The sequence below is a fragment of the Nelumbo nucifera genome, chromosome 2, assembly GCF_055504915.1.
Source record: "Nelumbo nucifera cultivar China Antique chromosome 2, China Antique-T2T, whole genome shotgun sequence".
Classification (NCBI taxonomy): domain Eukaryota; kingdom Viridiplantae; phylum Streptophyta; class Magnoliopsida; order Proteales; family Nelumbonaceae; genus Nelumbo; species Nelumbo nucifera.
The window spans coordinates 45,494,963-45,566,586 of NC_142650.1; the positions used below are offsets into that span (position 1 = coordinate 45,494,963).

The 71,624-nt window shown below is 37.4% G+C and overlaps 4 protein-coding genes and 1 pseudogene across 15 annotated transcripts in view; 1 reads left to right on the plus strand and 4 right to left on the minus strand.

Annotated features, from left to right (window-relative positions):
• Positions 1–5,569: 5,569 nt before the first annotated feature.
• On the minus strand, positions 5,570–20,808 carry LOC104602610 (protein ENHANCED DISEASE RESISTANCE 2-like). Of its 2 annotated transcripts, none has more exons than XR_016082648.1 (21): positions 20,309–20,804; positions 16,594–16,668; positions 16,366–16,419; positions 16,213–16,278; positions 16,042–16,103; positions 14,029–14,159; positions 13,907–13,953; positions 13,733–13,833; positions 12,626–12,721; positions 12,475–12,539; positions 12,312–12,383; positions 10,635–10,781; positions 10,195–10,514; positions 9,264–9,327; positions 8,931–9,106; positions 8,662–8,763; positions 8,475–8,525; positions 8,219–8,378; positions 6,966–7,061; positions 6,492–6,593; positions 5,570–5,849 (listed from the first exon to the last, which is right to left on the minus strand). XR_016082648.1 is itself a non-coding variant. In XM_010266362.3 (21 exons), exons 1-21 carry the CDS (start codon positions 20,459–20,461, stop codon positions 5,757–5,759), a joined length of 2,217 nt encoding a protein of 738 aa, XP_010264664.1. In that variant the 5' UTR covers positions 20,462–20,808; the 3' UTR covers positions 5,570–5,756. The 2 variants fall into 2 exon arrangements, 1 of the variants encoding a protein (XP_010264664.1); XM_010266362.3 differs by having other exon boundaries at positions 8,219–8,362; positions 20,309–20,808.
• A 6,651-nt stretch (positions 20,809–27,459) lies between these two features.
• On the minus strand, positions 27,460–39,094 carry LOC104602609 (UDP-xylose transporter 1-like). 4 transcript variants are annotated; one of them, XM_088897929.1, is made up of 9 exons: positions 38,839–39,094; positions 37,731–37,863; positions 36,976–37,160; positions 36,689–36,756; positions 36,465–36,597; positions 36,192–36,353; positions 35,769–36,047; positions 35,601–35,672; positions 27,460–28,113 (listed from the first exon to the last, which is right to left on the minus strand). In XM_088897929.1, the coding sequence occupies exons 2-9, from the start codon at positions 37,849–37,851 to the stop codon at positions 27,940–27,942; spliced, it is 1,194 nt and encodes a 397-aa protein (XP_088754055.1). In that variant the 5' UTR covers positions 37,852–37,863; positions 38,839–39,094; the 3' UTR covers positions 27,460–27,939. The 4 variants fall into 4 exon arrangements, with proteins under 4 accessions (XP_088754055.1, XP_088754056.1, XP_010264663.1 ...); XM_010266361.3 differs by lacking the exon at positions 27,460–28,113 and adding an exon at positions 35,170–35,424; XM_088897930.1 differs by lacking the exon at positions 35,769–36,047.
• Positions 32,428–35,019, plus strand: LOC148802161 (serine/threonine-protein phosphatase 2A activator 2-like; annotated as a pseudogene).
• Positions 39,095–42,657: 3,563 nt separating the features above from the next.
• Positions 42,658–60,673, minus strand: LOC104602608 (uncharacterized). 8 transcript variants are annotated; one of them, XM_019198648.2, is made up of 16 exons: positions 60,308–60,673; positions 56,480–56,634; positions 54,607–54,675; positions 54,318–54,429; positions 54,116–54,238; positions 51,828–51,932; positions 50,375–50,458; positions 50,171–50,286; positions 47,975–48,076; positions 47,774–47,887; positions 47,594–47,650; positions 45,902–45,968; positions 45,759–45,812; positions 45,160–45,234; positions 44,186–44,221; positions 42,658–42,974 (listed from the first exon to the last, which is right to left on the minus strand). In XM_019198648.2, exons 3-16 carry the CDS (start codon positions 54,624–54,626, stop codon positions 42,888–42,890), a joined length of 1,152 nt encoding a protein of 383 aa, XP_019054193.1. In that variant the 5' UTR covers positions 54,627–54,675; positions 56,480–56,634; positions 60,308–60,673; the 3' UTR covers positions 42,658–42,887. The 8 variants fall into 8 exon arrangements, with proteins under 8 accessions (XP_019054193.1, XP_088754057.1, XP_088754060.1 ...); XM_088897931.1 differs by having other exon boundaries at positions 54,607–54,794; XM_088897934.1 differs by lacking the exon at positions 60,308–60,673 and adding an exon at positions 43,167–43,195 and having other exon boundaries at positions 56,480–56,683.
• Positions 60,674–65,707: 5,034 nt separating this feature from the next.
• The window catches only part of LOC104602607 (uncharacterized), a 6,292-nt gene continuing 375 nt past the window's right edge, over positions 65,708–71,624 (minus strand). Inside the window, exons 1-3 of the mRNA XM_010266355.3 lie at positions 68,952–71,624; positions 67,890–68,560; positions 65,708–67,001 (exon numbers count right to left, since the gene is read on the minus strand). The exon at positions 68,952–71,624 is cut by the window's right edge and continues 375 nt beyond it. Of these exons, the coding sequence (XP_010264657.1) occupies positions 65,980–67,001; positions 67,890–68,560; positions 68,952–70,054 (2,796 nt within the window). The 5' untranslated portion in view covers positions 70,055–71,624 and the 3' untranslated portion in view covers positions 65,708–65,979. The remainder of the gene's footprint in view (positions 67,002–67,889; positions 68,561–68,951) is intronic.

Sequence of the window (71,624 nt, forward strand, 5' to 3'; positions counted from 1 at the left end):
GAATTCAATTCAATTAAACTATGGACTTTTTCCTTTTTGTGGGTAACAGAAGGAAAAAACTACACAGATTCAATTAAACTGTGGATTTTACAAGCTTAGGTCGTGCAGTAGCCAATCAAGACTTTTCTTAAATGGAAATAACTTCAGCACAGCAGTATTCCACTGTTCAAACTTGGATTAGAGGGTGCGAGTGGGGAAAGAAAACGAAAGCACGTACGTCGAAAGTGACCCCACCTACGTCCTACCTCCTACGCCCTACGATGGTATTACTTTCAATTACAAAAGTACCCCAACGTAACAGTCTAACAGCTTATTTGCCCATTTATTTCTTTTACCGGGAAATATATCTGGCGTGTCGGTGCCGACACGGGTTCCAACCGACAAAATTACCGGGTCCTTCCCGTGACAAAACCCTGACATTACAGCTCTATTTCCATACACCCTCAACGGGCACATGCCGGTGACAAAGAATCCCATGTAGACCTCGTCGCCTCGTCGGTGCGTGGTTTGTTTTATTATTAGGCCCATTTTAGGTATTTTCCATATTAACAATTTATGTGTGTATTTATTTTTCTTGGTATTACGACATTTGCTGCCACGTGAGTTTCTAATGACCAAGAACTTAACTCCCCACATAGATCATGTGCTGATGGTGGTGTCCACATGTTAGTAGTCGGTCATGAGTATTTATAAGAAATAAATAATTTAGTTTTTTCTATTTTATAAGAAAATTAAGGAATAATTAATGAGGCGATCGAAAGAATATTATAAGCCTGTGATCACCGCTTTCCCCGCCGTGAACAGCGGATAAATAGCGAAGCTTGCAGGTGAAAAATAAATAAATTAATTTTGAAACAAAAGAGGGATTAATTGTTGGTGACTTGGTGGGGTACAAGCAACGTGAGGGCCTCTATCCATGCCATGGTTTATTTTTGTGGAATTCTTGTTTTAGAAAATGACGCTTCTAACCATGTAAATATATGATGAAAGCAGCCACTCATGGTGTTGTTTCTGAAGGTCGTTTTCGTAATTGTGCCATTTCGTGCCTATTGATTGGTTTCCATCGACAACATAGTTTTTTGGTGGCATCCATGATCCATCCCTAGGTCTGGGGGACACAGGCGCACAGCTCAGTGCCTCACTCACAAGTCACTACTCACTAGTACGTACAATTTATACGGGGTCTCACATGATATTAAATTAAATTAATTAATTAAATCTTTAAATCTTGTTGCTGTTATTGGTGTATCCAATTGCTTCAGAAATTGGAAATTTCTCTCAACTGCCCCTATTACATAAAAAAAAAAAATCCACGTCTGCGCCCATAGAATACACCTCACAGCACATCCCAACCGTGCATGTGGGACGCCTGTGGGGCGCCATTGTAAACCCTAGGGGTGAGCAATCGCTGGTTTGTAGGGGTGAGCAAGAAAAACCGATAAATCGAATAAAAAGCGGACGGTTAATTAAACTAACCGATATATATGTATATTATGTATATTTATGTATAATATATATTTATAGTATATAATATATTATTTATTATTTAAAATATAATATTTGATATATATATATATATTTCTAATATTTTATTATATATTTATTCTTTATAATATATATTACAAATAATAAAAAACTAACAAAACTGATGATTAACCAAACCAGTCAATCGATTAACCGATCAACTTCAGTTCGATTTTGATTACCCGTTTTTCGAAAACCAATAACCTCAATTCAGTTTCAAAAATAAGCCCATAGTTCGATTAACCGAACCATGAGCACCCCTAGTGATCTGAAAAACCTACTAAACCTTATTTGTGCGATTCAAGAAAAAATGGAATCGACTTTTTCCTTTCTCAAGTGAGCATTTATTATATTATTAAAAACAATATGGGTTAGGGGATGCATGTGATGTGCTTCCATTTTAGATTGTAAACTGATAGGACCCATTTACATGTGTTGGATTAAGTGGTTCTTCTGGAGCATATGTCGGTGTATATTGCAATTAATAAGAATGGTGATCTAGTAAGTTTGAAATGGGGAAATAACTTGTAGTATTTAACACAAAATCTTTGCGTTTGGAGGTCATCTTGGGAACGCAAAATTGGTTTAGTGTTAGTGATGATACATTGATGCACCAAATAAAAGTGTGTTAGGGGGAGAAACACAACATCTACTGATGCATGCCTGTCTTAAACCAGAATATGATGAAAATGAACTCCCTTTCGTTTTAGACTTTAGTGGAGAAATATCAGAACATAATAATTCTAGTCATTATCATGACTTAACGTTTCTGACTGACCTACAATTAGTCCAATTACAGACAAGTTTGCATTGAACTAGTCGCACAGGACAGCACTAAAACTTTATGCTGCATTTGGAAACCATACAAATAAGTGTGAATGCAAATATGTAGAGTGTAAAGCGGTTTATATAAATTGTAAAAATTGGTTAGTTTAGTTTTGCACTGACAAATTTATCTTCTTACCAAACAGATTTTTAGCTATAATGGATATAAACATGAATTCCAATAAATCATCTGCTTTTTTTTTTTTTTATCAAAAACTCACTTGAATGCATATTTACTTCTTTTTTATTGATGTACTTTTTACATCTTGTTATCAATGTAAATATGCATTGATTTGTTATTTGTCAATGCATAAATGTAATACAGGCAAAAATGAAGCAGAGTGCAAATTTACTCTGAACCGTGATTTATATTGTTTCCAAAAGCAGCATTAAGATCAAATCAATAGAAGAAGGAAAATGCAGAGAAATTAAGATCAGTATATATGCATAGATCCATCACCCATTCCCACAGTTTTTAGTGGGTGGGTACGTAGACAATATCAATTCAAAAGCTGCGTACTTGTATAGATAACTCAGCATAACTTGTAGTTAGGAAAGTAAGCATATACAGTGAGGCAAGATGAGGTACGTGTACCAGACCACCCCAAGTCCATAACAAATAGCACTACAACAGGATTAATGAAGTAGTATTCAAGGAGAGGATGGTCAAAAAGGAAGGATGAATATAAAAAGTTGATGTGTTGAGTTTTTGCGTAAACCATGGGTTTCTCTTTTGTTTATCACTTTTCATAGATGCTTATTTTTTAAACTATCTACCTATCTTCTTTCAGCCCACCATTCATAAAAATTTCCACATATACCTTGGGGTTGACATGCTACCTCCCTCTCTCTCTCTCTCTCTCTTTCACACACACACACAACCCACGAGGATATAATAGCATATTTTCTTACGGAGATGGGAATTGAACTAATAAAAAGTACCAATTTCTATTGCTCTATGAAGTCTTTCCCTATTTTAGAGTCTGGTAGGGAAGATGATAGATAGATGTGTATAATTAGATAGGCAATAATTTTCAAGCATTCGGCATTTCAGCTAACACTTTTATTTTTTTTGCTCGTCCATTTCAGCTTAACACTTATGGTCCTATTGCTATACGTACCAACTACCAACTCTTCCCCCTCCCCCTCCAAAAAACAGAGAAGGGTTACTTGCTTTTCATTTTACCAAAACAAGGACTTGATCAAATGACTATATATTTACATAGTCAATGCTTTTTTTCTCTATATATGCTGATAATCCAGTATGGTGTAGACAACCGTTCACTTCTGAGTTCTGCCCCCTAAGAGTCATTTGACCAAATTAACAATTGAGCCTTACCATTAACCCGAGTGCCTTCATTACTTGCACTTGCACTACTTCTTCTATCAATCAATTCTCTGTAAATTGAATAAAAAGTATACAATATCAACAAAATTGACCAAGGATGTACCTATATTTAATTCGATTTTGCATTAAACATTGGAATTTATACTGCACCATTAATTTGTTTTTTAATTTTCAAGTTAACAGTTGGAAGCCACCTATAATTAAATAATTTTACTTTACTATTTTATCTTATTTCACTATTCCAGGCTGTATAAATTTATCATCTACAGTAAATACATCTTAGGGATTAACAAAATACATAAATTTTGATTCAATCTCTATTTGCATTGTCATTCTTTTGACTCCGTTTTCGAACCTTAGATGGGTTGGCATGAACCGAGTTACCGAGGAATATCTTGCTTCTCACTACTAAAATCTCTCAAGCTTCTTTCACACCACTCCAAAGTGTAGCGGCCCTAGTACAGTGCCACATAATTCTTCCTCTTCTTGGATTAAGAGAGATGGGTAGGGCTGGGTGAGAAATGGATCTATGACAACATCCATTGGAGGGTTATGAACTAAGCCAAAAAGGGGGAAATGTGGTTTCATACCTTCGAGATAAAGGGGCAATAAAGGAAAAAGTGGTTGACATTTCTCATTGCTCTAGAGAGCCAAAATAAGGGCAAGAGCACCAGATTTTACATTTTCTTTGTCACATCTCACCCATGTTGATGAAGATAATCTTCATTGCTATCTAAGCAAAAGTGCTTTGATAGGGAACAAGTTTGAGATATGGGGTTTATACATCAAGGGTCAGAAAAGAACATGCACAAGTAAAAAAACCCTTTTTAAACCAAGATTTTTATGAAAAATAAAACGGGAATCATTTGAGTAACTTGGTAGATCTATATTGATTGGAATTAGACCTGTTCATGGGTTGGGCTCGGGTCAAGCTTTTACTCTGTATTAACAAATTTCTCTAAGGCCCAAGCCCGAGCCCGGCCTGACCATTGGGCCTACAACTTGGGCCCGAGCCTGGGCCCGAGCCCAAAATTTAGCCCATGTTACTACAGCTGAAACAACTGAATAGAGAGAGAGAGTGAGAGAGAAATTATAAAGAAAAAATAAAAAAATGTATATATTAAATTATAAATATATATATTTCAATAAATATTATATTATTTATATATTTTATATAATATATAAATTACATATTTTATAAAATACATAATGCTGAGTCAGATCGGGCTGGGCTTTTTTGACAAATCCTGAGCCCGGTCCGTAACACAATCGGACTTACTGTGTTGGGCCCAAGGTCAGGCCCGCGGGCCTAATTACATGACCAAGCCCGACCGGGGTGCGGGCCGGGCCAGGCTGGGCCATCGGGCTACCCAGACCATAAACAGGTCTAATTGGAATGTAGTTTCGTGGATAGAATGGTAAACCCAAAGCATGGTTTTCAAAACTGGACTGGAAAAACCGGAAACCGGTCATCTGACCAGTTCCGTTTTCCCCCAAAACCATTGATTTTGGTCAGAAAACCGCTGAATCGGCCGATTAACTGTTTGAACCGTTCAAACGGTTTTAACCATTTTCCAATTTTTTTTTGTCAGAACGGGCCAGCCGTTCGAGTCGAATGGTCGGACCGTTCAAACCGATAACCGGACCCCTGACTGGTTCGGTCACCGGTTCGTTCTTAAAAACCATGACCCAAAGTGTAATTTAGGTATTTGACCAAAACCCCAGAGGAGATGTAAGTATTTAACTCAAAATACACATGTTTGCTTTTATAGATTGGATGCCCTGCATCGTTTACTCTCAAGTCGTTGGGAGTAACAGGATTCCTTCCTAAACAATAATCAATAATGCCATAAAAACATATACATTCAACAATTACAAATAATAAAAATGAATGATGAACTCTTTAGGAATGATTGTCTTTACAAATATTGGACTCACTCCCCAAGAATACAAATGATGCCATAATCACTGCCAATTTAATTTGATCAAATGAAAGAATACATTCATGTTTGTGCATGATAATTGATTTTCAGAGTAAAATGGAACAATATGGTGATAATCATGGATTCACCAGAACTGATTTGGATGCATCCAGATGATTAAGACGACATGTTCCTAGAAGGAACTCTGGTAACTCCTCTTGCGTGTTAGCCTGCGTTAGCGGCAATAGACGGTTAAAAAATGAGAATGGACAAATTCATTGAAAAAGGTACGTTGTAGATCTTCCTAAATATTATACACAAAATAAAATGCCCCTCCCCACTCCTTGCATGGGAAAATGTATCAATGGAGCAAAGAAGAAACAAGACACCTATAAAATAAGTGTGGTAGAAATCAGGACCTAAGATGAATGCATGAGAACTCTGTGATCAATAAGTGGAGAAACATGGAGGCAAGCCATATCAAACAAAGGCCAATAAATGCAATAATGATAAGTAAATAGTGATACACTACAAGATGAACCTTCTAAGAGGACAATGGGGAGCCAAAGAAGATGAGTCCAAAAGGTGAGAATAGAGTTAAAAAGTGCAATCTTTAACAGGAGATGTTAGCTGAGATTGAGCAGAATGGGAGATCCATTGCAACTGATCCACATAATTGGGAGATGGGAGGTGATGATGATGACGACAGCAATGAAGACAACAACAATCACTTGAGCATTATGAAAGATTTGTGCAGCTGATCCATAGAAATGGGATATGGAAGCTTTGGTCATAAATAGTGCTTATACTGAAAGTATTTACCAAGATGATAATTACCAAAAGCGAAGGATCATGAAAATATAATATTTTACCTGTATCAAAAATGCCATTTCTATAACCAGATTGTTCAGGTACCCAAGAACAAGACTGACCACACCTCTTGCAACACTTGATGACCCAATATCAATTCCAAGCTGAAAATTTAGTTACAAAGACGGTTAGAACAAGTGAAATGACAAATCTTGAATTTTTTTTCACTCTGGCTGTCTGCTTTGCAAGCATATCTACCCATATGTGCACACAGTAACTGCATTGCTGCTAGATGCTATGTTGTGTCAGACACATTTAGTTACATTTAGTGCACAATAACCTGTCCTTTCATGCTCCTACGATACCCGGGTATTGTAGGAAAGAACCCAATGCCAGAAACTATAAACCACAACACAACACCATTGAATGGACCAAATTCATATTATAAAATGTCCAAAAGTCATAAAAACAGGTATATCCCACTGGCCACTTCCATGTTCTACTGTTACAATGGATTGTGTACATTAGTCATTTACCTCCAAGTAGTTTTTCCCATGAAAATAGTTGATCTTAAGTGCTTGACCCACCAGGCATGCTTTCTTCCCAACACTTTGCTTTACTATCCATGACCCCTAAGAGAACAAACACCAAAAATAGAAAAAGGAGTCAACTGTGGATACTGTAGTTTTAATGGGTTCCAGGATATGATACCCAGATACCTGCACAAGGGTAGTGTGTCATGTTAGATACTTCAATTTTTAGTGTAATTTTTGTATCCAACACTGTCCCATTGTGTCCTTGTATCAAAGTAAAATAGGTTGCAGATCATAAAATTTAAAAGAATGCCGGGCTGCATATGCATATGCAGGTCTTTGATCTGTGTGGGAGTGTGCACAGAACGTGTAAGGAACTTAGCCCCACATGGGAAAGTATGATTTTCAGTGCATAAGGGGAGATCTCCCCACAAACAAGGTTGGACTTGGTTCATATTTATGAATGCACCATTCTACACTGAAAAATCTACCACCTCTCTCTCTCTCTCTCTGATGTCTTTTTTTTTTCTTCTGTTATTCCTAGATCTCAACAAGAAGGCTGATCTGTAATCCAATTCAGGAGTTTTGAGGAAAAAAAATCTTCTCAGTGAGGAGTTTTCAGGTGCTGAAAGTTTCCTCAATTTCCCTCATCTCATTCTTTTACTTTTATCTTTGCAATCAGACTCTTTTCTTTTTTTCTAAGAAAGTTCTTATTTTGTAGTCGATCAGCAGAGAACACCATCTATAGTGCCAGTAAAAAGAAGTGATCTTTTACAAGTTAAAGAAGCTAGAAGAGCTAGGGGCAGACCAAAAAGGGCATGGGTTGAAGTGGTAAGAAATGATTTAAGGATTCATAATTTAACAATGGATATTGCAATGATCAGAGCAGAATGGAAAAACAGGGTTCGTGTAACCAATCCATGGTTGGGACAAGGCTAAGGGGCTGTTTGATAACGGCTGAAGATGCTGAACTGAAAAGCTTATTGCTTTTTCTTTTAGTGAATAAGTTATTAAGGAGGTTGTGGGCTCCTTAATCAGCCATTATCAAATAACCCCTTAGATGATGATAACCAGAAAAGATAACGGAAAGACTGACAGCAAGCCCTTCTACTGTGAATTTATTTTGAGCAATGATGAACACTAAATTTTTGGCAATAAAATGTGAAACTTGACTTTTCTAGAAACTTCAGTTTCATTCTGCTATGTTTTGAGGGTTGAGAAAAAATTGAATAGCTTCAGTTGTTCTTTATACTAACCTTAGAAATGTAAGGTATGATCTTAAACCTTGAATTTCTGTAAGTGTCATCTCCATTGACAAAGCTCTCTAGCAAGGGAGTGTCCTCCAAAGGAGTACTCATCATGTAATACAGCACAAGACTATATTTAGTAGAACCAGGCACCTAGTTCATGACATCTCTGCTAAATATTATGACAGTTGAGGATCCCATGAAACACTAGAAAGGAAGAAAAAACAAAAAGATCACATGAGAGTAAACACAAAAATACTTTTACCTGTATGTTGACAATGAAGAAGAATTCTGGACCACCCTTTGTTGCAGATTGCTGCATGATTCCAACGTTTAGGTTATAAGTCAATCATTTGTTAATATAATATTAAACCATTATGTGTTCATACATGTTTATGCCGCATGAGAAGCAGTCTTGGTCCATAAAAAGAATCATGTAATTATAGATCAACCTGAACAATGCCCCCAGGACGGCCACCAAGATCATCTTCCCTCTTATCAGATTTAAGCCAATCTGCACCAACCATTTGCATCAAGGTTCCCTTTGCCTTCATCTGGTAATAAGATAACAAACAGATTAAAAATATGAAAATACAAATCAAAGCATAATATGTACCATCAATACCAAAGTGGATCTACATCAAATAGAAGCAATTTGTTTATTCTTTTCTTTAAATGTTCTTTACAAATTTCAGCTTCCAAACTAGCATAACAACTGCACCTTCTGATGATCTATTAAATAATTATCTCCACGTATTAGAAATGTTGAAGGATCAGCTGTCGTCCAACTACAAGCCAAGTTACAACATGAATCTTTTGGAAGAGTGGCTCCATAACAGCATGATATGCTGTCTTCCCTTGCCATCTCTTGTAAGTCCATATAACCCCTCTTCTGAACTGCAGCATATAGAAGGCTCAAGTTATTTCGTAGACCATAGACATCCAAATGATAAGGAAAAACATGCCATTCATTTATCATTATGGTGATATTTCCTCAGATGCCAAATCATGCAATTTTTTCACAAAACCTCTTAGTTGATCTAATAGAACTCACCTGCTAGATCATGCAATTTTTTCACAAAACCTGTGGCTGTTGATAATTTAGGATGGCGTAAGTCCTGGAATTGTCATTGTTAATAGAGCCATATGAGAACAGAAGAAGTTAAAGAAGTTACAAGATTTCCTAAAAGCAGAGTAGATCTGGAATAGTACATGTGGCACACAATGGGGATTGTAATTCAGGGATCTTACCATGGTCCTCCCAGTAAAACAAAATTGATAAATTGGATAACTGAACCATCTTAATTCTAGATTACTTAATGTTGGTCCCAGTTATGTAGAGTCTTGGGAAGGGTGTACTGGATATGGACCTAACATTGGCTTTTTTTTTGGACAAAGCAGCCACTCTCTCACACTTGAACCTGCATTCTCAAACTTGTCAGCTTGAGATTTTACCATTACACCAAGCAATGACTCCTTGCAATTGATTAAAGTATATGACTAGAAAATCTTTGAGGCAGAAACAAATAAACACATTGCCCACATGAATGCAGCATATAGAAACAAGGAGGATGGCTACCACTGCTCCTTTACAAAAGTATAAATCTTATGTTTAATAAAAAAATTTTCATGTAGTTCTGAAATTCCTTTTGTACTTACATATTAAATATTTTTGAGGTGCATTTTAGAAGGAAATGCAGCAGTAGGAATTTTGGACCTATAAATCATTGTAAGGAAATTCATGACCAACATCAACAATCCCCTCAACCAAAATATTAAAAAAAAAAAAGAACAAGAAGTCAAATTATGGTGACTTAAATTTCATTTCCATTTAATAGAACTAGAGGATATTATTGGCTTGGACTGATTTAAAGGTAAAGACAGATTGAAAGGTCAAGCACAAGTTCAGGATCTATGCTTCTGAAAAAGCAAACGATTTGCCTCTTTAAAAAACAAGTAAAACATCAAAGTTCTCTAAAATGTACCTGAGGATGTATTTCTGGACTCATATTAGAAGACCATCCATTCTCTGATGGATCAAAGTCTGATGGTTCAGGAACATCAAAGAACTCATCAGCCACATCATTAAGTACCAGAAGACTAGCAGATTTTGAAGATTGTTTTTCCACCTCTTCTTTCATCAAATCAACTTCCTTGGTCATAATATTCTCTGATGGTGTCTGGACTTCAACCTTGAGATCCTCTATTTCATTCTGAGGCAATCCTATACATTGTGTCAACTCTCCTGATGAGAACTCAAAGGAGGGGTAATTTCCTACTTTGGCTTTGAAGAATTCCCTCAGTGCTGCAGGCACAAAAATCATGATGCAACTCAAGTAATGCCCTGAAACTTCATGAGCCAAAAACCTAGGAAGAATGAAAAGTGGAACTGAGCTTCATTAATAAAGAAGAACAAGAACAGTACCTGCAATTCTCCCAAGCATTCGGATGGTTATTGACCTCGCAGATGATGTACGTATATAACACTTCCAGAACCTCCAGTCAATGGCAAGCATGTGCTTTACAACAGATTGTTTCCCTTGGTTCACTGGAGAAATTACGTATCCTCCACCTGCAAAATAATTAAATATTCATGTTGCAGTTTTCAGTCTCAAAAATTAAGAAAATATTTAAGTATAAAATATAAGTATGAAATAAGTATAAAATGACATAACATGAGCAGACGAACTTCAATTTCAAAAATGGTAATAAAGAAAAACATTTGATTCATGAGGCAAAGGAAGAATAACCGACCGCAGTAGGACTGGATCCACCATTTGTTGGATGGTCAGCAAATAAACCTAATCTCTTGGATGGTCAGAAAATAAAGAATGGCATAGAGAGTTCAATGGACAGTTACATTGATCAATCAGACCACTTCTAATCTCAGAAGAAAGCCCTAACAGTATGGAAAAACCACTTCTAGGGATGGCAACAGATCAGGTTTGGTGCAAACAGCAAATGAAATGGCAGACACTTCAGCCAAACAAGGGGCTTATAAGACAGCAATTGTTTTGGGAAAAACTGTAAACTCTTGTTGTTTGGGGTGGAATTTACACCCCCCCCTCCTGTAATCTTTAAGTTTTCATTAATAAAATTATCTACTGATAAAAAAAAAAAAAAAAAAAAAACAGATCAGGTTTGGTGCAGGCTGGTTCACTCTAATACCAAACTATATCAAACCCAATCTCAGGAGTTGCCCAGTCTACCTTACCATGGGTTGGGGTAGGATATGGTGAGAAGAAAAGATGGGGAAAGGGAAAAAGGAATACAAGAAATGCTATAAAACGACACCAGAAAGCACAACCATGAAGTCAGTGCCATTACAGACAATGGAACCCATTAAAATATAGGGCAACCTTTTTCTTTTGGTGTTTTTCATGGTGCTCACCAGATGTATGGCTGTGCTAATGTTGGGTGATGCACCCCAGTTTTGCAGCTTGTGCTTGGTAAAATTTGTTATACTCACGTAAGTAAAACATGTGCCCATCCACACTCACACAGATAAAGACAGAAGGACGTCCTCCAGGCATCCATGCCTGCCTGATGCAAATGACCCCAAGGGTAAGTGGGCACTAGTGTGTATTCTTTTTTTCTTCTTTATTAAAGCCCAATGTACCAGGATTTTTGAAAACCCAACCTTGGAATGAATAATGTGAAAACCAGCTTAAAAAACCAAAGCAGCTCCAATCCTGACCAACAACCAAAACTGAACTGGGTAACCAACTTAACCAGCCTCATTGTCATTGCTAACCATTCTTTGTGCATTTCATGAGGAACAGAAGCAGGGAGGCGGCTTACCAGCTGCTTCTTTTGTTCCAATCCAGGTGTAAATATTAAATGTCAGATAATTGAAATAAGGTTGCAAAAGAAAGATGGTTTAACATGAAATGGAAATAAGTATCATAGTTTATGCATTGGAGTGCATAAGAATGACATAGATTATACACAGTTCTAAGCTTCCCAAAATTCTAGTACATTCTATTCCATAATTGTCATACTTGGAGGCCTCCTAATCCTAGGCATTTTAAGCACCAAAAAAGCACAAAAAGACTAGAAAGAAGATAAATATTATCCATTTCTAAATTCAAGCATACATTACTTTTAAGGCAGGCCCGTACATAGCCTTTCTGAGGTTGACATTTTTTCTGAAACACTGAATGGTAGAGAATTACTGCAACAAAAGAGAACCCAAAGATTTAGTATCCGATGGAATGATTTTGGTCATAAATGACCTTCAAGAAAACTTAATTATGAATTACTACCATATGTTCCATCATCCTCCCTTCTCCAATAACGCTTCAACAGTAAATCTCTCTTTCTCATTCCCCTGCAAGCCAACTGTGATATAAAAACTATGAACTACAAAGGAATCCTCTTTATGAACTAAAACGATAAAGAGGTTTTGGATCTGACCAAGGTAACCAATTGTCATTCAACTGTTTGTGAATAATATCAGTATGACCATCAAGGTGCTCAACCACACTACCCCGGTAAATACAGAAGTCCCATCTGTCAAAAGGAGATAGTACATTAAAGGAGATAGTACCTTTGAAACAAAGTACTCCATTCTTGAGGAATAAAGGCAACACATTGATGCAAGTGTCTGATCATTAAAAGATTATGTGTTCCTTTGCTTTTTCTTATGACCAATCTATTAATTTGAATCTGGATGCAACTTTTCCATATGCCAAGTTTCTATGAGTTAAAACTAATAATAGTGATGCATTTCTTACCAATCAAAAAAATAATGATGCATTTCTTGACATCATATTTGTTTATGGACACTTGTAACAAACAGTTTAATAGGACATAATTACAATAATTGCCATCCCCTACATACTAGTGGTACATGTTTTTCAATTTGCTATGTTTGTATATTTTTTATATTACCATATGGCCCAGTGTATGAGATAAAATGTAGTGATCACGATATAAACTGTGTATAACACACCTTTGTGTACATTTTAGAATAGAAATAAATAAAGGTATGTGCCTATGTTTCCATGTTTCCGACATGTCTTGACAAAAGTTCCATGTCAACAAGCATCCAACATACAAAAAATTATAGGGAGAAATATCCCATAAATCATAGCCAATTGAATCTTCCATCAATTAGACTTGTTACATGCGGCCTTCAAAAATGTCATTCAATTCATAAGGGTCTGATGGCTGGAAATCTGCTGCTTCTATTTTACTTATTTATTCTTCTTTTGTGAAATAGAGAGATTTTCATGAAAACAAAAAGGAATTACACAAAGGTATTCAAAAATACACAAATGAACAGTAGCTTATTGGTTCTTTTTCTTTTCCTCTCCAGTTAAGGATTACATGATATTTTATTAGTTATTTTCATCATTTTCTTTTCATTATAATAGATAGTCCATTGACTGCATTTATATGCACCAATGTATGGTAGAGAACCATGCTTCACCATGATATTAATGATGTAATGGATCTTATATAGTTTTCATAAGAAATCCAAAGTCAGACCAGAGATAATAGAAATTGCATCCATCTTACTCCGATCTTGAGGGACCAAGAGACATAAGTGTCCTGAAAATGGCCTCCGATGTTCCATCAACCACACCCACTGCCATTATTGCTGGATGATCATCCCGATACTGATGATAGAAGCATATTTCAGAAACAAAACTATATTCTAAAATCAATACTTATATTAATAAAGATACCCACCTTCCGATGAAAATCGCAATCTTTTGCCTCTTTAAATAGCCTTAATCCTGCATAAGTTCTCATAATGTAAATATACGTTTGTTTACCTATACTAAAAAGCATATAAATAATTTAATGCTTGCCATTTTGACAGCCGAAAATTGTCCAAGGAGAAGGTGCGTCAACATCAGAAGTCATTCGATCCATTTGCATGGATGAACAAAGAGTCCAGTCTATGGAACTCATGTGTCCCGTCCTCTTGGAACGAGTTAACCTGTGACAAGAAAACAATACAAATAAAATAGTGTTTAAGAAAATTATGTATTTCTAAATGGTAACTGGTAAGATTATCAAGAAAAAGAAATGTAGGTTCAACAGCTCAACTGTCAGATCAACATTTGATGAAAAAGATTGCATGGACATATAACCATTGCTTCTCTTGCAGGATATTATGAAATCATGTCAATATGAAATTATGATTTTCAGAAAAAAAACAACAAAGACATCAGAAATTTCTAATCTAATAAAATATGCCTACATATCATGGTTGTACAAAAGAAGAGATTATGTGAATATTGGAAGCTCAACAAGTAGAACTTTGCATAACGCTTCTTGAGAACATTAAATTAAATGTACTCATCATGTATCCATAATTAAGAGAAAATTTGAACTTATTATATAAACCCACAGTCAAATAATGGAAGCAAACTGAGGCATAGGAATTGGAGTGAATTTTAGATTCTAAAATAAGAGCAACACCACCGATAGGAGAACCCCAGAATTAAGAAGCAACCTTCTTATCAGCAGTACTTAATTACCCTATTTTCATAGTGAATACTGATGCTTTCCTAATATCTATTAATTATGATAATAACAATGATAGTGGTGATGACAAGGACGTTAATAATAACAATAATAACAAAAGGGTCCACATGATGTATGGAGTGGAGTCTAGGTCAATGAAGAAGCAAGACCTGAGAAAAGGAATTTAATGGAGAAAAGGATGTTAATATGGGTAAGTGACAAGACCATAAATAATGAAGTAAGAGATAAATGTGTTTAGAGGAGTGCAATAATAGCCCCAATTGGTGATAAAATGGAGTAGAATCAGATGGTTTCTGCATGTAAATAGAAGACTTCCTATTGCCTAGTAAGGATTGATCTGATACAAGTTGATGGTTCTAGAAGAGCTAGAGGGGCTGGAAAAACTTGGCTGTAGGTACTGGAAAAGATCAGGACTCACAATATGACAGAGATCATGACTGTTGATAGAGTAGAATGGCCCAAAAGAAAGATTCATGTGATCAGGCACATATAGTAGTAAGGCTTTCTTCAATTGAGTTTAATAAAGGGTCCTCACAATTTCACTATAAAGACACCAAATCTCTTAAGATATAAATTTTGAAGGATGTCTAAAACAATAATTAGATGATCTAAAATGTCCATGTCTGTAATGTGTAAACATTAAAGATTTCCTAGCAGAACGGGGTCTTGTGCATCCTTTGTAAAGACTTTGTAAAAACTCTGTAAAGTGTAAACAATAATAAGGCTTTCTTCAACTGTTTCTTGTAACAGTCCTCAACTATGGGGTCTTGTGCATCCTTTGTAAAAACTTTGTAAAAACTCTGTAAAGTGTAAACAATAATAAGGCTTTCTTCAACTGTTTCTTGTAACAGTCCTCAACTGTGGGGTCTTGTGCATCCTTTGTAAAGACTAGGTATTATTACTCTTCAGCAATGAACCAGCTAAAGTTTTCATGCTTCTTGCTGCCTTCCAAGCTCTACTCATAAAGATTACCTTCTGTCCAGCAAACCAAAAAAACTATATGATGTTTGGAGCCTAACCTACATTAGATTATTTAATTAGGGGGAGAAAAGTAGTTACTTGATGCATGTATGCATGTGGATGAGCATGTCTGTATTCATGCATATCTTTGAATGAGAATTACAAACTAAAGCACCAATTATGCATAAAACTATTTCAACATGACAAATCTTAGAGAGAAAATCCTGCTATCTCATACAGAAGGAATATTTCTTGATAGATAAGTTTCCTGTTAGAATGAGATTGCAAAATATAAGTACAAAAGAACAAAATAATACATAACCAAGGAGTACAGTTCTTTCTTAATATGAACATGCCGATCCATAATTCACCTAAATGACTGCCATTTGCTCTTTGGAAAAGCTACGACATTTTCTCCTTGGTCTGGGCGCTCCTACAAATAAAAATAAAAAGGAAACAAAGAAAGAGAAAGAAAAGTCAGTATTTCAATTATATCAAGAGAAATATCTGTCTCAAGTTAGCAAAAGTTGGAATTTTGAAACCTTTAAAGCTGCTTCCTGAAAGGAACTAATCCATCTTGCTGCTTCTTCTGGACTACTTGCTCCCAACTATAAAGTTGACATTTCCAACCACTGTCGCCAATAAGTTGTCAATTTTAAACATAAACAAGGCAGAATGTTCATGCTTTACCATACCTTAAGCTGATCATTGTGATTAGAAGTATTGTAAAGTGTGAAAATAAAGAATACCTGCAAGTTGAAGGAAATTATCATTAGAAAACTGTAACAACAAAAGTATCACTAGATTCACTACTCATATGTTAACAGAAAATAAATGATAATGTATATATCACTGACTAAAAAAGGAAAAAATGAAGGAAAAAGGCAAAAGAAAAAAAAAAAGAAAAAGGTCTAGATTCATACTTTTCTGTGAATGCTCTCCCTTCCATTGTCAGTGACTCGGATGCAGGAATCTATTATTGCACTTCTTACAGGATCCTGACAAATAACAGAAACGGTTATAAGTCCTACAACTTGATAATGTTCAAATGATTAAACAGTTGAATCTGAACAGAACAATTTTTTCACACTTGTTTTTTGATTGGTAACCAGTAACTTGTATTAATTAAGAAAGTTAAATAGTAGTACATGGCTCTCATCCCGAGCTAAGCCCACATAAATCTTACGAGTACAATTTGGCTAAAATAATTGCTCCCTAAACAGCCCTTGCTTGCCTAAGGTAACTGCCAATGCATTTGCTTATCTGTTAACCCACTTAAAATTAGCCTCAACTTCTCTTGCTAGTCCCTTGATTTCCCTCATTACCTGTCTGAATACCCAAGGACCCTTGCTATAGTCCACCATCCAGCCCACTACCAATATGGAGTCACTTTCAATCTCCATTTGTGTCAGATTCAACTGCTTTTCTAGTTTTAAACCTTGTAGGAGGGCTGGAACTACTGCTGTTAACGAGTCTGCTACTCCTATTGGACCAGAGTAGACAGCCATTATCACCCTGCCATCTTTATAGGTTCTCGATATACCTGAGGGGCCAGGATTCCCATAGGAGAAATTTTCACACAAATCGACCATAGTGTAATTTAAATTGGATAGTGTTGCCAAATAAGTTCATTCTATCTATTCCTTCTTGCATCGGAACTTCAGATGGTCCTTCAAACTTGTAGAATCTTTAGAAAGAGGTGATGAGGATCATTCTAGACCTTTGAAGAACTGCTCTAGATGGAAGAAAGCCAATTAGTCAGGAAGTTCTGATTGGCATGATGACAATTCTTGGGAGATTTTTTGTCATTTTTAATTTACTGGTAATGAGGGTTTAGTCAATAGGAATCATTTGTCTAGTCGTTATGCAGTTAATTTTCAATTATCATAGTCACAGGTTTAGTAGACAAGAAGTTCTAGATGATATTTCTTATTTTTATGGTCCAGTGGGTTTTTTTTTTTTTTTGTAGTTATGATGAACAGTGGTTCATCATAATTTTTTTACCTATAGATTATTCTTGGGTAAATCTATGATGCTAGAAATATATGATACCAGAAGAGCTTTGACCAATCAAAACCCCCTGTGGATTTTGATGAATACCACCTGATTGATTACCACCTTTATGACATCTGTTGATTGGTTATAAGTTTTTTCTGATATCATGGCCGAACCCATTATTCTATTATCTTACTATTGAAGGATATGAATGAATGAAAGATTGAATATTTCTCTTGCATGCATGCTTATAGAGTGATTCCATTGAAATCTTAGAGTGGTCCTAGGTCTCCTTGGAGTGATTCCTAGGGTTATTTCTTTGTCTTATATTTTTGGATTGGTAACAGTGATAACTTTTAGTTATTAAAGACCATTACTCGACATTGGTCCCAGCTATCTGGGGTCTTGGGAGGGTGGACTGGATATGGTCCTAATCTTTTGCATTTTTTCTTTTTTTGCACAAAGTGGTTGCTCTCAGATTTGAACCCACATTCTCATGCTTGATAGCCTCAGATTTTATCATTACACCAAGTAATGATAAAATATTTACAAGTGATTAAAGCTGCATTATTAGGCTAGCAACTGCTACCTAATCCCATATCATAACATGGTAAGTTGCATTATAATTTTACACATTAAAATAACAAGGCCTTACCTTTCCAATATAACTCTATGAACAATTTAGTTTTTACTAGGGACCATTTGATAAGAGCCAAGTGGATGAACTGAATGACTCGTTGATTTGTCTTTTAGTGGATAAAATAATTAAATAATAAAATACTTGAGCATATGATAATCAATCCAACTTCAGTTTCAGCAGCTCACAACCTCCTTAATAACTTATTATTCACTAAAAGACAAAGCAACAAGCCATTCGGCACAGCCACTTCAGTTGATATCAAATGGCCCCTAAGTGGGCTTTCTGAATATCAGTTTTATTCCTCCCACCCCCATTTGTCAATTGGCTTACTAAACTTCTTTATTGTGGCATCCATTTAGAAGATTTCCTTTGTGGTGTTGTTGTGAAAGTTTGGTATGAACTCATGCACAAACAATTAGTTACTTCATGAATGTATCGTGTGTGTGTATAAATTAATCTATTGCATGCCATCTTCTTATGTGGTGTTGTTAGTTACTTTGTTGGTGGAATCTGCTAAACTTTCTTTCCATTTATGAGATCCTGTGTGCTGAACTAATAGTGCATTAGAAAAACTGCTCTATGTGAATGCTCTTCCTTTGAGGCTTCAATTTCATTGTGTAATTACTGATCCAAAAGAAGACACAGTGTAAGTCCCCACTGTGCAACTCAACATAGGGAATTTCATCATATAACTCCTAATTATCATCGCTATGCACATGAACAGCTTTGTAACATAATATTTCAATTATCATAAATTTCAAACTTCTGCTATTGTTTTCTTTCTCTTTTTGATGATTTTAAAATTCTTTTATGTCCCTAAGGCTGTATTCATTTGCAGTGCAATTCTGAACTGGATACAAATTTTGCATCAATCTGTTTGTAACCATCATTTGCATATCTACCACATATAAAATTTGGAGTATTTGTTTCATTTGCACTCGTAGATTTTGTATCTCAAAAATCGATGCTAAATTTGCACCACCTCCCTCCTAGATCAATTCTCTTTTATACATAGTGGGGATTACATCATCTTTCTTCTTACCTCACTTCCAAATAAATAACCTTCCTCCTACCCCCATTCTCTTTCATATAAGGGGACACACATGATTTTACTTCCTATTTTACTTATCACAAACAAATTAGACAAAGTCAAATTTGAAACAAAACTGTAAAAGTAAGTCAGAATTTGCACAGATAACAAACTGAGCCTAAACGACCGAACCTCAGAAACCATAAACCATCGAATTACAAAAGAAGGACCACATATCCTAAAAGATGATTGACGGACCAACAAATGAAGCTAAGCAGTCACCCTACAAATAAATAAAGAAACATCTAAGTAAAGTAAGCCTGAAATCAACGAAGCCTTATACCCCAACTAGTTCGCTTGGCTATTTCTGTTCCACCATCAATCATGCACGTGAAGAAGAAAAAACCAGAATATCATAGAAACAGCCAAGAACTTCAGGGCTCATTTGTCCCGATGGACAAGAATAAAAATAAGGATAATAGTGAGGAACCGAAAAAACGAAGCTCAAATACATCCAAAAAAATCTCGAGAAAAACTTGGGAAAAACAAATAATTTGTTAGCGATGCTTCAATATCTTTCTGGGGAGAGAAAATGGAAATGTATAAAAAAAAAGGAAGAAGCATGTTTCTGTAAAATGGATTGTTGGTAATATTGATCAAAGGATTAAGTTTGAAGAGAAATAACCTTCAAGTATAAGTGAAATCATGTTTAGATGGATATCCAAGTTAAAATAAGAAAAGCTATTTTGGACACATTGGTTTCTCCTCATGGAGAACATTCATATACAATAGAACACAATAAACCATTGATTTTCATCATTATTACATGTAACAAGAAAAAGAAGGAAAAAATCCGTCGTTTTGCATTCAAAAGCCGAAATTCGAAACAAACAAAGAACTCTGAGTTATAATTACCATCACTGAGTCATTACCCATTAAACTTTAAAGGGAATAGAAATAAAAACAAAATTACCTCTTTTCTCGATATTGGCGTTGATTTGAAGCTTGTGAGGCAGTGATCCTGGAGAATGAAATAGCGCTTTCGCGAGTACTGCAATCCAATCCGATTGGAACGAATGAGGTATAACCACCCTTCCATTGTGCCATCTTTTTGAGAGATCCCCATTTTTTAAATCCCCAGAATCCCCACCCCTTGGAATTCAACTCATTTCCTTTCTTATCAGAAGCCCAAATCCATTAAAATTTGAATTTTTTCTGCTTATTTTCCTTGTCAGAGTTGCAGAACAGGAGATCAGGCAGTTATGCAGTATGTACAAAGCAAGTCTTACAAGATCAATGGGGGATGAGATAATCCTCTAATCCCACCGAGAGAATCATTCGGGGGAAATATAGGCTGGATGTTCAGGTAAGCCTCCCGGACCCTGTTTCTTTCTTTCTCTCGTCAATGCATGTGTCAAAAACTTTCAACTTTCAAGTAACTGAATGGTGATGTTCCACCCATCATCACCCATGAGACAAAGATTGGCAAGAAAAATGATGTTCACAATGACGAAAATGCCCTTGATTTTGCGAGGAGATTGATTAAGTTCAAGCGGTTCAGTAACTTCAGATTTTTTAGCATTTGTCTACTTGAGTGCAAATACAAAATTACAAATTACAGCTACCTACTTCATTATATCTTTTATTTCTTGTCAAAAAAACAAAGAGTTCTATCTGTTATATATTATTTTAATTATTAAATGGAGTTATCCACGTCACAACTCCTTGCCGCTTTCTGTCCCTCCGAATTTTGTAACTTTTTAATATTTGAAAAAAATTAAACGTGGGTCCATCCATAGTTACCCACTATCAATTTAGTTTCCCTTTTATTAGGAAACTGAATCTAACCACTCTCCACTCTCCAAAATCTAAATGGTCGCTGGTCCATTGTCGATTTGCCGGTAGGAGATGGGCTTCCACCACGGCAAACATGTGCCCACACCGTCCTTCTGCGAGGTAGTAAAGGCTGCTCGAACAGGTTTTTTCCTTATCAAAATCGAATTCAGTGCAAAACCTATTCGAACAGTCGTTATAGCCTTGCATTGAGAATATCTCCCCATAAAATAAAACATAGAGATATAAAAATATTCCCAATACAAGACTGTTGGAACAATATTTGAATGGACCTTGCACTGACGGGAGCCAATTTCGCTGAATTTGAAGAGGTAAATATCATTCGCATCCAAGTGTCCAACCTTCAACCTTTGGCTTTGGGAAACAAGGTGGCTCATTTTTTATTTCAAGAGGCTTTAAACTCAACTCTCTCAGTTCCTAAACAACGGCAACATAATACTTTGGTGGAGTCTTTTTTGAGCGGTGTTAGTTTGGATAGTTTGTAATTTTACCTATCCATTCAAGATTTTATGCTTGATTGTATCAAATATCAAACGATGGAAATTAACTATTTTAAAACAGAGATCTCTCTCAAAGCGTTGATGAAAATCGATCACAGTGTTTTCCAAAACCAGATGAGACCGAACAGTGAAAATTAACTATTTTAAAACACAGATCTCCCTCAAAGCGTTGATGAATTAATCACAGTGTTTTCAAAGCCAGACCGGATTGAACGGTCAGACTAGAAAAATGATGAACCAGTCGCCTCACCAGTTTTCAAAGCCAGACCCTAAAATCGTTTTTTTGGTCAAAAACCATTGAACCGCTGATTCAAGCAGTCGAACCATCGATCCAAACAATAATTTTTGACCATTTTTTGTTTTTTATTTTTATTATTAGAACGACTATCCATTCAAACCGTTCAAGCTGGGAACCAGTCCCTGGGATGATTCCCTGTCCAGTTCAGTTTTAAAAACCTTGATTGATCATTATCAAAGTGTTCTAATGGATAAAGAGTTGAAATAACCATGTTAAAGTTAGGACTTTAGAAAGCTAAGAAGGACGAAATGGTCTTAAAAAATAATATTGGGTAACTTGGAGTTCTAAAAATATTTAAATGAAGGGTTAGACTATGATATTGGAAAAACTTACAGCCAATAAACTGGTATGATAAAGAGATAACCAATCAGGTGGTATCCATTAAAGATTATAGGGTGCTTTGATTGGTGAAAGCTCTTCCCATATCATATCTTTCCCCTATCATAGATTTTCCCTTAAGGCCCCGTTTGCTTTTTGATAAATTATTTACCCAGGCAAATGTATTTATTCGAGTAAGTGTTTCTTAAGAAAGACTTGCCTTATTCATGTTCTTTTATTTCCCATGTAAATAAGACAATGACCATCTTAATCATAAAAATCCATTATTAAAAGGGGCATCTTTGTCCCATTCAAGTATCGACAATTTTACTCTCATGTGAGAAGGTTATTTATCCAACTAGGAGATGGGTATCATTTACCTGGTGATACCCAGGAAAATACACTTTCCCTGATCCCCACATAAATCTGAAAAAAAAAAACATGGGATTTTTAGTCAATAAGAATCAAAATCCCATTGACCAACTTCCCCTTTTCAAAATCCAAAAAAAAAAAAAAAATGCCCCCTAAGTGAATATTCGGTGAAATTAACTTATGGAATGACTCTGTGTGTCTTTTGTAAAATAATAGTGATTGGAGGAATCCATCCAAGCTGTTTTTTTTTTCTGATTTAATTATTTTCCATTCTCTAGTATTATCTCCTAGTACTTGTAGCTTTTACATTTTCAGTTGAAAAAGTAATTCTAACAATTGCGTTGGATAAACTAGATAGCACCATCACCATGAGATCAAACAACAATTCAAAGTGTCACAGGCAATGTGGTATCTATAGTTACAAGTTGCAAGTCCCTGATCAGGCCAATTCAATCAGAAACCATTGAGCAGTGTTAATCCAATCATAACAGAAAACCTCTACAACAATCCTATTCCTATTCCATTGCCTCACTCTATATATATCTAGGATTATATCTTCTCTTTTCTTCTTATTTTAGATACTGATATTTTCCGCTTAAGGAAATAGATGAAAATGATGAATTAACTTCTCATATATGGTAGGCTCCTTGATATTCCCCAGATTATAACTAATTATGTCTGATACCTATAAAGTAATACTTTCTCAAAGAATTTTATATATTCATGTATATCAAAGGAATAAGAAAACCAGATTAGGTACATTAATATTGCTTGTCAAGGGCCACACTGGTTGTTTAATTCCTTTTCCTTCTAAGTTGTACCATCTCTATGACCAATCTGAGATCCCATCCTTTTTCCATCTTTAATTTCTGAATGTGGTTTCTATCAACAAGGTTCGAAATATTGTTATGTATCAGTTGATACATATCGTATCGGGGCCTTCTCGATATGCTCCTATAGGGAATGTACCGGGACAGGCCATGGTTCAGAGGGTAGCTGGCACTTAAACTGATCCCTCTGAACCAATTTAAAAATATATATATATATATATATATATATATATATATATATATATAAAAGCACCGATACAGGCCGGTACACCCTACCGATGTATCGGCATGTATCAACATTTAGAACCTTGCTATCAACAATGATCATGGCTTGTGGTTTCAGTAATATAATCTACTGTTCTCATCATCATTAGACAAGGAAACTTATGGGTTAATTTTTTTATCTACTGTATTTTGATCTTTGAGGATAACTTAGGATTTGAAGATTCTTTAGGTAATTAAACCATTGTTATTTTCATAATTCATCTAATTTAGTTTAGATTTACACATTAGATTAAGTCAAAATGTTTAGGTCTTCTAATGTAGTCAAAGTCCGATACCTGATTCAACATTTTTTGGATAGAAATTCAACATCCAATTTGATTATTTGGGATTTGGATGTTAAAACCTTCATCTGTCAATCCTATTCCTCTTCCATTGCTCATGCATAAGTTGAAAAGAATTAGTTCTTTTAAACTTCGAAAATTCTCTTTATTTTAATGACAATAAAATAGGTTCAGATTTAGTTAAATCCGATCAAAATCCAACTTGATGATCACAACCTTAGATGTGTTCATTCATAGCGGGGGTAGCTTTTATGAAAGGTTAGGTTAGGTTAGCTCAATATACTTAAAATTGGTAATGCAACTTTCTACCACCATCAGTAGTGTGGTTTCAAATCCTTTTATTATCATCTCTCTAAAAGAAAAGAGAATTGTGTAATTGTTTAAAATTATTGATGTGATGTTATACTATTAAATATTACGTGTCGTATAGTTTTGTGATTCACTCCAATTTGCGCGTTAATTAAATTCCAAAATCCAAATGGGAAATGGGGCTCCTCGCTCTCACTCGCCTACTAACCGGCTAGAAAGTACTAATGACATACATTAATTAGGTTTGCGAATGGGTTTTTGCTTACGTGCTCTTTTCTTTTCGTTTCGTATTCTAATTTCCAACTCGCGATTGCATTAGACGATATCAACCATCCACCAACAACCAAACGATGCATCATTCCTTTATGCCAAGTGGCAGGTAAGAGCTTTGGGCTCTGAACAATACAACAGAAGAAGTAATGTTTCGGATATTTGATAAGAACTGATTTAAATATGAAGTTAGGAAGCCATATCTAATATATATGAGGAATGGCAGATTGGCAATGGAGTGGGGATCATACTCTCCGTATCATCCCCGGTTTCAGATGAAGGCAGATTTTTCATCAGGGATCCGAATTTCTAAATTTTTAAAAAATAGATTTATTTAAAATATAAAAATATTTTAAATATTGTATTATAATATATTTTAAATATATAATATAATATAATCGGGTCAAAGCGGAGGTGGAAAATTTACGCTTTCGTCCCCAATTGAGTATCATTATCAATCCCATTTTGGACCTATCCCATCTCCGACCTAATGAGTTCGGAGAAGAAGGTAGCTGATGGGGACAGGGAAGAGCACAAAGCATAAAATTGGTCTTGATAATAAGCACAAATCCTGAAATTTAAACACAATCATATCTTGGTTAGCAGCTAATGTAACTCTTACATCTTAGGTTATAACTTAGAGCATCAAAGGGCAGGCAGGCAGGCCAACAACCAAAAGAAAATAAAAATAAAACTATATATTTTCAGATGTCTCTTCTGAAACATTACAAACTCTAATTTGCTGGCTTCATGATTCTATGTTTTAAGAAATGATCGATGGTAGCTAATTCAAGTTGCCTGTAAACGAATGCCAGCTCTTCTTACCTACCTGTCTCCATTTCTAATATAATATTTTGTTACTTGCTTCTCTGGTCCACCATATAGTCAAGTGATTACTCAAGTAAGGATTAAATTTCCAAAATCGTCTCGATAACACCTGAAGAAATTAATTGATTATTATGTTAATAATATAATTAACATGTTATAATTGCCTTTCTGCATTATACATATGACTTCCATTTCCAAGGAAGTTGAATGAGCTAACATGGTGTGTGGATCAAGGTTAAAAGTATCGTTATAGATAGGGCGTATCGGCTTGTATCAAAATATATATATATATATATATATATATATATAATATTTTTTTTATGTTTTATTTATTTATTTTTTAAATCGATTTAAAAAATTTGATTTAAAGTTTAAACCCTAACCATCCTTTAAACCGTGATCTGACTCAATACAACTCCTGTAAGGACGTATCAAAAAACTATCAGCACCATACAACCTTAGTGTGGGTGGTGGCGTGAGTGGTGAGCTACCACACTGTTTTATCCAACAGAAATAAAAAAGAGGTCGCTCACCAAACAGATTCAGTATTCTGGAATCGTGCCAAAGCTGAATTGTTCACGTAGTAGATCAAGGGCATTGGCCTGAAGACGAGGCCGTCACCTAATGTTGGCTATGGCAACATGAATCTAATAAAAGTGATTCTGACCTGTCACATGGCATGAACCTCCATCGTGGTCGTGGGTGACATATACAATAATCAATAATTGCCACCCGCCTTTAAAGAAAAACTTTTTAGTAGTCCAGCCTGGATCAGGTGCCAACTGATCAATTACAGTATTCTTATGAGGTTGATCAAACATAGGAACAGTCAAGCCGCTCAAACTCACACGCTAAGGAACAACATGAATATTTTTGTTTTCATTTGTTTTTGAAATAGTTACATCAGAAAATAAACAAATAAACAAAAAAAAAAATGTTCTTTAACTCTTATTTTTAAAGTAAAAAACAAGTTCATTTTGTTTTAAAAAATAATACATGTTTTTGTTTTTGAAATCAACAAAAATATTGGTTTTTAAAATAAAAACAATTTTTTTAATATAAAAATTAGGGTAAAATATAAAATCTTTCTCTAAAGTTTCTGACAATTATAAAAACCTTCCTTATAATTTTATTTTAACAAATACTTCCCCTGAATTTTTAAAAAATTTGACATCACTCACTCAGACGAAAAATGTATAAATTTACAAAGTTACCCCTAATTAATGATTAGAGGGTGCCATTTTATATTTGTTAAAGTGAAGCAAAATTTCGTCCGAATGAGGAACATTAACGAGAGGTCCAGCACAGGCTCTCCATGGTTCCACATTGAGATCACCTCCTCCCAAGCTTATCAAGTACATCTCTTTATTAAGTTCTCGTAGTACTCTAACAACTGAAGATGAAGCAAGAGCTTCTGCTATGGAGCCATTTCGCTCTTTGTGTTCTTTCCCCTCTCTTCTCTGTCATTTCCTCCTACCTCCATTCGCATTCAAAGAATAAAATGGCGTGTTGTGGTATCTGCAAATCTCGAGTTCAGTAAAGCTGGACAGTTGATAGAAAGAGAGAGGAGGCAGTTGAGGAACAAGCAGAGACAAAGCAAGTCCACCAATTGGAGAGAAGAGGTTGAGGAGAGGCTGTTGAAGAAACCCAATAAGAGGTACCCTTGTTGGACCGAAGAGCTCAACCTCAAAAACCTCGCTCTCTTGGGTCCTCAATGGTGGGTTGTTTGGGTTTCCAGGGTTACTAGGTCAAGAGGTTGTGGATAGACTAGCTCGCTCCCTCGCCAGAAATTTTATGGACATTGATTTCAAGGTATATGCTCCTTTAGTCAAGGTGAAAAGGAATTTAAAGAATGGCTCTCACTCGATCAAACCAAAGCCCCTCTTTCTTGGTTGTTTCTTAAGATGAGTACTAAACAAGGAGATACACTATTTCATCAAAAAATATGATGGAGTTGGTGGCTTTGTTGGATAAAAAATCCTAACTGTAATCAACAAACAACACCGTTTTAACATTCATTGCAGAACTTAGAAAACAATCACTTCACCTATCTTCGAACATTCAATCGAGAAATTAGACTAAGAAATTGTTGCACTTTTGAAGCTATCTCTGCACACCATTAAACCAGCTGTTGACATAAAACCACTACTCAACCAATCAATCAGAGCTGAGCTAAAAGGTTGCTTTACCGTATGAAAATCTATCCCATCTATATATACAAGATCGAGCAACAAATTTTTACACCAAAGAATCACGGACTCTTGGTTGTTAAATTCCCCCGATCAAGAGTAACAACCGGGTTCCAGACCAATAAATCTGCTCCTGTGGTTATAAAATTGCTTATCTGTTTGCGTTTTTCTTGCCCCAAAAAATACCGTTGTATGTAACCACCTTCGCTCTAAAGAATTAGAAAACCGCTTTTTGCTTCTTCAACGGACCTCTTTAAGCGAGCTTCTATACTACCTCTCATTCCTTTTCGTTCCCTTCTGCCAATTTCCTCCAAACACTCCTGCGAGATCACCAGAGAAGGTCGTTGGGTCGTCTCTTTCGTTGTCTACTTTGTAGCAGGTAGACCTGTTGGTTCGAGTAAACCTGGTAGAAATTTCTGCTTCCTTTTTTTTATTTTCCTCTCCCTTGTGTGACGCATATAGGTGAAGGTGGAGCCGGGAATTTCATCAAAACATCAAAACATGGTTATTTCAATTATTTTGAATGTAAAATAATTTAAGAAGGGTAGAATGAGTATTTGGAAAAAAACTGATGCATCAGTCTAACTTTTTCCGCAGGGGAAGTATTTCTTAAAATGAAACTATATATAAGGATTTTATGATTGTCAGAAACTTCAAGAGGCTTTTATATTTTACCCTAAAAATTATATGATTTGTAGAATAATCAAATGAAAACAGGTTTTCGGAAGCAGATTCAAGAATATATTCTTTGTTTTCAGTTGTGAAACCAAAAAAGTATATACAATCAAGAACACGTTTCTTGTATTTTTATTTTAAAAAATATTTATTTTCAAATAAGATCGTTTTAATTTGTTTTTTAAACTGACAATAATAAAAACAATTCACGTTATAGAACACCCTCCAAATCCTACTTGGTTGACACGCCGATCACTGGACCCAGTACCTGAAAAGCCTAAGATGGTCACTCGGAATCAAGCCTGCCCACTTTAGTCTCTCAGTGGTAAGGTAGCATTGGCTCACCACTGCAGGCTCTCCATGCCGTGGTCAATTCAATAGAAGTAGCACAAACATTTGAAAGTTTGGATCCAATAGGGAGCATAACTTTCGTCTTTTGCAAACTCGCGTTTTCATGGGCAAAGGACCCTCTTAGCTTCCTTGCACTGGGTTTGTGTTACTACTCATGTAACCAACATCTAACCTCTCGGGCCGCATTTTCTCATGTAAATTTTATTAAGGCTGCGTTTGTTTAAAATGTAAATGTGAATCGAGGTAAATTTTATACCCCGGTTATCAAGATTTCTTGTCAAAAAATACATCGAAAATTATACATCGATAAAATCGATGTAAATCTACCTTCCTCTGTCCAACGCTTACCTCGCGTCTCTTCTGTCCAACGCTTCAGGTCTTTGTTCGAACCAAGAAGTGAGAACCAGTGCGATGGCGGCATCCCCAACCGGCGAGTTCTCCATACTCGAAGATGGGTCAGCCGTTCTCAGTAATCTGACTCTCTTTTTAAACGTCGTTAGAACCTGACGGTAAGCTGGCTTCGTGAGGAAGGTTAGTGTGGTCCCGGAGTCTATCACGATGCCACCGTTACCCTGGTTGTCTAAGGCCCAGATGGAGGGGTTGATCGGAAATCCCACGCCGTCGATGAATACGGTCTTGAGCCTTATATAGTAGAACGAGGGAGAGAAAGCAGCGGCATCCTCCACACCGTCAACGGTTACCTCGCGTCTCTTCTGTCCAACACTGCATATCTTCGTTCTAACCAAGAAGAGAGAACCAGTGCGACGACGGCATCCCCCATCAAAGAAATTAAAACAAACTACATCTCCCGCTCGATTGATCGCTGTTGAGTGTTGTCTATTGGTGATAGGAAAAATGGAATCGCAGCAACTGTTGAAGGGGCAGGAGGTGGCCATAGAATCATCCACTGTACCCACCTCTCCTCGTTATCCAACGCCACATGCAGTCACCTTTCACCTCTCGGCTACCACCCCAGCCTCTGTCCCGCCATCAACCTCCCTCCAAACAACTCCCAACAAGCCATCATCCTCGCTCCCGTCCCTCAATCTCAAAAAGTCTTTGCCATCTCTCCTCCTTACTCCTTCCAAGTTCCTACCAAGAAGATAACCAACCCAGATGACATTCGCCACTTCCACGACTCTCTTTCCGGCAAGAATTTCCTGGGCTTTGTCGTCGTCCTTAGTGAGTCCATCCACGGCCACAAAATTTCCAACCGCTACCACCAATCTCAAATTGTAAATTCCATCGTCACCCTCCTCAAAACACTTCTCCGTTGGGTCGACGAGATCCCACCGGTGCAACAGTCCTCCCGAAATGGTAACTAATGAATTGATTTTTGGTTGATGGCCAACTTTTTGGGCTAAGTACCTCGTCATTTGGTTTGCTTTCAAGTGGCCGACGACTCAGAGGCCGAAGTGGAGCTGCCTAGGTGCCGAGCTGCCTGTGAGGTGCCGAACTGCCTAGGTGCCGAGCTGCCTGTGAGGGGCTGGGCTGACCAGGTGGAGGGCTGCCTGTGAGATGCCGAGCTGCTAAGGAGCTGAGTTGCCCAGCTGGCGAGCTGGATTGATGAGCTTCGTTGATCTTTAGAGACATGCAAGGAACCAAATGTCAGAGGACCCGGGGTGGCTAATCTGGTGAGGTCGCTCCGATGCTTAAGTCAGTACTCTCATAGTAGACTGCGAGCTAAAAATCATAAAGTATGAGAACTAGATTTTTCTTACTTGCTTGCTTGCTCACCTTGCCTTCTGGGGTTGGTGCCTTTATATAGCCATTGTTTGGCGTGGGCTTCACGCACCATATTAGAGATTTCTGCAAGGTCATCTAAGTGGTTTGAGATTCCTGGAGGTAACCGCCATGCACGTTGACCACTCTCCAGATCGTTCGGCACGTGGACCAACTTCCAAGGATCATGGGAGTGTGAGGATATGCATGCCGAATTCGTCGGCGAGCACGTCTTACAAGTCACCAGGTCGGCGCGTGTGCCAGGTCGCGCCTGAGCCAAGCCACCAGGTCGGTGCTTGTGGCAGGCCGCCAGGTCGTGCCTGGGCCAGGCCGCCAAGTCGTGCTTGTGCTAGGCTACGAGCTCAGTGCCTGTGCCAAGCCGCCAAGTCGTGCCTGTGCTAGGCTACCAACTCGGTGCCTGTGCCAAGCTGCTAGGTCGTGCCTGTACTGGGCTGCCAGCTCGTGCCAGGACCAGGCTGCTAGGCCGTGCCAGGGCCAGGCTGTCAAGCCGCGCCTGGGCCGCCAGGTAAGACACCATTAACTTGGCAAAGGCAAGTTGTTGCCAAAGTGGTTCTGGGTGTCACCTAGTTGTTCTGAGGTGTCATGTGTCACAATATCATTGGAGGGCCAAATCCGCCCTCATCATTTGCCCCCTACTCCCGAGTTGAGAGTAACTCGGCGAAGGGAGTAAATTTCTCCTTTTGTCCTGGAATGGGTAATTCGATGAGCTCGTAAGTGTCGATTCAATTCCTTAGGCTCTGGGAGCGACTCGCAGTTCGCTCATTGATTTTGCTCATGTCGAAGAGGCGATTGGGTCTTATGTGGTGAGGAGGTCTTCGCTAGTTCGGTATTTTGGCCCTTAGGCTCTAGGAGCGACCCGTGGTCCACTCTCCTTGATCTTGCCCATGCTGAAGAGGCAACTAGGTCTTATGTGGTGCCGAAGTCTTTGCCATTTTGGCACCTTAGCCCTTAGGCTCTGGGAGCGACTCGTAGTCCACTCTCCTTGATTTTTCCCATGCCGAAGAGACGACTGGGACTTATCGCAGTGCCGAGGTCTTTCATCAGTTCGCCAGTTCGCGCTTGGGCCAGGCCGCTAGGTCGGTGCCTGGGCCAGGCTGCTAGGTCGTGCCAGGGCCAGGTCGCGCCTATGCCAGACCACGCTAGGGCTAGGTTGTGCCTGTGCCGGGCCACGCCAAGTCAGCTCCTTAAAACTACGACTGCACTGCATCAGCCTCGTTAGTGACGTCGGTTACCCACTCCTACAAGAAGCTACTAGGAGCTCGACCTACGGGGACAACACTACTGAATTTAGGTCACCAGATCGCACGGGAGCCTTGGAAGGCTCGACCGACAGGGGCGTCCATGCAATCTGTTGGCCGCCTACTCCCGCGGAAGCCATGAAGAGCTCATCTTTGTAGAGGGTGCCTCGCGAAGAGGACTGATGAGGCTTTATTCGAGTTGAAATAAAGTTGGTAGAGCTGCTTAGTCTGTTAGCCATCAACTTCCTACATATTCTTTGAGTTCATAAAAATTGGAAACTAGAAAGTAAGAACTTTTAGTTTCTGAAAGGTGAGAATTTAGCTTTTACCCTTTCGGAGGATGAGAACTTAGCTTTTTGTAGCATTTCCCACAGACGACGTTAATGGATGAATCGATTTTTGGTTGATGGCCAACTTTTTGGGCTAAGTACCTCGTCATTTGGCCTGCTTCCAAGTGGCCGATGACTCAGAGGCCGAAGTGGAGCTACCTAGGTGCTGAGCTGCCTAGGCACCGACCTGGTGGCCTAGCCCAGGCGCAACCTGGCAGCCTGGCACAGGCACGACCTAGTGGCCTGGCACAGGCACCGACCTGGCGGCCTGGCCTAGGCGCGACTTGGCGACCTGGCACACGCGTTGACCTGGCGACTTGTAAGGCGTGTTCGCCGACGAATTCGACATGCATATCCTCACACTCGCACGATCCTTAGAAGTTGGCCCACGTGCCGAACGATTTAGAGGGTGGTCAACGTGCATGGCGGTTACCTCCAAGAATCTCAAACCACTTAGACGACCTCGCAGAAATCTCGGATATGGTGCGTGAAGCCCACGCCAAACAATGCATATATAAAGACACAAACTCCAGAAGGCAAGGTGAGCAACCAAGCAAGTAAGAAAAGTCTAGCTCTCATACTTTGTGATTTTTAGCTCACAGTCTACTATGAGAGTACTGACTTAAGCATCGGAGCGACCTCGCTGGATTAGCCACCTCGGGTCCTTTGACATTTGGTTCCTTGCAGGTCTCTAAAGAGCAACGAATCTCATCAATCTAGCTCGCTAGTTGGACAACTCGGCTCCTAGGCAGCTCGGCACCTCACAGGCAGCCCTCCACCTGGTCAACTCAGCACCTCATAGGCTGCTCGACACCTAGGCAGCTCCACTTCGGCCTCTAAGTCATCGGCCACTTGGAAGCAAAACAAATGATGAGGTACTTAGCCCAAAAAATTGGCCATCAACCAAAAATCAATTCATCAATAACTACTCTTATCGGGATTGGCACGACCGTATGATTGAAAATGTTGAATCCTTGATGCTTCAATTTCTCCGTGACGATCTCCAATTTGCCACCCTCGAGCTCATTCCCTACTTCACCGATAGTTTCGGTAATTCAAGCCGCATCGACTACGGCACGGGCCATGAGACCAATTTCGCTGCTTGGCTCTATTGCCTAGCTAGGCTAGGGCTTCTAAAAGAAAATGATTACTAAGCAGTTCTTTCTCGAGTATTCGTGAAGTATCTCAAGTTGATGAGAAAGTTGCAGACGGTTTAGTGTCTGGAGCCGACAGGTTCACATGGCGTTTGGGGTCTGGACAACTACCATTTCCTTCCTGCCATTCATCTTTGGCTCATCTCAGTTGATCGACCACAAGTAAGTATATGAAGCCCAAGTCCATTCATAATCAGGATATATTAGATAACTTTTCGCATGAGTATCTCTATCTCTCCTGTATTTCCTTTGTGAGGAAGGTTAAGAAAGGACTTTTCGCTGGGCACTCGCCATTGCTTAAGATGGCGGTATACTTAAGATGTACAAGGTGGAGGTTTTGGAGAAGGTCCCCATCATGCAGCATTTCCTATTCAGAGGGCTCATTAAATGGGACCAGGGTGATCCATGAACCAGCTTTTTCAGTTGGACATTTGCATCTGTAGTTCATCAAGCTTCAGGGATCGATCACATCAGGTAAACTCAGACATACCTGCGGAGCCAAAACTTCATCACTGATGCACAACAACAATGGATGTACAGATCGATGCATGCATGGGAGGGATTTGATTTTGTTTCTTGTACATCAAGTAAACTCAGACATACCTGTGGAGCCAAAACTTCATCAGTGATGCAGCGGCTGTTGCTCTATTGAGACCTAGTTTTTATGCGAAAAGCAGCAGTAGTAAATTTTTTTACACCCTAGACAACCAAAGAAGATAAGTGTACATTTTCAAAATCAACGGGATTTAATTTCCACCAATCACTAAATCGGTTCATTTTTTTCATGGAATAAAATTTGAATTTACACTTCAAACAAATGCTGACTAAGGTAATCTATGTTGATGTTGTGCGATGACTGTTCCCTATTGGCGGATGACTTGGCTTCCAGTCGGATGGCGAGTTAAGTAAATCTGTAGAATAAGATCAGGGAACACGACGGCGGCACCACGAGCCGCGCACACGCACACTAGCAGCAGCAACAGAGCAGGGCCCACACGACAGCTCATAGGGTGGGCCCACCCTTATCCGGACACGTCAAGAGATCGCGCCTTATCCCATTCTCCCTTATCTTATCCCCTAGTCTTAGAAGGAATTGTAGTACCATTAAAAGTAAGTAGCCTAATTAGAAGTAGGAGTTTGAGTCCGCTAGGACTAGCCTAGCCTAATCCAACAAGGAAACCTCCTCTTGTAATCGCCTATTTAAGGAGGCGCCATTATTGAATAAAGGTATCGAACTTTTCAGTCAAGCAAGGGAGTAAAGGAGAGTTCGGTGATCTCTTGGACAAATCACCCACTAGATAGACAAAATAGGGCCGCTATGCAAGGCCAAGGGCAAGGAAAGGTCTGAGGCTCCAAAGGCGGAACGACCCGTGACACGATCCTACGCTCGGGCCCATAACATGATCTCGAGGGATTCGAGAGTTGTTGGAGAGACCTCTGGAGTTGGTTACGTGTCGATTTGAGTTGTTGGTTCTGAACTGGTACTTCGGCCTTTTAATTTCGAACTAGCTTGAGTACCGAGGTGCCTCGATGCCGAGGTGAGACCTGCATCAAGGTGGCTCTGCTCCGAGGTGATCCTTAAGCCATGGCCTTTGTACCAATGTGACTGAATACGCAAGCTCCATTGTTGCAAACTAAACTTGTCAGGCTGAATTGTCATCTCTTGGTCAGATCGTATCCACGTGTCCCCTTTTTACTAGGTCAGGCCAAATCACCCTTCATCATATGTCATGCGTAGCATATATAAAAGACAAACGGCCCATTCTAATAAAAAATAAAAAATGGCCAAAACCATTAAACAGTTCAAATGGTTTGACCACCTGGATCAGCAATTTACTAACCAAATCAATAATTTTTGGCAAAATAACGGTTCTAAATTAAAATGGACCAGTTCCCAACTTTCCAGTCTGACTATCCAATCCGGTCCGGTCCAGTTTTAAAATCTAATGCTACATACAACAAACAAAATTGACCAAATGAAGTCGAATAGAGTGATTGCTGGCGTCTTAATGAGCAAAAAATGATATGTTTATATTATAATCATGCATATTATACATAAGCAACGTGCTTTCATTAAGTAGGCACATTAATTCATTAGATAATGTCATACAAAAGAACTAAAGCAAGATATAGAATCCAAGGGTGAAGACTGAAGAGTCGAGGAAAGGTCGACGTCAACATTAACTTTTCGTTAGGTAGAACATAAGACACCCTGACGTGTTTGTCACTCATTTGGCCCCAAAACAATAACTAAAAGTTATGGCACTGCGAAGAGGAAGGCCCAATGAACGAAGAATTTGAAATCTTATTTAAAGAATCATATAATCATTTACACCTACACTCTTCAAAATATCTGAAAGGCTTTTTTAACCTTTTTTTTTTTAATATCTACTATCTTGTTTTAAAATTTAAACAAGGGAATCCTTGGAAGACTTGTTTACCTCATGACTTTCTTTATCTTGGAGGCCCATATTCTTACCCCCCAGCAGAGGCGCAGTTTCTTTGTCTTTGATCTGTATCAACATCAACACCAAATTCTTCAGTTCTAATTCCAGTAAAAGTTGTTCTATAATGTGTTTGTGTGTGCTTGGAGAGAGAGAGAGAAGAACCTGAGAAACAACTGTCAACAAAAGGTCAGCAGCCTGTTTCTTTTTATTTTCATGTGTGCAGAAGTAGGAATACAAGCCCATCCCAAAAATGGCAATGAAGATGCCAATAATGTTCCTTTCAGTAAAGGGGTCATGTAGCAATGTATATCCAAAGCCGAGAACGAGACAAGTCTTTAGATGGCCAAGCACTTGGTACGTCACTGGGGATGTTTTGCCTATTACCAAGAAGGTGCTAAAGTTCACAGACACTGATATCAAGCATGAAAGGATGATGAATGTCTGCATATATATTAAAGGTTTAATGCATCATGATATATCCAACCAACCCATAGGACGTACGTAAAACAGTCATCATGCATCTTCACAAATAATAAGATGCATGATCATGAGGAATATAATTAAATTAAGATATATGGGTCATACCAAGACCAGTGGGGAGTATCTGAAGGCAAAAACATTTTGCTTAGTGAGGCACTGATCTAAAAAGGGACCTGAGACGAAAAGTATAGCCGCTTGAAATGGCGCAGACTGGTAGAGCAGCTGCGTAGACGATACATTGAGCCTCTTTTGTATGGTGTTTGTTAACTATGTACTGGTTAATGATACAATTACGTACGGGAAAAATATTGCTGGAAAAGAAAGGAAAGAAAAAATGGTGTACATATGATATATATGCATGAAAATTGGAAAGGATACAATTTGACCAACACATGTTGTTGCAATAGCCAGAATTGAAAGGATGGATCCAAGGAGATTGAGTTGGAGATCAGTTATGGATGCAATTCCTACTCCAACAAGCAAAAGCAAAAGTGAAAACTTTATCTTCTGGCTGCAAAAATAAAATATTTATAGCATTAATAAATGAGAAACTGTTTTATTAAAAAATAAATAAATAACTAATTGTCTCATCAACACCCAACCTGAATTGCTTTTTTAGGAAGACAGTCTCCAATAACACAGTGAAGGGTATAATTGCAAGTTTTGTCATCTGCAAAAACAAAAATCAATTGCCCCACGCAACGCCAATTGAACGGTTACAACATACAATTAGAAATAATTGCAAATTCATTAACACTACTCTTTGCTTGTTTAAATAAAATAATGCATGTGATCATTTGTATTGTAACACCATCTGAATATATCTAATCTGATAACAGCAGCAAGTAAGAAATTAAATTGAAAGATGGATGGAATGAGGAGGGGAGACCTGGTAGAAGCCAACGGAGTTGAACCCAAGGCTTAAGTTGAGGAGTCCAATGGATACACCATTCAGAATGCCAAACAGCATCACAGTCTTCATGTCAATGGACTTGCTCTCGAACACATTGAAGCGTTGTGCCACGTGAAGAGTGCAAAACGTAACCATGAGATGCCAGCTAGTCAGGCTTGTAGCTGCAATGTAATTATTGTATATATATACACCACAGTCAGTCAGTCGGTCACACAACACACATGTATACATTTTATCTGAGCTTGAAAACCTGCACCTTGGCCCATGGACCTGGACGCCAAGGACCTACACTGTTTTGTCGCCCTGATAGGACTCTCACTCGTCACTCCAGGTAAGCCATTTAGCTTTCTTTGACTGGGAGAGTTTAGAGACTTAGAGGTCAGGCTCGGATAGTGCTCGACGTTTAGAGACTTCGTGGAGTTGAAGATTTCCACCGAGCCGGTAGCACGTTCCAGTCAAAATTAATTATATATCAACAGCTAAACTTTGATTGCATAAGAAATAAGAACAAATGGACAATGATAAGTTTTTTTTTTTTTTTTCTCATTCAGAAATTAGTTGTAGTTATGTAGGTCTGTCTAACCCTAGTCAAGCCAATCCAAGATGCCAGAAAATCCTTTCTAAAATTTGAGCATTGCGATTTGGAGTTGGAAGTTAACATCTATTTCATTTAAACGGACTAATAGGACCCATTATATATATATGAACAATGAAAGATAAAGACTACATACCAAATGGGAAACCGAGATTGCTCATCAAAGCTTTGTTGCAGATGACAATGGCCACTGATGATGCCACGGATAGAACCAGAGCTCCGATAACACCCAGTTGTAAGCTTGGTGTATCACCCATTTTGCTAAAAGCCTAAAACACAAAACAATAAAGAATAGAGAGAAGGCAGCACTGTCACAGAAGGACCCCAATGGATAAAATTCTTATTGAGGTTAAAATTAGAGCTCTTTTACGGAGGACTTTCTTGGAAAAATAATGGAACTGCAAGCTACATTGAATGAATTGAAATGAAAATTTGCGGATCGAAAAGGATTTCAACTGGGGCCATAAAGACCTCTAAACCAGTGGGCATAATTAATTTGACATTTGTCCTTTATTCAGAGGATCAAGACCCAGTGACCCACCATCAAATGGATTAATGCACCATGGACATGATGGGTTGGACCAAAAATCAGCTCCAATTGAAACAAAGGGAAAAAAAAGGTTCTGTGATTAGCAGTAGCAGGGGATGAGTCGTCATCTGATGGATGATGGGTCATCCTGCTATTCTAAATATGCAGCAATTTGCATTTGGGCCTAAGATAGAACCAGCATGAATATTAACATGATCATTGATGAGATGACTATACTAATAACAATTAATGATATCATTTGGGCATTCTCAATGGCAATATCACTCCTGTTCTGCTACAAACAAAGGCGTGTACAACGGGCTACGTAACCAATCAAGAGTGGGCCCCTATATAGCCGGTAGCCCTACTACCCTAACACATTGTAATGTAAACAGTAAACGGGATCTGCCTTTGTTTGTATAGCAGATCCCGGCCCGGAAGGCCGGAATCATCATTTTGATTTTAAAACCTGAACTTGATCGCCGCACGAGAATATCAACTGGTATACTATGCCTGAGTATTTTGTGAAGAAGAAGAAGAAGAAGAAGCATCACATTAAGCTTTGAAATTGAAAAACGGAAAAGAAAAGTCATTAAAAGTTGAAACATATTCCAGGGAGAGAGATAGTAGCTGCAGCACTTTGAAATACTGAAAATTCCTTTATATACTGTAGCTCTTACTACTCCTATACAAGTCCTTGAAGAAATTAGCTTACCAGCTGTAGTACTTATAGTCCTTCCTTACAGGCTACAGCTCAATGGGATCACCCCAGCCAAAAGTACCGTGGGAGCTCCTTTCAATCACTGAACGATGTAAAAGCTACAGACCAGGCATCTCATTAACTGGACTCACTGAACCGTCGACAAGGTATCAGGATCCCGGGTGGAAAATTGAGGGTGGATATTTGCCACTGTCCGGCGAGGATGGACGCGCGGAAGAGATGGATGGAGCTCAAAACAAAGGTTCAGAACTCTCAGAGAGAGAGAGAGAGAATATAGCTTTTTACTTTTGCTTTGCGCGCCCTTTTATTTTAGATTTTGTGAGGTTGGTGCTTGGTAGTGACGCCGTCAGTGTTGGAGTCTGTTAGTAAAATTATTTTCTTTTTCTGCAGCTGGCAGGCGCGGCCACTTGGAGAAGGATGTGACGGAAGATGAACCGATTAGACGGCCTTTTCCTAATTTCCCCCTTTGCCATTAAAAGAATCAGTTTTACAACTTCAGTGACGATAATGCCCCTGCTACACTTCAAGAATTCCATATTGTATATGTATAATCCATCACGTATCATTAAAACTAGTGCCTGTCTCCACGCATCGGGATTGGGCACCATACTATTTGATAAATAACTACTTATGGTATTTGCTTTGTATTTTCAAACCGGCTTTGACCCACACAGTTGAACCGCTGACATAATTTATTAAAAATTTTATAATAAAAAATAATATATGCGTTCATAATTTCATGCATGAATTGCATTATAATTTGCATTGTTTTTTTATTGAAGATGGCATTTGTTAACCTAGGAATTGAAGATGGCGATTATATATCATTTGCAAGGTATCTTCTTCATCTCCTTGCGAAGTCCACTTGTTCCTTTTTTTTCCTTTCTCTCTTTTGTATAATACGAACAAGTTTCCTACAACTGTTAATTTCTTCTGTATTAGCTTTTCCTTTCTCTCTTCTGTATTAGCCGTTAACGTTCTTCAGTATATCACTGAGAAGCTTTCTGAAGAACCCATTTGCAAGCTATGCTTGGCTTAGTTTTTGAGAAGATTTTGATTCATTAGGGAGGGGTGCTGGCTTATTTCTCTCTCTCTCTCTAGTTATTTGTCACCAGGTACACAGTGATGCCACTGCATATACAGACATCCTTCATCAATTATTCCCTTCTTTTTCATCAGTTTGGAGGGGAACAGAGGACACAGAAGGGTATTAAAGTCCTCATAATTCATAAAGCTGGTTTTGCATTGTGGTAATATACAAGAGCCTTAATTATTCCCTTCTTTTTTGTGAGAAAGAGCCTTGATAGTCAAGTAAGTAAGGTAGGACTGTAGGATAATGTGATAAACATTTAATTCTTTCTTTCTGGGGAGAGGTATCTAGCATTGCAAGCAAAGTTTGCCATCCCCAAGTTCAATATTTGGTTGGTGAAGAAACTTCAATCTCACTCAAAGAACCTTTCCATGACCTCTAAACATCAGCAGCCAGGGAAAGATAGAGAAGCCCCTCTCTTATATTCCTCATCCTTTACTGACCACTCCTACAATTTGGCACACCATTGAGCCAACAAGTGATAATAAAATAATTAATTATATACATGTATACATTTTTTTTTCATTTAATTGGGAGATAATAAAGTCGACGTATATCTTAATCTTCGTTACATGACATAAAGTTGTTGAACAAAATGTCATAAAAAGGTGTGCATTAATTCTTAAATAGTTAGCAAATGGTTAATTACTTAAAAGGGATATTGCTAACCATTCAAGATTTTTTTTAATACATCAAAAGAATTTTTTAAATGGTTAGTGATGGTGCACGATCTGATGCTCCATGTTGGCAAATAGCTCAGACGGTCGATTGGTCAAACTGCAAGAAAGTGATGATCAGAGTATCCAGGATAGTCACTCCGATGTTTAAGTCAACGAAAAGTTTTGGAAGAGCTAAAAGTAAGAAAACTAGAGAGTTAGTGAATTGTGAGAGTTAAATCGCGCGTACATTTTCTGTAAATGGAGATGACTTTATATAGGCTACCTGCCATGAAGCTCACGAAACGCGTCCGAGATCTTAAATCTATCTGATTCAAATGTGGTTTCATGCCCAGAGATAGACTCTGCGTAAGCAGGTAGTGTCTATCCAGTCGCATCTGAAGTGGGTGGCGTGATAACCGGCTCTTCCGATGTGGCGTCGTGATATCGGGGAAATAAAAAACGATAACCTACTAAATGAGGAAGTCACCTGGCACGTTAGGCAAGTCACTAGCTGAATTCGGGTTAGGTTGGTGGAAGCAGGTCGCCTCTTACGCTGACCTGATGTTTTGCCAGGCTATTCGCAGTTCGATTTGCTGAGGTCATCAAAGTGGGTGTCCAAGGTGCTCCTGAAGTTTGCTTATATCTGAAATATTTTGAGATGGCACGTATCATCACATAAATGGAGGGCCAAGTTGCCCCTCATCGGTTAGCAAAATCTTCATGTGGTCTCCCTAAGAGGAGTATTAAGTTGTGTTGAACCTTTCAAAACTGTCACACTGGTCTTAGAAACTTGCCCAGGTATATTTACCCAAAAAAATTAAAAAGAAATAAAAAGAAACTTGCCCACTATAGACATCAGATCCTAGGCAGTCGGTTCGTAGGTAGAGGTATATTCGGATTTTCCAGCTGCTAGATCCGGGACCGGGACCATCATAATGTAGACAGAGGCCGATTGATGTACTTGCCTCCAACAAACAAGTTAATTGGGGTTGTAGTTTTTTTTTTCGCTGTTATACCCAAATGAAGTGCACATGCAATACTGCATGTGGGAGAGTTGGATTCAAGGAGTTGAAGACTCGAAGTAAATTATTTTATATTATTTCGTATATCTTTGAACCTAATTGTCTATTGTATGAGGCAATTAATATATGGAATGTAGATTAATTGATTGATGCATGTTTCTTATTTTTTTGGGGGCTCGCATTTTCACAAGGTAATGCTGCAACCATGGTGAGAGCAGAGTAGCAGACGTAAACCCAGAAGGCTCCCAAAGGCGGAGCTGACGAGCTCTAAAGCCTCTAATTGTTTCTTTCCTATGCCGTTGTTTCTCCCACCAAGAACTCAGCCGTCGACGCTTTAGAAGAAGAATACAATACACATTGTTGAATGTGTTGCAGGGTTGCTGGATCCATGTTAACGGCAACAGTAGGGTTTTCGTTCTGAGCCTGAGATGTATTTTGACATTTTAAGCACGATAAATAAACCGGTACCATCAAATTTTGGAAAATCGTGAATCAAAACCACCGATTCGGTTCATCAGTTTCTCGTTTTTTAATATTTATAATATATTATAAATATATATATATATATATACATTGTCGGTTCGATTAACCAAAATTTGCATCTATCTGCATCTAATCATATCTTTAGATTCAAATCCTATTTCGAGCAAAAGAGGGAAGGATTAATAATTCATTTTGGATTAATTTTATACATTAACCATAGGATCTACTGAATGTACATCTTGAGTTCCTATCTGCTGAGAATATGGCAAAATTTACAATTCAGCCACCCCGGCGCAAACAACTTCCTTCTTTCAATCTTAACACAAACTTCGCTTAATAATTTGCTAATGTCTTGCAGAGTGACCATGAAAAACGAAAATAAAATTTTTGAAACTAGGCTCGGTGTTAATCTTCTGAGTAGTTTGTGAAAAGATGACTACGTGGGCAAGTTCTTGAAAGAGGTAAACTAGGAAACACCAGGCAATCGTATGCAATGATTTCAAGCGGAGATTAGAATCTTCCAAATTTTGTGACAACAAAGCAAAAGGAGATAACAAAATTAAATGGAAAAGAAGTAATTAGACTTTGCACTAAGAGTATTTTTATGAACAGAGTGAAATTTTCTTCCCTTTCATAAATCTAGATCCAAACAGGAACATGTGGCCAGTTATTCTGATAAAGGAAGAAAATTCCACTTAAAAAATTGAATATCTGAATACATTCACAAAAGGCGAGGAACAAGGAAACAGAGCACGGATAGAAGTATCCAAGTCATTTCAAAGTCATCCCTTAACTCATCTGTGACAAGTATGCCTTGTCTGCATTGGCAAGACGATTTTGGAACTCCGCCCACTCACTTCTACACCTCTCCCTTACCTGTTTTGTAGGAAGAGAAACAAAAAATTGATTTAGAGAACCTCGTGCACTTTCAGTTGATTCACAAAATGAAAAAGAATTGGAAAAGATAAAGACAACTTCTCATCTCCATATTAAATAATCATAGCCACATGACACAGGGAATAAAGGAGCTTAAAAAGTTAAACTCCTGATATAGAGGATCCCCCCCACCTCTTTCCCTCTCTCCAAATGCAATGGAGCTGAAGAAGCAAAAAGAAACCTTTCATGAGTTCATTGGTCAAATAAAAAGAATATATTCTATCTTGGATCAACATTGGTGATGACTTTTCTATCTTAAGAGTAGTGTTGCCATGAGAATGCTCCACCACCTCTTTTCCTCTCTCCAATAAATACATAAAATATTCTTTGATTTCCTTTGATCGTGTAGTTTTTTTTTTATGTAGGCAATCTATAACTTCAGACCAATTCAGTAGGAAAATAGGACATGTTTCGGGATGGCAACACAGTGGGTCCGGGGAGGGTTTTGTAAATTCTAGACTCAACCCACCTCCCAACTCGTATCTGCCCCAAAACCCATGACGGGTTGGATTTTGAGAATCCAAACCCTCCCCATACATGAAAAATGCAAAACCCTCCCCGACCCTACCCTCTCCACCTTCAAGGGTAGGGACAGGTTGGGTTTAGAACCCACATCTAATTTCCTATTATTTCTTGTCATATATAAACAATAAATAAGTAAAATAACACAAACAAACAACAAAATTTCTAATTATTTGATTAAGACATGTAGAAAACACGTATACTATCAATTATCCTTCACATAAAATTCAAAATATTATTAAATTCAATACCTAGTACATAAAGTTGATATGCTTTCCAACAATATGCGGGTTGGGGAGAGTCGGGTTTAGCCTAATACTGTACCCTACCAGTACCTGTACAGGTTGTAGAATCCCAAAACCCATCCTTCAAGCAAAAAAAAAAAAAACACCCCATTAGGGAGAGTAGGGGCAGGTACCCACTGGGTAGGGTAGAAATTGACATCCCTAGACATGCTTAGGAGGGCACCCATAGCTTTCCAACATTCAATTGTAGGTTTGCAACATTGCTCAGATTTGATAACATAAATGGATTCTGAATGAATTTCTAAATAGAAAGCTAACCACTTTAAAGTAAATGTATCTTGTGGAGTAAAGAAAACATGAATATCAATTGGTCAGAAAGCATACCCCTTCCCATGCGGCTTTCCCCTTCTGGGGCTCACCCTGCAAATCCAGATAAAGTCCAAGTCATGAAAAAGTTAACTTCAGGAAGCAGGTCAGATAAATTAGAAACAAAGGATCTCATGGAAATTATGCAACAATGACGGGAAGGTATCATATATAGGGAATGACAGAGACATATAAAATGGATGGTCAGTCCTGCCAAGATAACAAGTCAACGGATAAGTTCATTGAAGACATGAAAAAAAGCTGCTGATTCTACATTTGTCAGTCACATATGGGGGTACAACTTGGGCCTGGTTACCCAAACCTAACAGAAAAGTTGGATTGGGTTAAGGTTAAAAAATATGAACCTGGTTTAACTTTTGGTTTGGGTTGAAGACTTGTGCATCTTGGCCCAAACTGAAACCTAAGATAGATGCATTGCATATGCCCCAAAAATTCTAAGACTAAGAATTTTTTGTTTAAGTTTAGTACTCCTGAAGCACCATAACTTTGCCCCCTACTAATGTTTAAGTAACTCTAATCGGCTAACGGTTAACCAGCCTGAGATGTGAATATATTTTAAAGCAAAAAAGAAGTTTGAGAAATTGACAACCTAAACCCAACCCAACACAACCTGACATTACCTTCATTGTAGGTTAGGGTTGAGGAATTCTAGATTGGGTTACATTATGGTTTACTATATTGCGTTGCAGGTCAGATTAGATTAGGGTTAGGTTTGGGGGTTCAACATCTTAGGTTGGGCTAGGGTTGACCTCAACCTGACCTAACCCAGCACAACTTGCAGCCCTAACAAAATGTGACTGTTCATATTAACAGGTGACTATTAGAAAATTACACCGCACAAAACCCCACTTGACATGTGAAGAACAACCAACAAATTCATTTTGATGCTTAGGCTACAACTTGAAATCCTTGTCAATTGTCATTAGTGATAACTGTTGCCATCACTTGAAAGTTCACGGACAGTATCTGACCTGGTTCCCCAAAGAAGGTATGACTTGATGAACAATCCACTGAGAGTCAACCACACCAATCTTCTCATGAGCAGGCTGTGCAGATTAAAGACAGAAAAACATGTAAGGAATGAATGGCAAAAACAGGAAAAAAAAGCTGTTTGTAGTGATAAGTATGATCAAATTTGACAGGGCATCAAGATACCCCACTGGACAATTGATTGGCCCATCCTGCCTACAGGCAAAATATCCTTTCTTTAGTGGTGAGAAGACTAATCCAAAATGCCAAATATTTGTCAAAGTAGTTATTTTTATTTAGAGTGTCAACCACTAGTAGGATCAGATGGAAACCTCCATGACTTGAAGACAATTCAGTCTTTTAAAATATTTGATTTACCAGATCCAAGAACCAGAAAAAAATTACAATATAATGTCACCTTCACAGTGTACCATTCATTTCATAGAAAAAGAAAATGCAGCAAAATTGTTTGTGTAGAAAATGATAATTGAGAAAAAATAAATGGTAATGACTGATTGACACAAGGTGGATGAAATATAATCAAGTAAAGCCAGATAAAGGAAAGCGAAGGGAAAGGATAGAATAAACAGAAGCCACTGACCTCCACACATCTTCTTAGTGCAAAGTCCAATCCCCATCCATGTACCAAGTCATTCTACAAGCACAATATCTAAATTACTGTAACAGTAGGTGAAGACTTAAAGGCATTCAACTGAAGAGACAATGAGGTGCCAGATATGGTACCTGAATCATATGCCACACACAACGCCAAGCCTTCCGTGAAAACACGGGGGCCATAATTTCCACAAAACTGAATCAATGAAGAAAACAAAATTTACTACCAAAGCAGAGAAGTATAAATGCAAGAAACATGGGTGAGTACTGCACAAAGACAACCTTCTTTTTCTTCTCTTGAAAAGAGTATGGATTAATAATCAAAATATTCCCTAATATTCTCCCTAAAGAAATTTTTATTTCCTCATGTACAGCCACAAAATATAACCATAATGTTTCTGGACACATTTCAATGCTTCAATGTTTCATGTCATTTCAATCAAACTTCATTTCTGTGGTTATTAAAATAATAATGTCTATCTATATTGACGAAAAATGTTATTCAAACAATAATTTTTTTAGCAAAGTTAACTTTTATTGAAAATACACTGCAAGAATCATCCCATTATTTCTGAGACCGACACCCTTTTCTGTAATTGATTAACTGTTTTCTGTTTTTAGACATGGTTTTTGTGTGCCACGTATAGCTCCTCCATATACATGCTGGAAGAGCTACCTGTCTTCCCTTTCTTTCTGTGATTAATTCAAATATTTCATTGTCTTCTTAAAAAAAAAAATTATGGGGACTGACTTCGGCACACCCAACTTTTGATCAACTGGGAACATCCCTAGTGAAAAGACAAAGAAATCCCTATCAGTAATGATAAAAAAAAAAAAAATGGAGGTGCTTTTCTCTTTTAAAACATGCATTTTTGACTAATGACTGGAGTGTGCTCCCATTATCAAAATTGGGATGCTCCCATTCTGGGGGTGTATTTTTAGACCAATGATTAGGGGTTTCCTCTTTATCAAAAATGGTAAGCGCCAAAATAACTCCCTACCACCACTACCACCATCATCATCGTTTTAAGCCTTTTTTTTTGAGTTTCATGGTTATGGATGGCAATTTCTTTGAGTTTTTCTTCATTTCCTTTTTGGCAATATTTAAACTCATGCATAATGTAGTAACCAGGCATCAAGTCCTAATCTCTGATGCTCATTTGGTATAGTTGCGCAAATCCATGTCTAAAACATATATTCCATGTTGAAGCAAGATAATTTGTCAACAGCAAGTAGCTTTCTCTATTTGCCTTCTTTTCCTTGTCTTGTATGATAGCTTATAACAACATTTTATTTTATAGGTGTTATCTATGCTTCATTTATCATTTCTTCGAATAGAAAAGAAAATTTTCAAGTACTTGGAAGTTTTCCAATGTTTCACAGTTTCTTACAATATCTTGACACAAATTTCCTGATCTTTTGTGAAACAACCCCTCAATACAATTCGATAAAGCCTCATCCCAACTATACGCCACTGATTACATGAATCCTATTCTAAACAATCCCTATTCCACTATTTTTAGGTGACCATTTCCACCAAATATGCTAATTGGGTCATTTAGTGCAGTCTAATCAACCCAGAGATCTCCATGGAGAATGAGTTTAGAGACCAAAAGGACTCCCTATGTTCCTCTCCCCACCCTATAGGGCTGATGTAGATTGGATAATTAAGCATGTCACTGATCCAGAGGGTCCCTTAGTAGACAATTTGGATCAGTCTGAAGCTGCCCATGTAACAGAAATAGGGTAGGTATCCCTACTTGACCCAATCAGGAAACCATTTTTCCCAGAGGCAGAGAGAGAGAGAGAGAAAGAGAATACGCTGCACATGGAGGCAAATGTGGATCACTACACCAGCCAGGTTTCTCTGTTGTTTCCCTGCATACAAATAGGACAGTAAAATGTTACTACCATAAGAATTATAGTTATGTTCCCAATAATTAAAATAAAAGGATTGGCAAAAAAAGTATAAGAAAGGATACAATATCATAGTTATCCTACTTGTGAACTTCACTGTCACCTCTCCTTTTAGTCATCTGCCATGTCAGTCCATTATTTGGCTCAAGTCCTGGTTGGGATATCTCCAAGCCATGTTTCTTCACCAGCTCAAGGAACCTAACATCATCAACAAAATTTGAAAACATAGAACACAAAGCATGGAAAAATACAAGAATCAATAATTAATTAAAACGGTCCCCTTACTTCTCTGCATTGAAATGTTCAACTCCAAGATCTTCATCCCAAATAAAAATGTAATCATAAGCTGCTACTACATCAGGATGTAAAAATCGTTTTGCATACCACCTACACCAGATAAAAAGGATGTAGTGGGTCAGAACAAAGGTTATTGTGCATATGTGAAGGTAAAGGTTTACATCTGAGGATGCAGAAAACATAATCTGGACTCTACAAGAAAAAGCAAACACTTGCAAAGTGAAAATAACTAAGATTCAGATCCCAGCAGAGGTGCATCATCAAGGACGATGATCTAACAGGCACTAGAGGTGTACACCTCCAGTGGAGGTGCTACAAAAAATGCCTGGAGACGTATACCTTGTATGATCTTACCTTTTCTCAAATATATATATATATATATATATATATATATATGAAGCAACAATTTTATTGTGCTCTCCATTATATGTTTACATAATTCTTAGGATTAAAGCCCTCCATATTTGTTTAGTATAATATTAAAATAAAATGTTAAATAGAAGTGGAGGCACCATAGCTTTGATTTCTTTTATGCATTATATTCATTTGAATATGGGAGGACACTCATTTATGTTAATATTGTGCAATTTATGTGAATTGCTCATTCTAAAATTTTGATTTGCAACTTTGCAAGTATTATATTGATGGCTGGTGATACTTATATAATTATGATGATGATACTTAATTGAATACTTTCTCGTATTTTAAGAAATTGCAAATATTTAAATATGATGGTTTTATTTTAACAGTTCAATATTTAAATATGATGGTTTTATTTTAAGAAATTGCAAATATGATATTTTGTACTTTCTCATAAGTTTTCCCGTTTTTATGGGATATCTAGGGTCTGCTTAGTTCATAGTCTGAAATCGGAATCACAATCCCTCAAAATCAGAATCAGAATCAAAATGGTATATTCCCATAGTCTGTTTGGTTCAGAATCAGAATCACAATCCTCTTGAAAGCTTCTCCTATGCCTCTTTCTATAAAGTATTAGACTCTTCCCCTACCCCTCTTCCTTTTCCCACCCAAGGCCATATGGGATGGCCCTATGTACCCTGACTAGGATCTTTTTTTTTTTTTTTTTTTGAAGCAGCCTTGAAGATAATTAACACTGGTGAGTGGTGACATGTTGTAATGTCAGTGAAAAGCTTGGTGGGAATGTTACTCATTCTTGTTTTACCCTCACTTTGAGCATATGGAACCACCTTCCTTTTCTTTGGCATTACTTGCTCTCCACCAGCTGATATATTGGAGCTGTTCAAACTCATTTTACATCACTAAGGAAAGGGGAAATTTATATAGAATAGAGGTGTTCAATAGTAGCTATCATGGAGTATCTAGACTGAAAGAAAGACTTGTATTTTTTCGAATAAGGAGCTAGAAGATTCAACTTCAATTCACTTGGTTTCAGTAAGGGTTTTCCATTAGATCTATATAAGGGATGGCTAATAATAGTAGTTTTACACCTATTAGAAGATAAGTATTGCAAAACAAACTTGGACAACTCCCCTTGAAGCCATTATCAAGTTAAACTTTGATGGTTGTACTCTAATCCTAGTTCTTTGGGAATTGTAGGTGTGTTCAGGAATGCATCTGAAAACATCCTCTTAGGTTACTTGGAATCGAAAGGGGAAGGACATTCTTGAAACTTGAAAGTAGTAACTTAAACCCCTGCACCAAGGGATTAGATTAGCTTATTCTTTTGGATGGAAGAACCTGCTTACAAGATATTGCTAAGTGGTGGTATTAGATTTGATGAAAAATGGAATGGGAGAACCATGGAACATGAGACACCATATAAGAAAAACAAAAGATTTGGAAAATAGATTGAACAACTCATTCAGATGGAATCCAAGATTTTCCAATGATATTGCTGACATATTAACAAGGAGTAGGTGGGGCTGAGTTGGTTTGGAGGGGCACCTGGCCTGGGACTAATCCATAGGGCAGATTGTAGCTTCTCTTCTTTATCTTCATCTGTCATCTTTTCTTTATCATTGTGATTATATACTCAGCATGTTGTTGTGCTTTTCACCTCCTTTGGATATATTTCAAAGTGGGGTTCAATTTCACTTCATGTTATTAACAAAATCTTTGATCATTGAAAATTATACAAAAACACTTTTCCAACCAGAAAAAATAGAACAATAAGAACTCCAAATATATGCAAGAAAATAATACCATTTTGTTTGCTTCCTCACACTAACATGAATTGCACGTTTTGACCATTCAAATTGATCCCATTCACTTGTCCGGCCATCATAATGGAAAAGCAAAATTGTGAAATCCTCAGAAAACTGCAAGGATATGTGAAAGAAATAAACCTCAGCATCTTTGGAAAAGAAACAAGAAGATCAAAGATAATGATACATGTGTAGACAGAACCTTTTTAACAGCTGTGTCAATATTATTCCTCTGATCAAACCCAACTGTGAATGTCACCAGGTACTTTGGCTTGGTTTTGAGATCCTGCAGTTTTCAGTCATTATAGATAGGTCTTATCATCTACAAACTTTCACCCAGAGACAGAAGAAAAAATGTGCCATTTTGAAGACTGAAACATTGTCACTTATGTCTGAAACTAATAAGATAACTGGTTATCCCCCTTTTATTTGGTTTATGCCTCTGATAGGCCCACTAATATCTGAAATTTGCTCTAATCAATAAGTGATCAAGTCACCACTTATTGTTCATGTAAATAGGTGCTTTTTTTACTCTTTTAACATTTAGAATTCATAATGAAGAGAATACTCTTCATAACCATGTCCAAAGGGAAGAAGTTGCAACTGCCGCCCCACCAAACAAATCTGACATGATAGTCCAATTAGACTTCAAATACAGACTATTTGGACGTAAAAACAAGCTTTTATCTCATAAGACTTCATAAGTATCAATAGGGCTGTCAATAGGTTGGTTATACCTGACTGCCCAAACTGAACCAAACCGATTATGTCGGTTCAGGTCCCATGATTTTGTTCTGATTAATAATTGGGTCAGTTACGGTTCCTGCCTGTCCCAAACCAATTCAGACCCAAACCAAATATTTTATGTTTGAAATGGTAAATTGGATAGATAATATTAGTTTAAAATGTTTAATTTATTAACATATAAATAACTTAGTATTTTACTATCATTTTTATTAAGGTTATATTATCAAAATATAAGTTTTAAGTTATTATTTAAATAATAAATATAGTTTTCAATATAGTCAGGTCTATTGGGTCCAGACCCAATAGACTCGACTATTAACCGGGATGGTTCTGGATCCGTGATTTTGTCCCAATTAATAATCGGTTTGGGACTAGGAACACCCTGTCCCAACCCAAACCTGACCCGTTGACATCCCTAAGTATCAACTTAGGCATCCAAATACCAAAAAGTCTGATAGTTGAAATCTCATTGTGGCTTGCTCATTGGTCATTGTGACCTATATCTTCCTTGCAACAGATGTATGCACCTGTGCATAGATAATCTGGAGAAGAGGAAAAGATACAAAAAGAGCAGCTAAAGGAAAGAAGACAACGTTATATGTATTTATACATAAATAATGTCATATAATGTACATATTTAATATGATATATTTATAAGGCATAGGCCCAGAAGCCCAGCCTGGCCAGGTCCATGATCACCCTCTGTACACAACCACATGTCTCTGCCCTGTCCATTCTCCCTATTTACCCACCCAGAGCCCCTCCAATCATGAAGACATGCAAAAAAAAAAGTAAAATATGGTAAAAACACACGCGCATACACACACATGCATACATACATACATACATACATGTATATAACTATATATATATATATATAGCTGTTACCAACAGTAATGAAAATATACCTCATTCGGATCACCCCATAATCTGCGCAAATAAAAATCTGTTTCAGGCACAACTATACCAGGGGGCAATGACTCTGCACCACGAGGATTTGTTGGAACATATATCTGGTGCATATCAGTAAGGCACTAGGAAGTTAGCAGCCCTAAATAAAATATAAATATATATTATATAAGCAATGATGCATTAAAATTGCTACAGTAGAAGCTCCACAAAACAAAATGCTCAAAACAAGAAAAATATTTTTCAATTCTAATGCATCAATCAAAAGCAAAAAGGTTTACTGGATTGATATCCAAGTTGCTCCAGTATTCAATGGAGTAGAAAATATTTCTTAATCTTAACTATTCTTTCAATTCTCATATCATGAAAAGTTCAATACAGGAAACAGCATTAAACATTTGATAGGTAATCCAGTGAAATGGAAATTGCAGTGTGTGAGGTTGTTCAATCAACATCATAACCCAGGTCACAGGCAGGTCAGTAACCATTAGGCTAGTACTTGGGGACAGCAAATGAACTGCCTTAAAGGAATTTAAATTTATTGCTATATTTTTGAAATCTGGACCAGGGGCAAGCACTGAATCATTTGACCATCATATTATCCCCTTTATCTTCCTTTTAACATTTTCTTCACTTATTTAGCACTTCTTTTCTTTTTTTTTTCATTGTTTTGTCACACCAGTTCAGGGGTTGAACTGCTCAGCTATGAACCATCAGCTCCAGTTGTTTGGCATCCACTCCAAGTTTAAAAGCATTGGTTTATTCAGAATCCATCTGGAGGTGCCAGCTCAGAATATTGACCAGTGAACAACTCCTAGCACTTAGAGTTGACAGTTACACTGATTGATAAGAATGATGCCATGTTCACCCTAAAGAAAAGTAATATGGGAAATAAGTTAACACCAAACTAGCTCCCTCTTTAGGAGGTCTAGGATAGACTATAGGGAAGAACCTACATCAAAAATTTCCTTATAGGTAGGAAGGGTGCCAAGTTGATCAGAATTGCCAAAGACTCTTGGAAATCAGACCTATCATTTCTTTGTGACTCTCCATTGTTTAATGACACTTTATTAACTGGATAATAAATGCTTCACACCGGCATGATCATACTTTCCAATATGGTGTCAATCAAGCACTTCTCCAGGCCTTTGAAATAGGTGCAAAGGTGACATTATAGTTGCATAGCTCAAAACAACCACAAAGAACTTGATAATTGTTCTGTTACAAGTGATATTGATAAGCTTAATGAAGGCAATTATAGTCCCATGATAGATAAGCAGAAAGAACAAGTTTGAAATTTAAAAAACAACTGCAGAATAACGCAAAATGAAAAAAGAAATCCATTTTTGAAGTCCTAATTACCAAATAAAGAAATACATAATATTTTTTGAAAAGGTAAAGAAATATATATCATTGTTTGGGACAAAGCTGGGGTCTTGGGATACAGGACCTGATATGGGTCTAGGATCCTCATAACCTGCCATCTGATGGGTCTTACCTCTTTTTATCAGTGGTGCAATCAAAATAGATTTTATGATTGTATTGGAAACTACTAATGTTCTAATTCTGAATAACAGGGGCATAAAATAGTATACACCATATTTAAATGCAATAAGGGGAAAAGATAATCCTGACAATACTAGCGCACTGCTTTTCAATCCAAGAACAATAAATATAGAAGTTAAGTCTGAAACTGTAAATGAAATCAGATGGGTCCTACTTAGAAGTTCAGCAAAGCCAAAAATCATTTTCTATGGAAGGTTTTCGTGCATTTAAATAAATTGGGGAGAAATGTTTTTCCTACAGTTAGATGGAAATCCTACAAATAATCTCCTAATCAGATGGTTAAAAGTCATCTGGTTAAATTGATCTATAGTGTAAGCACAGTTTTGTTGGGATAGTTTGAAAAACCCAGCCCTGATTCTTGAAAATTTTTGACAGGTGGCAAGTTATGAAGGCTCCAGACCCATGTATCCCACACCCAAGGCATTCCCATATGAACAAGTTTTAAAACTGAAAAGAAAAAAAGTAATAAAGACCGCCCTCTTAAGGAAATGGCAGCCTTAACTTTTTGAATCCATAACATGGTAATTCAAAATTTTATTGCAAAATGGAATAAAAAAAGAATTAGTGAACTACCACAATAATCAGTATATCTCAAACTCATGGTTTTAAGGACTGGTTAGAAAGGAAATGACTAACCTTTCAAAATTGCCTACCTCATGTAAAGTACAAATAGAGCATAACGTCATAACCAACTACAAGTAAATGTTAAATGGATGAGTACCTTTGGAATATCCGAATCTGAAGCGTTGTTTTTACTAAGATCAGGCCTAGAAAATCTGCCAGATCTATTTTCGTCAAGAACGGCCACATCGATGGATGATAGAAAGCCAGAGTGTAAGTTAAGCTGCAAAGTTTCACAAAAAGACAGGTTATAAAGGCCTCATTATGGAAAATATGTGATGACAATGGTAATCTCAATATACCTTGGAAACTGAAATAGACGGAAATGAAACACCAACAAAAAATCCAAAGACAACTCCCATAACAGTTGCAATAATAAGTCTGGCACTGTCATTTGATTTTTTAAGAACCCCACTGCAAAGAAAACAGAATAACCAATTAAGTTATTCTGAAAAATATCAGCATGAAAATCCAACTTAAAAGTGTGTAGAAGGTCCTAGAAAAGGAGATTCCAGAATATTCACTAGCAGTTTATAACCAAGAAAAGTAAATTTCTGGGTAAATATAGCTCAAAGAATATGGCATACACACCTTCGGTGGATGGTCCCCATCTCGGTAGAATGAATCAACTCAAAAGTCAAACCAACGGTATTGACAGAGCTGTAGAATATTGTGTCAAACTCGAGAACACATTTTGAACCAAATACAGCATTCTTCAGTAAGTATTGCTCTTTGCAGAAAACCAAACAATATTCTATGGATTGAAACCAAAGCAGGCCCTGATTAGAATAAAAGTAACCACATAAATGATTATTTTCTGTGAATATGTATGGTAAAAGAATGTCCATTTCTCATCTGCCCTCACCCCTCTTGAAAGCTTATAAACCAAAAATCAACTATTATGTCTTAATTATGTTTCTTCAAATTATTGAAGCATTGTCATCAGTGCTCATCATGTACAAATAGCAGATATTTTATCTATCTTGTGTTTGACATCAGGGAACTTGATCATGGAATAGTTTATGAGTAATCTGAGGTTGGCTCAGTAAGCAGCTTGTGGCCAGGCATTAGTCCAGTGGTATGAACTAAGAAACCACTAAATTTAATGTTGGACCTCAACTTGTGGTTCTCATTACCTTTCCTCCTTTCCCCTTTTCCAAGGTTTAAAATGTCAGTGTTGTTGGAAATATCAGTCATCCAAATATAGGAAGCATGTCAGAAATGTTGTATGGAAATACTGTAAAAATAAAGACATGGTGGAAACATTGTGAAATAGGAAAAAATATGGAATGTTATTTTATGAAATGATAAAAGAAGCATAGTTAGACCCTTATAAATTATTTCAAAAAAAACGGCAGATCCTTTTAAATTATTATCTTGTTCCAAACCGCTGAACAAAGCTAAGAAATTAATAGGCAAAATAATATGCTGCACAATTGTCTTCTAAATTTTAAGAATCAAAACCACATAATAGACTGAGTCCAAACAAAATTTAAACTCATATAAACAAAATTTAAAGTACAAGTGGTTCTAATAGATCAACCAAATAATCTATCACACAAACAAAATCTAAAATTTAATTTCATGTCTGAAAAGAATTTTGAGTTGGTTCAAAGTGATCATCCTATCCATTAGGCGGACAGTAATACTGCTACTCTACATGTCTACAATATTGCCGCCAACTTATGTTATAATACCATCTCATATATTCCATATAGCGTGACAGTTTTTACTAGGGAAATATATCAATTCCAGTAATATTTTATGTTGGTACCTATGGAAATGGAAATATATCATGGAAACATTAAGAAACAAGTACACATTTTAAACCATACCTTTTTCTTTTCAATCAATTACTCACCCCCAAAAGAATCAATCACTAAGAATATTCTTCATTTCCATAGTTATCCTAATTCTAATTTAAGCGATACAATGAAAATTTTGTGTAAGCCAAATTAAAAACAAAAACCCTGTGAATCTCATTTGTATCGGCATCTATTTGGAATTTTTTATTCCTAATTCTGCATTGAATATCAGTAGAAAATTTTCCTGATTGTGTTAGTTTCACGCAACAATGAATGCTGTCGAGAGGCATGCCATGTAGATTGACTATAAATTACGGCAATTAAAAACAGAAAACAGAGGCTATAAATAGTCAGGAAATGACTCTCTGAAACAGCGTTTCATTCAAAATTAGGAAAAATGAACGAATTAAACTAGAAAATAACTCCAAGAGAAGATTCAGATAAGTAGAACGAAATTACATCAATAGTCTATGAACCCCAGAAATTCAAGAACATTCTGCAAGAAACAAATCAGATTTCATAATTCATGAATCAATCGATCGCCTGAGAATTGCCATCAGCAAACAAAACACAAATCCAAACCATGGCTATATGGAAAACCAATAAAACATGGGAGATTTTTAACTCAACATGGGGAAATTTATGGTGAGGGAGCTTACAAGTTTCGTGGATCGTTTTACGGGAAGAAAAGAGAGATGTCAGTTGAGAGTCGTTGGGCAGAATGACGACGAGTTTCTTCCTCTTCTTCCTTTTCTCTTCTGCTTCGTCTACTTCTTCAAACTCTTCAAATAGGATCTATAATTGCTCGGTAATACTGTAATACGGGGCAGAAATTAGAAAATGATCTCTCAATGGTGACGAGGGAAACCGACGAGACCAACATACCCTTGTTAAAAACTTAAAACAAAATTGTTACTGCAAATTTGCTGATGTGGCAATGCCTTGTTTTTGTCTTAAGGGACATAGCCACATAGGGTCTCTGACTCGTTGTAGCAAGCTTAGTGACTTGGGATCCATCAAACTCCGCTGTCCTCAGGTTGGTTGGTGGGGGTTACGGGTATGTATGGTGATGGTCTGATGGAGAAAACTTTGGCTGTTGGAAATGTTCTTGGATATGCCACGTCAATCCATTCAGTCTCTTATTTATCTTTTTGGTCAAAAGATTGTTGAGCGCAATTACTCTTTTACCCCCACACCTATGCTAACGTGTCCTGCCAAAAACGTTCTTTAATCTTTACGGCCAATGTTTTTCTGGGGTGGGGTGGGGTGGGGTGGGGCGGTGGTCTCTACCTACCTCTACGGCTCTACCCCCGTTGCGTGACCCCATAAGTCATAAGTCATAACCCGACAAAACAAAGCAAAAACTCCTTAGTCGTTCGATTTGAAGATCGAAAATCTGCTGGAGAGTTTGGATTTTTTGGTGCTTCGCGGTTATTGGTCCATGCGAGGGGATTAAAAAGGACTCCGGATCTTCTGTCCACGCCTACCCATAATACACAATCCCCGTGAATTGGAGACATCTTCTCCTACATACATACTATTATGGAGAGGATTTTAGTATTTTAGAGAAGAAGGGGGCGATCATTATTGGCCCAGCTCAGCGCGCAAATTACTGGGTCCGGGATGGGCTCCGGCCCGAATCTGCACTGGACCCAAATTTATAAGACAAATTTCTTTAATTATTTTTACTGTTTAATTAATTGATAAATTGTACTCTTATTGTATAACTATTGTCTTATAGTCTTATAGTATTCTTATATTTTTTGACAATTGATTGGCTCTATTTCTACCGTCAACATTAGCTCTGTTAATGTTTCGCTAAATTCTGTACACACATAACACCATATCTATTACCACTATTAAAAATGAGACTGATTAATGGCTCTTCATTGAACACCCTGATTTTTATTTTTAAATTTATCCCTATTAATAATATAAATTTATTATAGCCCTACATACATGAATACGTGGACATCCAAATTTTTCATGCAATGGTTACCCTATTAAGGTAGCCATAATGTTGGTTAAATTTTTATCAAGTATCAATGTGGCTGAACCATGGTTACCGGACCGGAATAACTGGGAATCAATCAAGTGACTGGTTCCATTTTACCCTAGAACCGTTATTTCCCCCAAAATCATAGATTTGGTCACCGGTTCCGTTTTACCCTATAAGTGTTATTTCCCCCAAAACCATAGATTTGGTTAGCAAACCGCTGACCCGGGTGGTTGAACTGTTCGAACCGTTCAATGGTTTAGCCAGTTTTTATTTATTTTTATTTTTTTATTAGAATGGGTCGTTTGTTCATTTCAAACAGTCAAACCGTTCGACCCGGGAACCGGATCCCTGTCGATTCGTTGTTCGGGTCAGTTTTAAAAATCTTGGGCTGAACAACTCTCACATTACTCTGGATTGTTTTCATGATATTAAATAGAATCAAATCATCATGATAAGTTCAAAATTTTTCCTTCAAGGATAAACTTGATTGATACCTTGAATGGATGTATCTCCCCATTTTTAATAAAAATGTGATCATATTTATAAAAATCTTCCAAATTTGAACCTAAATAGAGATGTAGTATGTTATAGGATTTGAATGCTATTTCGTTTTACACAATCAATTTAGAATCCAAAATAAGAGTTCACTCAACAAAGTAGTTAGTTTATTATTTTTTTATTTTGTCTAAAATTCTAAATTTTGATTTAACTTGCACTCTCTTTTGGTTTCTCTTTTATGCTGATTTTTTTGGTTAATTGGGTGTATAGCAGATTATATGAAGAGAAAGGTGATTATACAACCTTATAACTTGCAACTGAGATAGTGGTTTGACTCTTCACTTTTAAACAACTTTGGGAAGACTACTATTTATGTTTTCACATGGTCGTTTTGAGCTAGTCTATAAGGAATGCTTTCGGATGGAAGGAATACCGCTATTAAATTTATATATCAAACAAGAAAACAAGAAGAAGAGTTTTTTTTTTTTTTGTAATGAAGAGGAGTTTAAATTAGAGAATGATCGAAAATATTTGAAGATACATTTTCCATTTGTGTTATTTTTTCATGCTCAACTGTTAGGTGGTGCTACTGAGTCATTTTCATTATGTTCACTTGCTAGCTTAGTAGCTTTGATTGATTACTGTTCAAATAATGATTACAATGCTAAAGTTGGATTATAAATTCATAGTGAATTTAGTCATTATTATCGTTGTCAGGTTGTTTTTGTGTATTATTATTTTTGGTACTTGAAAATCATTTTTTTTTTTAAATCACTTCAATTCAAATATGTTATTTTGATAGGTAGGGATGTTCATTATACGGTTCAAATCGCAAAACTGAACCGAACCAAACCGAGTTTATGGTTTGGTTTGGTTTATACCTATGAAATGGTTTCATTCGGTTTGAGAATTTCTAAATTATGATTTACAGTTTTGGTTTGACTTATTTAATTTTATAAACTGAACCAAACCGTAAATTGTAAACCGAAATTATATATAATATGAATATATGATATATAATGAAATACATAAAATTATAAATATATAATGAATGCTTTATTTTATAATAAAATAATAAATAAAAGTTTTTAAGTTTTATTGGAGCTATTTGAGCTTTCTAATTGGGTCAAACCCAAAAGAACATACAATGGCCCAAAATCCGCAAACCGAATTAAAAATCGCACCAAATTGTAATAAAACGGTTTGATTTGATTTAAAAAATTCTCAAACCGTAATTTACCAGTTTAGAGATTTTCTCTAGATCGCACTAAACTGGACCGTGAACACCTTGGCAACTGAAACATACACGCACGTGCACCCCACTAGTAATTTTTTAAAATCTAATACTACCTTCCAACCCTCTCGACACCTAACCAACGGCGGCGACCTCTTCCTACTCCGACCTCTCTCTCCTCTTTCTCACCGATTCTCTCTCTCTGACTGAGCTTCTAATCGACGCCCCCGTTTTTCTATTACCAGAACTACTTCGAAAGTCATTTTCCGATGAGTTCACTAAGCTTCTTTTTCGGTTCACCATTAGGCGAACAGGGGAGCTCTCCTCTTAATCCAACTTGAATCCGGCGAACAAAGCCCCATTTTCAACGACCCGATTGGTAGGCTCCACCTATCACATACGACATTAATGGACTAGACGATTCCACAATTGGGAGACATAAATCTTCTCCGTTGCTACATGACAGTGGAGAAGAGGACTCTGATGGTAGAGAACGAGGGCGATACAGGTGACTTTAACAATGGGTTGGTGGAACCATGGGCCACTGCCCAAACTATGGTGGTGATACAGGAATGGACCAGGCGATGGTGGGATGGCAACCGAATGACCACCTTCGCTTTTTCATTCTATCTCTGCATTTTCACCACCCCCCAAATTTAGTCTAAATCGAAGCTCGGAGTCGGAATTCGAACACAGATATAAGAAATTATATTTTGTGAATATAGAGATGAGTGAAAGAGATTTGACTTGCTGTACCTTGATATTATGATAAGAGGGAGACGGAGATATAAGTGGAGACGATGCTGCTGTGAACACTCCATACATGTCTGGAGGCGATATAGTAGAACATCAGATTTTGAAGTACTACGATTTTCGTCGTCGCTCAAGGCCAACCTGACGGTGTAAAGGATCAATTCGGAGGAGCATCTCTCTAGAACTTCGATGGGCATTGATGGTTTTGAGCGACAAGGCGTCGGAGTTCGCCGACGAGGCGGCGGAATAGGTTGCGGTGGGGGTCTAGTCTTTAGGACTTTTGCCGGACTTCGTCGCCCGAAACTTCTCTCTGACAGGTAAAGAGAGAGCGAGACTGAGTTGTTAGAGAGAGAGAGGAAAGAGGAAGGAAGTTGCTTTGGTTGGGGAGTTGGAGGGGAGAGAAGAGGAAGGAAGGGGTGATTGCCTTGCGAGTCCGACTTACTCTTCCTTGTGGCGTTGGTTTGCCTTGGTTGTGTGGGAATGCTGTCACTTATTCTTTGTGAATCTTTCATTTTCCTTGGAAACTTTCTTTTTTTCTCCTTTTTTATGTTTTATTGTGAAAATTAAAAAAAATAATGGGTAAAGTAGTCTTTTTCATAATTCCGTCAACCGTGTTAGTATTCTGGAGGTTTTAGACAATTCCAAAAAACTCAAGGATATTGTAAGACAATTAAACAAAAAATGGTACAGTTTATCAATTAGCAACAATAGGGTTAGTTTAAAAAATTGCCCAATTTATAAAGATAAACTACTTTTTCTTTATAATTATTAACTAAACCAATTATATTATAATAACGAAAGAGAAATATAATTATTTATATCTGGTATCCAGGGCGGATAACTATCAAAATAGAAAAGTTTCTGATTCAGAGTTTTGGCCTTATGGGCCATTATATATGCTGGCTGGTTAAACTTTCTATTTACAAAACATTGGCTAATAGACAAAAGCATAGTTTTTAAAAACGAATCGGTGACTGAATCAGTTAGGGTCCGATTACCAGTTCAAACGGTTTGATTGTTTGGAGGCCCGTTCTGACAAAAAAAAAATTAAAAAATAGTTAAAACTATTTAAACGGTTCGAATGATTAACCGGCTGATTCAACGATTTGCTGACCAAAATTAATGATTTTGAGGGAAAACGAAACCAGTCCCAATTTTTCTGATCTAACCGTCTGGTCCAATTCGATTTTGAAAAGCATGGACAAAAAAGATTGGAGCAGAATTCTGGTCTTTTGTAAAAGCCACAGGCAACACCAGTGCAATAACACGTTATTCTCTAGCGCACAGGCAACACCAGTGCAACACCAAGAGATGACCCAAAAGAGAACTGGAATGCAAGAGACAGCACCCTAGATAGCCCAAAGTTCAGCTTTCTCTATTGACCCACGCCAGCTTCTTCCCACCGATAATGCCTAAACAGGAGAGAAATGGGGTGAGACAGATTGCTCCAAAAGTACAGGCATTTTCATTAGAAAGGCCCCCATCTGAAAATATAATGATATTAGTTTGGGGTTTCACTGCCAACGAGAATTTCTTGTGGGGCACCTCTTGAGGAGGCGTGATATCAGGTAAGGATATGGTAGATATGGTTCTCATCAAGTTTTTAATTCTCATGATAATCCAATTAATCAATATCTTCTTTCCTTTAGGCTGTGTTTGGTTTGTATAGGTTTTCCTATACTTTCCTTCCTTTTCCTATTTTTTCCTTCAAACCAAACACAGTCTTAAAGCGAAATTCATTATGAGCAAACCAAATATAATAGAGAACCATAGCATACCAACTTAAAATTAAGGGGGTGTTCTTTTTTTGGATTTTGAGAGAGGGGGAAAGTTGGTCAATATGAGATTTTGGTTCCCATTGACCAATAATCCCATGTTCATTTTTCAGATTTAAGTGATACCCATCTCTTAGGTGGATAAATAACTTTCCCACCTAGGGGGAAAATTGTTAACACTTGAATGGGACAAAAATGTCCTTTTCAATAATGAATTTTTATGGTTAAAATGGTCATTACCTTATTTACCTAGGAAATAAAAGAACATGAGAAAATGCACTTACCCAGGTAAATGTTTCCTAGGAAAGCTCTTGATTGGCTGGTTACATAACAAGCTTTTTTGAACTTTCCCCACCCCAAGAATCATGAGACAATTCTTGGGGTTAAAATTATGACTATGCCCTCATCACCGTTGTGATTAAAAAGTATATATATTTCAAAATTAATATAAAGTAATTAATTTAATAATAAAAGTAAAATAATAATAAAGTTAATAAAATACATACATAAAAATAGTAAAAAAAAATATAACTCATTAATTTAATAAAAATAAAATTTATATTATTAATAAAATATTAATGATAAATTATAAAGTTAAACAAACTATTCACTAAAATTAATAAAACAAACAAAAAATTAATAAAGAAATTATCAGATTATTTCTCAATAAAGCTTCTCAGAAGTAAAACTGTGATTTCAAAAAGTTTTTAGGGTAAATCTTCCTCTTAATAAAACTTCTCCCTGATAAAACCGGGATTTTAAAAAGTTTAAACATTACATCAGCATATGCCATGAGAAAATTAAATGGAAGGGATGTGTTTGCCTCTTCATTTGAAAGGTGAAGGAAGGATTTTTTTTTTTTTTGCAAGGCTCAAATTCTCAAAACACAAGGGAAGGTTATTCTTCCCATGGTTGATGCCTTGATGGTTTTACGTGTCCCCATTAGAACCCATAACCTATGCCCTACACGTCTACTTCTTCTGCCACTAGCAGATAGGAGTGATCATGGGCCAATCTGAGTCTAACCCAAATCAATCCAAGTTTTTGTACAGCCTTGGAATTTTTAGTGTTCTAGATCAGGCTTGGTAAACTTGAATTTAGCCACAACCTGCCCAATCCATAATACCCATTCCCAAGCACAAAATTGTATAAGCATGAACATATATCATGCCTGCATGCCATGTAATTAGGGGTCCTTATCTTGATTTTGAGTGGTTGATTCATATGATTGTCAAAATGACTATATCACATTCTTGCATGGATAGGCTTACCTAGAAACACAGTTCATCAGTATTCTTCGTATTCTCTCTCTCTTGTTGAAAACAGATTTACTCTTGGAGGGTGTTTGGCACTATGTTTTTTATCTGTTGCTTGGCATTTCGGGGGCAGGGGGTGAGCATTGTATGCTATAACACTCCCTAAAATGTGTCAAATTGAAAAATGAAAGCAACCCAATTCTCTCTCTCTCTCTCTCTCTCTCTCTCTCAAGCATATCATCCCTCTGCGGGAAGGAGAGAAGACCCTCCTTGTTACTGAAACCACAACTGCTACTTGGGCATAGGTCATTTTGGTTACTTTCTCCAAGTCATTCTGGGCCCCTGTTGAGATCTTTCCCATCAAAACCTGTACCAAATAGAAAGAGGTCACAAAAACAAACAAATGTTTGGAGCATATCATGCATCAACTAACAACTTTTCTGCAAATACATGAAACAGAATCTAAGAAACTACACTCCTAGTCCCATTACAACAAGAAGTTCAAATTCCATTGGAAATTCAACCCTATCCAACAAGAAACATTAAATTCCCTTTGTGCAAGGTAATTCACCAATCTAAAAATCCATTACAACAACCTTTTCACTCTAAATTACCTCAAAAAACATCAAACTATATAAGTGAAGCCAGTATCCAAATGGAAGAAAAACTTCTCCAGGTTAATATTTGCTTCAAATCACCAACATTACTCCACCATGTAGAAATATCTAGTTTGGGATACAAATATTGACATTATTATGATTAGTATTAGTAATATGTAAACCAAATTGGATTTAACATTGCTCCATGTAGAAATCTCTGAGGTGATAAACACATGGAGGTAACCAGCAAATGATGTGGTGTCAAATATTGAAGTCCATATATGTTGATGCATTGTACATTTTTATCTGTAACAATGATAAAAACAACTTTACTAATAAAAGAAATAAGATAAGAAACACATATACTGAAAGGTAAGTAAAGAGAAGGAACACATGCACACAGCATGCAGATGACTCAAATTCATAACAGAAGCAACAGATTGGAGAAAAATTGTACCAAGCATCTTGGTTTAAACTCCAGTGCCTGGTGCTCCCCTCATACTAAAGAAGTCCTACCCAACTCTTTTCCTGCAAGAGAATCAGAAAGGTCATTGGTTGATCTAGGAACCCACCTTAACGGATCCATTTAACCTAGAACCCAATGCCTTCCCTTCGTGAATCTGGTATCTTAGGATCCATTGACCTTCAATCATTGTTGTCATCCACCCAATTACCACTCAATAGTCCCCTTGAACAGTTTGTCCATTTCAGCCTGAAGATAAAGCTAATTTTTAAGTCCACAACTCACTACAGATGGTCCAGGTTCACAACAGAACAACCATCAAAGTTCAGCTTAAAACTCTGTATGAATGGAAAGGAAGTTCAGTTGGAAGTTGGTATACCAGGTTGGTAGGTCTCCTCTTCTATTCTTCTTGCTTCTGTTATGACTATTCACACACTGAGATGGTGTTTGGTTCATGGCTTTGAAAAAGGGTAGCATGGTTCCAAAACCACACCATTTTTTTAACAAGGATAATGCTTTATTGTTATTTTTTGTTTAGAATATACAATCCAAAAGAGGTTGGTGTCCATTATTGAGTAGAAAATATTATGCTAGGAACCATATTAGCATGTGAAACACACCATACAACTTCCATGTCATGCTTTCATTAATGAACTATGTTGCTTGTTCGAGAAAGCCATAAAAAGTTGCATTAAAAAAATGCCTATGGCTCAGTTTGGAAAGAGTATAAATACAAATATGTACAGTGCAAAAACACGTATTTTGTATTTCTAAACCTTGTTTTTCAGTGGACGTATTTGTATTCCAAAACCAGCAATAGCAGCATGTTCATGAACCAGATGAAGCACAAACACAACCACAAACCAAATACGTCCTGAGTTGTCCTATTATGATTGTAATATAATTTTAATACTAAGAAATATATCAGTTTAAACACCTAGTCAGCATATGCCATTACCAAATACATTTAATTGAAAAATGAAGAATCATGCATTGCACTGTTGGTTAATGTTTATGCTTCAATGCAATGGCAGATACCATTATGCCAAATACATCTTAACTTGTAATGTCTTCTGTTTACAAACCATGTAACTGTGACAAGAAGTTGGATTACTCAATTTTCAAGCACTAAAACCCACCACACCTTACCTCCTGTGCACTTTGGATCTGCTACAAAATACACTAGAGTATTTGCTCCTTATATTGTGTATGAACTACCATGACACCACCATTTGTAACACAAAAATAAAAAAAGAAAAAAAGAAAGGAAAGCAGTACAGGTACATCTGTGACCAGCTAGCAAGTTCATGTATGAGAGGGACAGACATCCCCATAAGTAAAGCCTTAAATTCCAATTAGTAGGGCCACTTTTAGCTACATTGATGAGAAATCGTCCCCAAGAGAGGGTTTAATAAACACAATAATAGAACTATACCCTCCCTTACCTCCAAGAATTTTCATTCCCTGAGGAATCAAAGTAAGGAAGAAACAGCACCCACCTCTGAATCCCACTAGTTCTTCCATATTCCCAATTACGAAAGATTAAACCAACAAATATGCAAAAGAAAAAAAAAGAATGATATCATAATTTTGCACACCGGCTAGGCAGACCGGTTTCATTATCAACAACCACAATCTCTGTCATATTATTGCAACCAATCACATCCTGCCCCAGTTTTGCTCCTGCTAGCTTCAGTCCCTTCAGAGACACAGCCTGGTTGAAGAGATTCAATGAGGGCAATCTTGACGCTGGAGGCAACTTCCCTCCTGGCAACAATCCCCGGAAGTCCTCCATCAAAAGTGGCACTTCAAAATCTGACTTATCATGTCTAAAAACATTATCCTTTGCACTAATGTGAGCGCCAGGTTCCATATGGTTTGTTGAAAAGCTTGTTTGGTTGGGGAAATTTGGATACAGACTGACATAACCTCTAAGGTACATCATATCAACAAGAAACTTCTTCCACGAGGCTTGCCACCCATTTGTTCTAGATTTTGGAATTTGAACTGGGTTCTTCTTGGCATCTTCTGTGAACCTCATGTTCATATATACATAAAATTCTCTCCAATGCTTGGGGAAGAAAACTGCACCCCAACTGCAAGGCAACTGGTGGAGATAAGGTGTGTTTGGATGTATGTGTTTGAAGAATTCAGTTGCATTCCACTTGGGTCTCTCCTTCATTACTTCAACCAATCTTGGGGTGTAGAGAGAGATTGAGGAGAGCTCAGGAAGGGAGACTTGTGGATCATAGTGGTAGGCTAAGAGAACATATTTAATCCATATATAGTAGTATGGAGATACTTCAATGTCATCTTCAAGTAGGAGGCCGTAGTCATCATCAGATGATGGGTACCAGCTCTCACTCACAGCTCGGATAAGCCCTCCTTGAATGATTCTTCTTCTTAGAGTTTTGGGGCCATGGGGCCACTGGAATGAGTTCACAAGCCTCAGAGTCTCTTCATCCACTTTGCTGTCCATGTTGAAGCTAATAGGAATCCCATCCCCAATATAGTAAGCATCACTCAATGATTTGAGAAGCCTTTTCAGAGAAGGAGCACGGTTTTGGGTAATGATGTTAACAGAGATTCTCATCCGACTCCAATCTGCATGTAATAATGATTGAATTGGTTATATCATTTCCACTATGGATATGGAGTAGTAGAGAGCAAAATAGGTTGCCCTTTAAACAACTTTTAGGTCAGATCAATCTGAATGAAAACATATCCCATTTGAAGAAACTTGAGAATTAAAATCAAGTACAGGAAATTTGTTAGAATCCATGTTTTGAGAATTTGATAAGCATTTAAGGATCTAAATCAATTATTTTGACCAAGAAACATGACTTTGCATGTGGATGAGAAATTTATGATCAAAGTAGAGATTAACATTGAGGCCTCATTCGTTTTTCAGGAAGCTACTTACCCAGGTAAATGCTACCGATGTTCATTTATTTCCCAGGTAAATAAGACAATGACTGTTGTAGCCATAAAAAGTCGTTATTAAGAGGGGCAATTTTATCCATTCCAAGTGTTGGCAATTCCCCCAGGTGGGTATGGTATCACTTATCCAGGGTAAGTGAGAGCCAGGGAAAATGAATTTTCCATGGACCCCAAATAAATCTGAAAAAGGAACATGGCTATCTCGGTCAATAGGAACCAAAATCCCATTGACCAACCTCCCCCCTCTCAAAATCCAAAAAACGAATGGGCCCTGAGGATTATCAATTTGATTTAATATTTTACACCCCAAGCAACTGTATTCAATCAAAACTATCAACAAGCAAACAAGGTTCGCCCAAGTCATTTATGCAATTTAGAAACTCAAAGAGATGAACCGAGAATCATGCTGAGTTTCAAGTTGATTTGAGCTGGTATATTGTCAAATTACGTTGAATTTTAACTTCAATTCTTGATTAAACAGACAATTTTCCTTGGTTTTTAGTTTACTAATTAAGAAATAAAAATGTCTGTGGCAGAAGACACAATTCTTACTTGGTAATGCTGTTGAACGTAGATCAGCCATCCAGAGAACTTTGGGCACAGAAGATCTTGGTAGAAGAACCAGGGTTGAACTGTTTGGACTAGCCTCCAATGCCATTTCCAGAGCTTTTTTCACATTTAAATCAATATCCGCCACAGTAATCAGCACACTAGGATTGTGAATTTTAAGCAACCCTTTCATGCTTGAGTATACAGCTTGCAAGAGAGGTACCTCTGAATCTGAGACACCGGAAAGAGACATAATTCCCAAATAAAAAATCTTGAATCTTCTTTCTTTGCAAACCGACTTGGGCCAGTTCAGAGCAGTTGCAGCTTCTTCACAAGGACAGTAACGACCTCCTGAGAGGGCAATATAAGCCTTCTTGCCAGCAGTGGACCTAAATTTTTCAAGAAGGGGTGCAAGTGCTTTTACCTCATCAAGAGAATGAGCGTAAAAGAGTGCATCTATTTTCTGAGGATACATTGCTGCCCACTGAGTCACGTAACCTGTGGAGAGGGCTCGCCACCATTGATCATCTCTGACTTGAACAATGTCTTTGAAGATTACAGTGGTCTCGGACACATAGGCAAGCCTGTGTTCACTGTCACCCCAGGTTTCTTTGTCATTTGGGTCAACTGGGAGAACAAAAGATCCCGCATTTCTGTACTTTTGAAGTTGATAGCTGCATGGTTTGAGGCCATGAAGAATGAAGCAAAATCAGACTGCAGAAATACACTATATAAAATTGAGCAAACTGCTCCTACTACTAACCCAACCATTATCCATGGAAATAAAGAAAAATGTTGGAAATTGGAAAAGGAACTGAGCTTATTCTTAAATTGAAGAATCGACCAACCTAAATAAACAATAACTTTGTTGGTGAACCAATATGAATCAAACGAAACCTACAGGCTACAGTATTCATTAAGCAATTAATACTCATTGAAGATTGCTCATAGCCTCATTTCTTATAACATTAAAATATGGTTTCAATAATTTGTTGAAAATTTCTCTTTTAGATTGACAATTGAACCGAATAAAACGAAGAAGGCTTATTCAAAATGACCAAGTACCTGAGGTGCAGATCTTCTCCCGTCATGAAGGTAAATGGTGTCTCTATAAAAAGTGTTTTAACAAGCTCAGCCGATAAAAACCATGAGCTAGAGAGAAAATCCACCTGCACAATCCTGTCAACTATGATACCATAGGCAGGGTCAGGCAAATAAAGTCCTGCCTCCTTGGAACGGAATTTTCTGTAGCTTGGGAACGTGTAGTCCTTCTGTCTGAAAGGCAAGATCCTCCCTATGCTTCCCAGAACAGAATTTTTATACTTATCTATTCCTGCCACATGGGATAATATCTGTAGCATCTTTTTACCAGGTATCATATCATCGTCGAGGATGTAGACAAGATCGGCTTCTGTCTGAAGGGCCATCTGGAACCTTCCATAATACTTGAAATCATAGCTCGAACTGATGAAGCTGATCCTCGAATCATTATAGCTCTCCACAATCCTCTTCAGAGAGAGTTCCTTCGGGCTCCCAAATGAGAGGACCCAGACGCTGTGGAAGGGAAGCGTCTGCTGGAGCAGGGAGTTGAGCTGCGAACATAGTGTTTTCCTCTTGAAATGGTTTAATATGACAGTGATTTTTGGGATGTTTGGACCTCGCATATCCCACTTTGAGCTCATAGCCATCAGCTGGGAGAGAGTCTCTGTCCCAATTGTCTTGCTCTGGAACTCCAAAACCTCATTGTAGAGCTCCCTCTTCAACTTGATCATCTGGGTATCATTCGACTTCTTCTGTACAAAATCAATCTTCTCATGCTCACAGACCACAGATGGTGTGATAGATGGAATTTCAGCTCCAAGGAGGGCAGGGGCTTCTTGGTAACGTCTGAGAATATGGGGTTGGACAATGAACTGCTTCCAGTGGTTGGCAATACGGCCGGCCCATGCGAAGTCCGGTTTTGTGCGTGAATCTACGGCAGGACTCATGTAATACAGTAGAAAAGTGGCATAGACTGCAAAGGCGAATTGCAGAAAGGTGAGAGAAGCGAAAAGGCGCACAGAAGTGCTTCTGTGAACTCTCATCTTTGCCTTTCCACCCACATACTCATTGATCATCCTTTCCAAGTAATCTCCACTTCTCATAGTGGGCGCCCGAACTAAACCCATTTTAGTACAGAAATTTTATATACAAACAAGAACAGAGTACACAGTTTTAAGTCAAAATCGTCCTAGAAACGGAGCCGAAACTTGAAATCCAATCCGAACCCAAACCGAAAGCTATGCAATCAATAATCAACTCATTCCGGAACCCAATTAAGTCGAAGCACTAGTATCAATCTCTACGAATTGGTAGGGAAAAATCTATGGACAACGAATTGTAGAACTAAATAAAACCATCCTTCTCGGAAGTCCAACTTCTAAGAAACGATGGAAACAATTAAACAGCCCCGCCCCACTTGAAAAAAATAAAAGTTTATACATTATTACACGAACTCCAATACCATGAAGGATGGTTGAAGGAGCTGAGAGCAATACCAGATGGAAAAACAGACCAGTTCTAGTATCCAATGGACAGGAGAGAATGAGAGAAAACTAACCCAGATGAGGAGAAAGAGATATACAGCTAGAGGATCCAGAAGGGAGACTCTAGAGAAGGAGGAGAAGTAGCGGAAGAAGGTTTCGTTGAAATTTGAAGTGCAACGGATCGTGTGCCGAAAGTTTATATATATGTGGAGTTCAGGGAACCCCATGCAAAAGGCATAATAAAGGTCGCATGGGCCTAAGACTGGGTTAAAAATTTGTAACGCGTTAGCTTCACTTCTCATACATTTTCACTCCTCCGACTGTCCGACACTAATGAAAAGCCGGTTTTGGAGGCGATAAATAGGGCAAATCCAGCGTTTTTTTGGCACCATTCTGTAGCCTCTTTTAACAATTTATTTTCTTGTTCACCCTCACTTTCTTTTTTTGCCCGGAATGAAAAACAAACCTTCGAACGGAAATGTTTATTCATTATTTACAGTTAAAGATAAACCTTGTAAAAACAATATAATCTTCTTCTTCAACGTAAATCCACAGAAAATCCGCTAAAGTTTAACAAGGGAGGTGGGTATCTTTAGTTCAGTTCAATGCCATCATTACGAAGAAATCGACTCTGTTTTATAACCTTTTTCCTTTGCTACAAATCTGTTCAAACATAACTCATAAGAACTTACTTCCATTTCCCGGAAAATTTTAAAGAAGAAAAAAACTATGTTTTCCAGAAAAGAAAAGCAAAAACAAAAACAAGAGCCTAAAATATTGCTTAGATATTGAATCCATGACAAGTTAATAAATAAAGGGTTAACAAAATAAAATATTCGAAAATCTCTGACTAGCTTGGCAATTCCAAAAGCATATTTTTCTCTTCCATAGAACTCAAGGCCTACCAAAATCCGAATCCCCAAAAACACTAGGCGCGTGATAAATTATGGAAATTTTATCAACGCAAATCCCAAAACAGTAATAATTGGGGAAGAGGGGAGCGCAAAGAAAAAGAAGATGAAGACAACAGAGGGCCTTACGCAGTCTACCTTGTGCCCTTGGTTTAAGAAAAGGGTTTCTAACAACTTTCTGCCCTACATATATTTTTATAAAATAATTAAAATAAAGTTTTTTTTTTTTTGAAAAATATGAAGGAAGGGCAATGATACTGTTTATTGTCTTTCTCTTCCTCTTCCTCTGCCTATGTGATTGG

Bases quoted from the DNA above. Each gene is read 5' to 3' on its own strand.
- LOC104602610 (XM_010266362.3), bottom strand. From the start codon at position 20,461: ATGGGGATCTCTCAAAAAGATGGCACAATGGAAGGGTGGTTATACCTC. The intron at 16,420-16,593 runs GTATGAATCTAG...TTCAACTTGCAG, and splicing joins GGGAGAGCATTCACAGAAAA to GTATTCTTTATTTTCACACT. The intron at 12,722-13,732 runs GTAAGATGGATG...TCCTTTTGACAG, and splicing joins CTTGGTCCCTCAAGATCGGA to ATGGGACTTCTGTATTTACC.
- LOC104602609 (XM_088897929.1), bottom strand. From the start codon at position 37,851: ATGGGTGATACACCAAGCTTACAACTGGGTGTTATCGGAGCTCTGGTT. The intron at 36,757-36,975 runs GTCTCCCCTCCT...TTGTTTTTGCAG, and splicing joins ACTCCGTTGGCTTCTACCAG to ATGACAAAACTTGCAATTAT. The intron at 35,673-35,768 runs GTTCTTCTCTCT...ATGTTGATACAG, and splicing joins TGTTGACAGTTGTTTCTCAG to ATCAAAGACAAAGAAACTGC.
- LOC104602608 (XM_019198648.2), bottom strand. From the start codon at position 54,626: ATGGGGACCATCCACCGAAG. The intron at 54,430-54,606 runs GTGTGTATGCCA...TTTTCTTTGCAG, and splicing joins ATGGGGACCATCCACCGAAG to TGGGGTTCTTAAAAAATCAA. The intron at 45,235-45,758 runs GTCAGTGGCTTC...TAATCTGCACAG, and splicing joins CACTAAGAAGATGTGTGGAG to CCTGCTCATGAGAAGATTGG.